The 68862-nt window shown below is 37.6% G+C and overlaps 13 protein-coding genes and 1 pseudogene across 17 annotated transcripts; 3 read left to right on the forward strand and 11 right to left on the reverse strand.

The window, feature by feature from the left end:
• Nucleotides 1–9230: 9230 nt before the first annotated feature.
• On the forward strand, nucleotides 9231–11946 carry LOC125192372. The gene is made up of 2 exons (XM_048089909.1): nucleotides 9231–9665; nucleotides 11074–11946. Exons 1-2 carry the CDS (start codon nucleotides 9338–9340, stop codon nucleotides 11766–11768), a joined length of 1023 nt encoding a protein of 340 aa, XP_047945866.1. The 5' UTR covers nucleotides 9231–9337; the 3' UTR covers nucleotides 11769–11946.
• A 271-nt stretch (nucleotides 11947–12217) lies between these two features.
• Nucleotides 12218–14753, reverse strand: LOC125195609 (receptor kinase-like protein Xa21). The gene is made up of 2 exons (XM_048093743.1): nucleotides 12749–14753; nucleotides 12218–12685 (listed from the first exon to the last, which is right to left on the reverse strand). Exons 1-2 carry the CDS (start codon nucleotides 14751–14753, stop codon nucleotides 12342–12344), a joined length of 2349 nt encoding a protein of 782 aa, XP_047949700.1. The 3' UTR covers nucleotides 12218–12341.
• A 152-nt stretch (nucleotides 14754–14905) lies between these two features.
• LOC125195610 (probable leucine-rich repeat receptor-like protein kinase At1g35710) lies at nucleotides 14906–15963 on the reverse strand. The gene is made up of 2 exons (XM_048093744.1): nucleotides 15156–15963; nucleotides 14906–15066 (listed from the first exon to the last, which is right to left on the reverse strand). Exons 1-2 carry the CDS (start codon nucleotides 15961–15963, stop codon nucleotides 14906–14908), a joined length of 969 nt encoding a protein of 322 aa, XP_047949701.1.
• A 2448-nt stretch (nucleotides 15964–18411) lies between these two features.
• LOC125197231 (external alternative NAD(P)H-ubiquinone oxidoreductase B4, mitochondrial) lies at nucleotides 18412–21677 on the forward strand. 3 transcript variants are annotated; one of them, XM_048095946.1, is made up of 10 exons: nucleotides 18412–18576; nucleotides 18944–19238; nucleotides 19455–19643; nucleotides 19710–19960; nucleotides 20037–20256; nucleotides 20458–20562; nucleotides 20648–20905; nucleotides 20979–21100; nucleotides 21357–21476; nucleotides 21574–21677. In XM_048095946.1, the coding sequence occupies exons 1-10, from the start codon at nucleotides 18488–18490 to the stop codon at nucleotides 21659–21661; spliced, it is 1737 nt and encodes a 578-aa protein (XP_047951903.1). In that variant the 5' UTR covers nucleotides 18412–18487; the 3' UTR covers nucleotides 21662–21677. The 3 variants fall into 3 exon arrangements, with proteins under 3 accessions (XP_047951903.1, XP_047951904.1, XP_047951905.1); XM_048095947.1 differs by having other exon boundaries at nucleotides 18944–19217; nucleotides 19437–19643; XM_048095948.1 differs by having other exon boundaries at nucleotides 18944–19217; nucleotides 19443–19643.
• A 5884-nt stretch (nucleotides 21678–27561) lies between these two features.
• LOC125193309 lies at nucleotides 27562–28185 on the reverse strand. The gene has a single exon (XM_048091079.1). It carries the CDS (start codon nucleotides 28101–28103, stop codon nucleotides 27837–27839), a length of 267 nt encoding a protein of 88 aa, XP_047947036.1. The 5' UTR covers nucleotides 28104–28185; the 3' UTR covers nucleotides 27562–27836.
• Nucleotides 28186–32948: 4763 nt separating this feature from the next.
• LOC125192598 (protein SENSITIVITY TO RED LIGHT REDUCED 1) lies at nucleotides 32949–36275 on the forward strand. The gene is made up of 2 exons (XM_048090222.1): nucleotides 32949–33103; nucleotides 35221–36275. The coding sequence occupies exon 2, from the start codon at nucleotides 35230–35232 to the stop codon at nucleotides 36085–36087; it is 858 nt and encodes a 285-aa protein (XP_047946179.1). The 5' UTR covers nucleotides 32949–33103; nucleotides 35221–35229; the 3' UTR covers nucleotides 36088–36275.
• A 1528-nt stretch (nucleotides 36276–37803) lies between these two features.
• LOC125196399 (diacylglycerol kinase 5-like) lies at nucleotides 37804–41086 on the reverse strand. 3 transcript variants are annotated; one of them, XM_048094895.1, is made up of 14 exons: nucleotides 40977–41027; nucleotides 40686–40770; nucleotides 40247–40470; nucleotides 40017–40139; nucleotides 39827–39955; nucleotides 39663–39748; nucleotides 39436–39553; nucleotides 39310–39358; nucleotides 39116–39198; nucleotides 38948–39015; nucleotides 38785–38859; nucleotides 38598–38685; nucleotides 38404–38520; nucleotides 37804–38323 (listed from the first exon to the last, which is right to left on the reverse strand). In XM_048094895.1, exons 3-14 carry the CDS (start codon nucleotides 40445–40447, stop codon nucleotides 38000–38002), a joined length of 1461 nt encoding a protein of 486 aa, XP_047950852.1. In that variant the 5' UTR covers nucleotides 40448–40470; nucleotides 40686–40770; nucleotides 40977–41027; the 3' UTR covers nucleotides 37804–37999. The 3 variants fall into 3 exon arrangements, with proteins under 3 accessions (XP_047950852.1, XP_047950850.1, XP_047950851.1); XM_048094893.1 differs by lacking the exon at nucleotides 40686–40770 and having other exon boundaries at nucleotides 40977–41086; XM_048094894.1 differs by lacking the exons at nucleotides 40686–40770; nucleotides 40977–41027 and having other exon boundaries at nucleotides 40247–40536.
• A 1648-nt stretch (nucleotides 41087–42734) lies between these two features.
• LOC125195611 (malonyl-coenzyme:anthocyanin 5-O-glucoside-6'''-O-malonyltransferase-like) lies at nucleotides 42735–44105 on the reverse strand. Its single transcript, XM_048093745.1, has one exon. The coding sequence runs from the start codon at nucleotides 44103–44105 to the stop codon at nucleotides 42735–42737; it is 1371 nt and encodes a 456-aa protein (XP_047949702.1).
• Nucleotides 44106–48336: 4231 nt separating this feature from the next.
• On the reverse strand, nucleotides 48337–49839 carry LOC125193612 (malonyl-coenzyme:anthocyanin 5-O-glucoside-6'''-O-malonyltransferase-like). The gene has a single exon (XM_048091444.1). It carries the CDS (start codon nucleotides 49784–49786, stop codon nucleotides 48410–48412), a length of 1377 nt encoding a protein of 458 aa, XP_047947401.1. The 5' UTR covers nucleotides 49787–49839; the 3' UTR covers nucleotides 48337–48409.
• A 3218-nt stretch (nucleotides 49840–53057) lies between these two features.
• Nucleotides 53058–54612, reverse strand: LOC125191898 (malonyl-coenzyme:anthocyanin 5-O-glucoside-6'''-O-malonyltransferase-like). The gene has a single exon (XM_048089323.1). It carries the CDS (start codon nucleotides 54536–54538, stop codon nucleotides 53162–53164), a length of 1377 nt encoding a protein of 458 aa, XP_047945280.1. The 5' UTR covers nucleotides 54539–54612; the 3' UTR covers nucleotides 53058–53161.
• Nucleotides 54613–56279: 1667 nt separating this feature from the next.
• Nucleotides 56280–57230, reverse strand: LOC125195612 (annotated as a pseudogene).
• A 1194-nt stretch (nucleotides 57231–58424) lies between these two features.
• On the reverse strand, nucleotides 58425–59908 carry LOC125195884 (malonyl-coenzyme:anthocyanin 5-O-glucoside-6'''-O-malonyltransferase-like). Its single transcript, XM_048094159.1, has one exon. The coding sequence runs from the start codon at nucleotides 59856–59858 to the stop codon at nucleotides 58485–58487; it is 1374 nt and encodes a 457-aa protein (XP_047950116.1). The 5' UTR covers nucleotides 59859–59908; the 3' UTR covers nucleotides 58425–58484.
• A 2199-nt stretch (nucleotides 59909–62107) lies between these two features.
• On the reverse strand, nucleotides 62108–63644 carry LOC125195882 (malonyl-coenzyme:anthocyanin 5-O-glucoside-6'''-O-malonyltransferase-like). The gene has a single exon (XM_048094158.1). It carries the CDS (start codon nucleotides 63533–63535, stop codon nucleotides 62162–62164), a length of 1374 nt encoding a protein of 457 aa, XP_047950115.1. The 5' UTR covers nucleotides 63536–63644; the 3' UTR covers nucleotides 62108–62161.
• A 2857-nt stretch (nucleotides 63645–66501) lies between these two features.
• On the reverse strand, nucleotides 66502–67954 carry LOC125193377 (malonyl-coenzyme:anthocyanin 5-O-glucoside-6'''-O-malonyltransferase). Its single transcript, XM_048091152.1, has one exon. The coding sequence runs from the start codon at nucleotides 67926–67928 to the stop codon at nucleotides 66552–66554; it is 1377 nt and encodes a 458-aa protein (XP_047947109.1). The 5' UTR covers nucleotides 67929–67954; the 3' UTR covers nucleotides 66502–66551.
• Nucleotides 67955–68862: the final 908 nt, after the last annotated feature.

Below are 68862 nucleotides of genomic sequence, written 5' to 3' on the forward strand. Positions count from 1 at the left end.
ATTACATAAACATAGTTGATTCTCCAAAACACTTGTAGGAACGCACATTATGTTGCTTATATTGATGCAACAATTTACTACTAACAAGCTCAGTTTCAATATCAAGGCAACACACTAGGATTAACTATACCATATAAAAAAGGATGTATCCGCTCCTATATGGTCGACCCGTGCTCCTTCAAGGCGTCTCCACACCCCTCGTCCTCCTGTTCCCCCTAGAGTGTATGCATAATATGACCAAGATCCAGATTCTCGATAACCGTATAAAATCTTATATTCTTCGCTTATTTTACATTCATAAACTAAACGAACGGTATTGATAAGCTTAGGCTTATGCGAAGGCAGAGGAAGTTTGATAAGTTCACTAGTCATTCGATTGACTACGAAAATATGATCCAAGTGTACTACCAAAAGCAGACCATTATCTGAAGGAAAAGATAGCCTATTGATGTCCCAACGTTGGGATGTGAGAAGTAATTCCTGCGAAATTGTAGGCAAACCCCCTTCTATAATAAGGCGCCATGCTTTACAAACATACCTGCACGTTATAATGCTTCTAAGCGGGAGTCTTTCCAGGATCTCTATAGTCATCTCTCGCGGTAGATTTGTAAACAAACCTTCCTTCATTGTTACAATAAAAATATTAGGTTAGGTGAACAAAAAACTATTCTTGTAATTCAATTAATAATCGATTGATAGTAATAGGGTTTGACTAGTATCAAGAAAACCTTAGGCTCTGATGAAGTATTGCGGCAACAAATTCCCATTGCTTCTTTCTTTCTTCTTTTTCTTTTTCTTCTCCTAGGTTTTATATAATTGTAATTTTATTGCCGCCGCCGCCTCACCGTATCTAAATGATATATTGTGAACATATTAGATACTTTGATACTGAGAAAAAATAGGCATGTAAGAGTGATAATAGGAAATTATATTTTAAAACTTCCTATTAAAGATTACACATATATTAAATATGGAGAGATTTGATTGTAAATTATTAAACTTTCATCAAATTCTGGTTTTAAATACTAACTTTAAAATCTGCTTGTATATTTTCAAATTATTAATTTGTTGATTTTGGAACCAAGATTTTGGTGCTAACTTAACTTAATATTAACCAAAATTCAATATATGAAATTACTTAATTTAGTTAAATATGATCCACCCTTTGGATCCCATTAAATGTTCCATATTTTGTTATTTGTACGCCCCCCAATAAATATTCAATTTCACTATTACTATGTTTAGTAAGTGCCAATAAATATTCAATTTCACTATTAAATATGATCCTCTCTGGACCCCATTAAATATTTCATATTTCATTACCTTGTTCCAACAAGTGCCAATAAATCGAAGTGGTAGTTTATGGAAGTAATTTGCTTGGTGTTGCATGAAATGCTATATTATGTATGAATGGTTGAGAGATTTCATTGTAATTTGTGGGAAGTCAAAGTTGAGCATAATAGTCTCACTAGATGAGTTCATTATGGTGAAAAAGGTGGCTAATTTGAGAGAAAAAACAATGGTTAGAGAAAAAAATATTCTCCTAATTGAATATAAGAAAGTTTGGGGTATAAAAGTGATACTGGAATAATGAACAATACATAGTTTGAACAACAAGTCGCCATTTACTAAAATATTGAGTGGTGGAGTTCAGGATATCTTCTTTACCCGAGACTTCATATTTCTATAGTTGTTCATCCTCCAAATAGCAATATGCAAATAATCCGATTAACCACATAAATACAATTGATTCTCCAAAACAGAACACACGTTATTTCGGCTATACAGATGCAACATTTTAATGCTAAAGAGCTCAGTTTCAATATCAAGGCAACACGCCAAGTGATTCACCTCTATGTCATATGCCAAAATCCATCAAAAAGTGATTTAGCCGGTCGTGTAGGGTTGCCTGGTGCTCCTTCAATGCGTCTCCACACCCCTAGTTCTCCTGTTCCCCCTAGAGCGTACACATAATATGACCAAGATCCAGATTCACGATAACCGAATAAAATCTTATATTGTCCGCTTATTTTACATTCATATATGGAGCTAATGTCACTGGTAGGCTTATGCTTAGGCTTAGGGAGAGGAAGCTTGACATACTCGCGAGTCATTCCATTCATTACGAAAAGATAATCAAAGTGAACCGGCACCAAATGCAAACCATTAGGTCGAGATTGAATCTGTGGATTCCGTGTCCGCGACTTTGCAAGCAGATCCCCTTCTATAATAAGGCGCCATGCTTTACAAACGTACTTGCACGTTAAAATGCTTCTAATCGGGAGTCTTTCCAGTATCGCAATCGTCATCTCTAGTGGTAGATTTGTAAACAAGTCTTCCTTCATTGTTGCAAAAAAAAAAAAAAAAAAATAGGTCAGGTGAAAAAAAAAACTATTCTTGCAATTCAATTTATAAATTATATAAAATCAATTCTCATAATAGGGTATTAGGGCTTGATTAGTATCAAGAAAACCTTAGGCTTGCAGCAACAAATTCCCATTGCTTTTTTCTTCTTCTTCTGATATGTGTGAAAATATTAGATGATTTGATACTGAGAAAAAATCGGAATGTGAGTTAGAGTAAATAATAGGAAATTAATATTTTTTTAAACTTCTTATTAAAGATTACACATATAATAAATATGGAGATATTTGACTGTAAATTATTAAACTTTCGATCAAATTCTAGTTTTGGAATATCAACTTTAAAATCTGCTTGTATATTATCAAATTATTGATTTGATGATTTTGCAACCAAGATTTTGTTGTTAACGTAGTACTACTATAATGTAAACCAAAATTCAACATACGAAATTACTGAACTTAGTAAAATATGATACTCCCCCCGCCCATTAAATGTGTCATATTTCTTTAATTGAACAGTCCTCAATAGATAAATATACAATTTCACTTAACCTACATTATACTAACTCATTATACTCATAATTTTTTATAAAAGTAGATTCATATTCTACAAATTTTTTTCACTCACTTTTCTTCATAAAATTAGATATATTTTTTAAAACTACACCGGTCTCATGTATGGGGACATCTATTGGGGACATGAGGGAGTATTGTTTTGTCATCTAAAACGAGACGTCATTTCAGTTGATGTATGATAGTGTGACATAAGTAAGTCATGAAATTATATTAGCATTAAAATTTTGATCGGTTGCAAAATCAAAATGAATCAATAATTTGATAATTTACAGAAGAATTTTTAAATTAGTATGCAAATAAAAAATGTAGAAATTTATAGCCAAATTACTCTTAAATATACAATGAATTTTGAAAGGTATCTCATACAAAGAAAACAAATGAATAAAATAAAACTAAGTATCATAGATTCTACATTTACTTCATGCAATTTATGTCATGATGACTCCAACCCCTAACTTATTGATTGGAGGGGAAGCGTCTTACCAACTGACCTGCACTTTGTTGTCCCAAAACACTTAGCATATATAAACGCACATTATTTCGCTTATATAGATACAATATTGTACTGCTAAAGAACTCAGTTTCAACATCAAGCAACACACCTCAAAGATTCCTCTCTAATAAATATTTAGTATGTGCCAAGTAAAATATCAATTCACATATGTAGCAACCACTCGTCTAGGGTTTCTCGGTGCTCCACGGCAGTGCTCCTTCAACGCGTCTCCACACCCCTCGTCCTCCTGTTCCCCCTAGAGTGTATACATAATAGCATAACCAAGATCCAGATTCAAGACAGCCGCATAAAATCTTATATTGTCCGCTTATACTGTTGTTGTAAAATTTGGCCCCAAATTCACGGATTGTCATAGGCTTAGGTGTAGGCAGAGGAAGCTTGATATATTCATGAGCCATTTCATTGACTATGAAAAGGTGATCAATGTGTTCATCCACCACCAAAAGCAAACCATCATTTGGACCAGGTGTAGGTGTAGTATGTTTTCCCAAATGACTGGGTGGAGATCGAAAGCATGGTCGAGTATGCGACTTTGCAAGCGAATCCCCTTCTATAATAAGGCGCCATGCTGTACAAACATACCTGCACGTTATAATGCTTCTAATCGGGAGCCTTTCCAAGATCTCTATCGTCACCTCTCGCGGTAGATTTGTAAACAAACCTTCCTTCATTATTTCAAAAAAAAATATTAGGTTAGGTGAAGAAAAAACTATTCTTGTAATTCAATTTATAATACTAATATTCATCATAATAGGGTTTGATTAGTATCAAGAAAACCTTATGCTCTTGTAAAGGCTTGCTGTAACAAATTTCCATTGCTTCTTCTTCTTCTAGTTTTCACATAACCTCAATTCCCAACTATGTATAAGTATGGATATCTTTTTCTAGATATGGATGAATAATCATCTATATTTATTTCTTGTTTTTTTACACGTATTGTGAAAATATTAGATGGATTTGATAGTGAGAAAAAATCGGAATCTAAGAAGTTTCATAGATTAGGGTTTAGATGTAATTTGTAGGAAGTTAAATTATAGCCATATATTTTTGTTGTAGCTTGTTTCCAATCGGTACCACTTAAGTTTAAGAAAGTAATTTTCTTGGTGTTGCATGAAATGCTAGAATGTATGTATTGTGGAGAGATTTCATTAATGTAATTTGTGGGAAGTCAAAGTTGGGGATTAATTGTACAACTAGGTGAGTTACAATTATATAGTTGAATAATTAACATGACATAGTTATACAATTGTATAAAAAGTGATACTTGAATAATTAACATTATATAGTAGTTGAAAGACTACCATATGTCACTATATAAACAAGAAGTCACCATTTTCCAAAATATAGAATGGGAGTTCACGATGAATTCTATGTGTGCTGGAGGTATATTCTTTTATCCAATAATTTGTATCTCAATAGTTCTTCATCTTCCAAATAGCAATATGCAAATGATCTGAATAATCACATACACATAGTTGATTCTCAAAAACACTTAGCTACTAAGAATACACATTATTTCACTTTTATAGATCAATATAACATTGCTAAAGAGCTCAGTTTCAATATCAAGGCAACACATGCCCGAAGAGATTCATCTCTACTATATCACATGCCAACTAGGAAAAATTTCCATTCAAATACGATGCAAGCTCTCTGTAGGGATGCCCGATGCTCCTTCGGTACATCTCCACGCCTCTCGTCCTCCTCCTCCCCCTAGAGTGTATAAATAATATGACCAAGATCTAGATTCCTAAAACCCGCATATAATCTTATATTGTCCGTTTATTTTACTTAATCCAAATCTAAATCAATATTCGACACTAAAGCCAAATAATAGGTAATATATATTCCTAGGACTAGGCATAGGCTTAGGCAGAGAAAGCGTGATATACTCACGAGTCATCTGATTGACTATGAAAAGATGATTAATGTGGCTATCCCACACCAAAAACAAACCATCAACGTAACTAAGTTTATGACATCTGTCCCAATGATTGGGTGGAGATCGAATGCGTAGGCCAGGCATCTTGAATGTGAGAAGTGGCTTCCGACCACGCGATGGTGCTGGCAAGCCCTCTTCTATAAAAAGCCGCCATGCTTTACAAACATACCTGCGCGTTATAATGCTTTTAATCGGGAGTCTTCCCAGGATCTCTAGCATCATCTCTCGCGGTAGATTTGTAAACAAATCCAAATCTTCCTTCATTAATACAAAAAAATTATTAGGTCAAGTGAAGAAAAAACTATTATTTTAGTTCAATTTGCAATCGGTTCATCATAATAGGGTTTGATTAGTATCAAGAAAACCTTAGGCTCTTCTGGTAAAGGCTTGCCGCAACAAATTCCCATTGCTTCTCTCTTTCTTCTTCTAGTTTTCAAATAACCATGATTTTATTGCCGCCGCCGCCGCCGCCGCCTCCCCACCACGTACAAGTGTAGTGTATCTATTTCTAGGTAAGGATAAATAAATAATCAACTAGATTTACTTCTTGTTTTTTACACGTATCCAAATGATATGTGTGAAAATATTGTATGGATTTGATGCTAATCGTAGCTTAATATAAACCAAAATTCAACCTACGAAATTACTCAATTTAGTAAAATGTGACATAAACATAAGTATTTTATCAAATTATGTGAATAACTAAATTTTAATTGGTAGTGAATTCAGAAATAATCAACAGTTTATTTATTAGTATGCAAAATAAAAAAAATTAGGAATTTATAAGAAAATTATCGTTAAATATATCATCTGGGATTAGAATAAATTTTGAAAGATATCTCATACAAAGAAAATAAACAATAAAATAAAACTACATTCAGTCTAAGTTCTAAGTTCTGTCAGCTTTGACTACACTACGCAACGTTAATAGAAAGGTCATAACTTTCTGTGCAAAAATACTCACGCGAAGCTCTTTCGAATTGCGTCGAGTTAAGGCTGCTGCACATCCACATAAACTCAGCTGACTGCTCACTCTATCTTAGCGGGTCGATCGCTGTGGAAATTGATAAAATAACAAATGATTATGTAAATAACAATCCAATGAAATGAGATTTGAAAATATACATGACCTATCAAAACTATTACCAACCTGTTAAAACAATAAAAGTGCATAAAATGTGTGTGGAAGTTGGTCAAGCATTAAGAATGGTAATAGCTGAAGCTAAAGGTGTTGGGTTCGAGTCCACCGTGACGCAACCTTTAAATTTATATTAATTTGTCCATAAAAAAACAGAGAATACAGAATAGTGTGTAAGGCTTAGGAAATATTTTGCATTTTAATTACTCAACATTGTTAAACCGCATGTGTGTTAGTGGAAGAAAGTTTGGGATATAAAAAGTACTTTCTATGTCCCTGAAAGTTTGTCACTGCACTTGTTTTGTAAAACTAATAATAAATAGTTAAATTATAGAGAAGGTAAAATAAGAGAGAATAATTTTATTAAAGACTTTTTTATATATTATTCTTTCTTAATTTATTCTCTCTAATATAAATGTTTATTATTATTTTTACAAAACGAATGCAGAAGTTTGATAAATTTTCAGGGAGGAAGCAATACTGAACATGTTATAGTTTGAACAACAGGTCGCCCTTTGCCAAAATATTGAGTGGGAGTTCAAGATAAGTCGTGTGATGAAGGTATTCTTTTACCCAAGAATTTGTATCTCAATAGTTCTTTCATACTCCAAATAGCAATATGCAAATTATTTATACAATCACATAAACAAAGTTGATTCCAAACAATTAGCTTATAGGAACTCACATTATTTCACTTATATATTAATGCTAAAGAGCTCAATCTTCCTCTCTATTATATCATCATATGCCTAACTAGTAAAAATTTCCATTGTAATATGAAGCAACCAATCGTTCAGGGTTGGTTGGTGTTCCTTCAATAAACTTCGATGCTTCTGAAATGCGTCTCCACAGCCCCCGTCTTCCTGTTTTCCCTAGAGTGTATTCATAACATGACCAAGATCCATATTTACGATAACCGCATATAATCTTATATTGTTCGCTTATTCTACTTACTCTAAATTGGAACATGAATTTAAAGCCACCGACAATCTTATGCTTAGGCTTAGGCAGAGGAAGCTTGATATACTCACGAGTCATTGAATTGATTATGAAAAGATGATTATAGTATTTATCCCTCACGAACATCAAACCATAATGTGACCATTCGCCCCAAATATTCCATAGACATAGAAGGCATGGACCATGACACTTGAATGTGAGAACCGGTTTCCGAGGCGAAAACCCTTGAATAATAACGTGTCATGATTTACAAACATACTTGCACGTTATAATGCTTTTAATCGGGAGTCTTCCCAAGATATCTAGCGTCAGCTCTCGCGGTAGATTCGTAAACAAACCCAAATCTCCCTTCATTGATGCAAAAAAAAAAATATTAGGTCAACCGAAGAAAAAACTATTCTTGTAATTCAATTTATAATCGATTCATCATAAATAATAGGGTTTGATTAGAATCAAGTAAACCTTAAACTCTTCTGGTAAAGCCTTGAAGCAGCATAATCCCATTGCTTCTTTCTTTCTTCTTCTAGATTTTAGATTACCGTAATTTTACACGTATTTATATGATAGTATGTGTGAAAATATTATATAGATGGATTTGATATTGAGAAAAAATCGGAATCTAAAAAGTTTCATAGGAGGATTCTGGTTTTATAAATTATCATACTATTAATTTGTTGAGTTTACAACTAAAATTTTGGTGCTAACATAGTTAAATATAAATCATAATGCAAATTATAAATAATTTAGGAAAATATGATATTGTTTTGGTTCTCAACATGTAACGTTATTTTAATTTATACTCTGATATTGTGACATAAAAAGTCATTAAATTAATTTTTTTTAACTACAACGAACTATGTTCTACAAATTAAAAATTTAATCATAAAAATTAGTATGAATTTTGGAATTTTCACAATCAATCATTTGGTATCAATCAAATCGCTCATATATAAATAAATTTCTTACTTTTCTTTCTTCTTTTATGTTAAATCTTACAATTTTCAGAATATTAACAAAAAGAATGTTTCCAAACTCCAATTATTGACACATAATATCATATTTCATCATTTTATTTTGGCTAAATTATCATATACTAAGATACAAAAAAATGTTCAAATTCTGATTTGTCTTCCACTTCTAAAAGTTTAGAAAGTACTCACGAAAAAAAAATTCAGAATTTTTACGTTCTTCTCTTTCTAGCAAAATATAAATGGATGTGCTACCGATTTAAAATACGTTGATAACATAATTAAACATTGGCGTTTTGCCCAATACCATTTTATCCACATATTTGAACTGGCCACCGTCAAAAGGAAATAGTATTCCTCCGTCCATGAAATTTTGTTATGTTTTTTCATTTCGGTCCGTCCATAAAATTTATCACATTTAACATTTTACTATTTTTATAGTGGACACTACATTCCACTAACTTATTTTCACTCATATTTTATTACAAAACTACTTTAAAAGTAGGACTCACATTCTATCAATTTTTTCAATCCACTTTCATTACGTTTCTTAAAATTCGTATCCGATCAAACTGTGATAAAATTTGAGGGACGGAGGAAGTACGTGATAATTGCAAAATTTTCATCTTTCTTAATTTATTTTTCAGTTTTTATAACCAGAATTAGATCTTCCTTATTTATTCAACACTTTACTCTCTTATTTGTGCATAATTTAAATAGTTATTCATTTTCTTTTCTTTCCCAAAACAATTAAAAAAACTTTTAAAATTAATCCCTTATGCAGAGTCTTCGAAAACCCCTATCCTTCACCGTCGTCACCAAAATTCATCAATGGCGAAATTCCGAATCCTCTGAAATCCCCAAACCCGTCAAATCATGTCGACCGCGCTCTCAACCCTCTTCTCCAAAGCCCCAATCAAGCTCTTCCAGCCTCAAATTCCCCCCCAATTTCGCCACCGCAACGCCCAATTCCCGTCGCCGCTGGCCGAAAAGGCGAAGCCTTTGAGCAAAATCCAGATTTCCCACAGCTTTTACGGCTCATTCGGGAAATCCATTGATGGGTTTCCAGTGAATAGAAGTGGGTTTGTGGTGAAAGCTGAAAATGAAGAGAAGGATATTCGTGGAGAGAGCACTATGCCGGAGAGATTCAGATATTTGACTAAGGAAGCTCCTGATAAGCCTGTTAGATGGCCCTTGCTCATTGGTGAGATTAATTAATTTTGCTTCTTTTTAGTGTGTGTGTGTGTGAAATGTGTGTGAATTTATGATTGGATTCTTGATTTTGGAGTTGATTTATGGTTATTGTTGTTTTTGCTTTATTTAGCTTCAAGATGACTTGAGAGCTTGTAGAATGTAACGGGATTTTATGCATTGTTGTTTTCTGAGTTAACGGAGAGCGTATAAAGGAGATAGATTGATGATTTTATTTTAGAAATGTGTCAATTAGAGAGACATAATGAAAGGAAAATGTGTCGTTTTGAGTGGGATGGAGGGAGTATATGCGATGGATGATTTTTTCTATTAAGCAAAATAGATGAAATGTTTGGCATGTGTGATTGTGAAATGCTACCTTTGTTCCACTCTCAGTGACGTATTTCTAGTTCAACAATGGATTTTATGCAGTGTTGTTTTGGGAGTTTGAGAAGATATAAATTTGAAGGGAAATGCTTCAATTTGCGTGGGACAAATCAAAAGGGAAGTGAATGCTTTAGTCAGAGTGGGAACGGAGGGAGTAGTAGAGAATTTGAGGGATATAATCAAGTTCTTTGTTGAGCTAAAGATGCATAATTTTCACTATAATCTTTCTTTAATGGGACTGAAGTTTTTAGGTAAAATGAATGAGGTAGCTAATCGAAACAAGCCTTACTACCAAAGCTGATCTTTTTTTTTCCGACTGAGGAGCAGCTCGATTTCTAGTTCGTAGGATGGTATTTCGATTTGCAACTCTTGAGTATCCATAATAAGATCGGATTTCGTGGCTAAGTGCTCATTCAGTTTCGTTAGGATTTTTTGGGATTTTTTGTATGTGTACAGATTTTGATTGTTGATTGTTCATAGCTGTTTCTTGGTTTTAGGATGCTTACATAGTTTCATGATGATACAATACACCTTAGTTTGGAATCTGCCAAAGGGAAAAACTTGACCTTTCTTCGGTTTCTGTTTGTTTTATGCTTATGAAGCTGCGAGTTTTACTGGTGTCTAAACTTTGTCATCTTTCTGAAATAGTATCCGTCTAGTTTCCCGTAGAGGGAAATGTAGTTTGGGATTCTGTCACAGGTTTTTGATCCGAGTTTTGTAGTTTGAATGGTGGAGGTGTTACAACATATAAGGATCTCTGAGTTCTTGCCACGAACTCATGATTTCTTCCGTACAAACTCACTCTTAGGTGGTAATGTCTAGGTGCACGGACTGTGAGGTCTCGTGCAGGGGCAATTTTAATGTTTCGGAGCTCTATTTGTTGATGCTTTTTTATATGTATTGCGAAATTTCATCTATTCTGTTTCTATTTTGAGTGTCATATTATCCTTTGTGATCTCTAAACAGTTTAGATGCTTTCTTTTAACTTCCAATGCAATTCTCCGTTGAATGATTTCGATATCGTTTTCTCCCAGTGCTGGCGTTCTTGCTGTATGCTTGGAGAACCGTCTTGTGGGAACTATCAAACTGGAGAAATGCTCTCGGAGCTCTAGCGTGGTTCTCGGGTTACATCTCGAAGCTGGTGTTGGCCTTCGTATTCCATTTCATCGGAGATCCCCTCACCTCCACAATCCGCCTAGTGGAGACAGCCTTCTACAGTATCCGATCCTTCTACTCTGGCATAGTCGCGTACGCTCCAATCCCGGAGCTGACACAGATCATCGTGCTGACATCCGCCGTGCTCGCCGTCGCGGAGGCCGCTTCCCCGGACTCCGTGAACAGCCAGCCGTATCTCCTCACGCTGGCCGGCCTGGTCGGCTTCGCTGCTGTCAGGAACTACATCACTGAGCTCTTCTTCTGGACGCTGCTCGTGGGCATGTTCTGTTTCGCTAGGTTTGCGAAGAAGAGAGACTACGTGTCGTCCGCGCTTCCCGTTGCCGCAGTGTTGGCTGCCGTGGGCGAGCCGTGGGTCAGAGTCGCCGTGATCGGCTCCTACTTGGCCTTGGCTGTCTTCCACCACGCCCAGAGCTCGGGAGGCGCAAGGGACGATGCAACCACCCGAGCTATAGAAAGGGCCCCGGTCCCGCTGCTGCTCGCTGCGCTGGCGATAGGCGTTCGAGTCGCGGCGAACTGGGCCGGGTACCGGCATTTGACATGGATGATTGTTTAGGAAATCTTTACATTAAATTTAAAGACCGCACCACGAATGAGTCGAACCGAACCTATTTAGTTCATGTTGGCAGGTATGGTAGGGGAAATTTTGAGAAAATAGAAAAGTATTATCTTCATGTTTTGTTTCTTGTTGTATTTATCTTACAACTACTTAATAGAAGTGGTTAATTGTCAAATACTATTATATTAAGTAATATTTTCATATCAAATGACCTAAAAAAGGTTTTCCATAATAATTGGTGAGATTAGAGAAATTCTAGTAACGAGGATACGGATACTCAATCATACTCCTTCTGTCTCATTAAATATGCAATATTTGCTTTTCGGCACAGGATTTTATGTAGTGTTGTTTTGTGAGTTAATGAAGAGAGAGTAAAGTAAGAGAGAAGAAAAAGTAGAAGAGTATTGTTTCTATTTTTAGAAACGTTTCATTTTTAATGGGACAGACCAAAAAGGAAAACGTTTCATTTCTAATGGGACAGAGGAAGTACTATATTATCGTATCTATCGTGATAGATAAACGACAGCCTATAGATAGAAGCAAACTAACCTAACAAATGTGATATAGTCTTCATTCCGAAAATCGGTGCTTGATTTTCTGCAGCTCTGCTAGAGCTTCTTTCATGTTAATCCTGTCACTAGGAGAGTCTGCTGAGCACATGAAAGCCAACTCCAATATGGATGATGTGCATTCCACAATTCTGTCGCCATGTTCTTCCTCAACATTTGTGAGTAAATTGACATCTATAACTTGATATGTTGATTGTGGAACTGAGCTTTGAATCCAACTCTTTAAGCTTAGATCACCAGCAAACATATCGTCGCTTGGTCTTTTTCTCGTAAAGGTTTCCATCAATAGCACCCCATAGCTGTAGACATCGCATCTTGTGGAGACTAGCCCTTGTAAACCGTACTCTGCATCACAGAATAAAATCATTATTTAGTTAAAAGAACAATCAATGAAGAATAACAATTCACCTGGAGCAATGTAGCCCAATGTCGCCAGGGTGTTTGTTATCAAGACGCTCTCTCCCTCGCCCAACAGTTTTGATACACCAAAATCGCTCACGCGAGCAACCATGTCGTCATCTAACAAGACATTACTAGGCTTCAAGTCGCAATGAACGATTGCAGTGGAGTAGTCATGGTGAAGATATTCCAACGCAGACGCCACATCAATCGCTATGTTCAACCTCTGTACGAAATCCAAGAAATAGTTGTGCGAATACAACCATTTGTCAAGGTTTCCCTTTGGCATGTATTCAAGTACCAAAGCCTTGAATTCTTCATTGGAGCAGCTGCTTATGACTCTGACCAAATTCCTATGACGAATGCTGCGTAGAACTTCACACTCAACGTCGAATCTGCTCCTGAAACCACCTTCCGATTGCTGTTTAAACACCTTTACAGCAATGGCACTCCCATCTTCGAGAATCCCTCTATAAACAGAACCAGAGCTTCCCACGCCTAGTAAATTGCTTTCGTTGAATTGTTGAGTAGCTCGTAAGAGTTCATAATACGAAATTCTTTCCGGTACAACCGACAAAGTTGCATCAGTTGCTTTAGCATTCCTTCTGTTTCTGAGGAAAACAAATCCCAAACACAGAATTGTGGTAAAAACCACAACCCCTACTAGAATGAACAAAGCAAATTCTACCTTCTTCCTCTTTGATCTGTGTTTTTGGACAACAGGACAAGGTGCGACGCCGAATCTTGAAACTCCACATAGTGCTTTATTACCCTTGAAGGATTCCATTGTGAAGTTCACAAAACAACCACCACTGGGAATTTCTCCACTCAGGGCATTGAAAGAGACGTTGAGATCGTCGAGGTGTTGAAGTTTCTGCAAAGATTTTGGCACCGAACCAGAGAGGTTGTTAAAGGAGAAGTCCAGAGTTTCCAAACTTGTCATCCCCCCGATGGAGTCTGGAATTGAACCTTCAAGTCTGTTATGTGCTAAACAAAGTTCAACCAAATTTTGCAAACTACCAAATGTGCTTGGGATAGACTTTGACAATTGATTCATCGATATATTTATAGAAATGGCTGCAGCTAAATTACCTACCTCTGGAGGTAGGAATCCGGTCAATGAATTACCGGATAAGTCTAGCATCAGCAGATCCTTCAGCCGCCACAAGCTTGACGGTATGGTTGAAGTCAGCATGTTAGAGTCTAGGAAAAGTCTGCGTAAGGATGAGACATTTCCTAAACATTTTGGAATTCCACCTGACAATTGATTTACACTCAAACTCAATTCGAAGAAGCTGTGTAAATCACACAGACCATATGGAATGTAGCCTCTCATGTTGTTGTCATCTAACAGTAAGCCCTGGAGGTACGACAAATGCTTTAGTGTAGTCGGAATATTACCAGACAAGTGATTGTTGCTTAAAGAGAGTTTAACCAAGCTGGTCATGTTCCCGATTTCGGCAGGAATCGTTCCCTTTAATCTGCAGCCAAACGCACCGAATATTTGTAGGTGGGAGGACAAGTTCCCAATGGAAGATGGAAGTGTGCCATCAAGTGGATTTTCACTAATGTCCAAATTATTCAACAATCTGCAGTTTGTCAATGAAGTAATGAAGCTCACTTCTGAAGATGATGATCCGGTCGTCAAATTGTTGCCTGCCACGTTCAATAATTCCAGATATCTTAGGCTTCCGAGAGAGTGAGGCAATATGCCTGTGAATCTGTTAACACTGAGATCCAGATGTATGAGCTGGGAACAGTTGGAAATGGAGTCCAGTATTCGTCCGCTGATGTCATTACCACTAAGGTAGATATATCGAACGAAAGGAGAGCCGCTGCAGATGTCAGCTGGAAGAGCACCTCTCAGACCAGTTGATGTAAGTGAAAGAACTCCAAGTGTTGAGATGTTAAAAATCTCAGGTGGAACTGAACCACTCAACATGTTCATGTCTAGGTCCAGTTCTTCCAGCCTGTGAAGACGTTGGCCGAGTTCTCTTGGTATAGCGCCTGTCATACCAAAAAATATATAAATGATGATTCTACTGTAGTTTCATCGTTAGATGATAATTTTTATATGAAAGAAGCAAGAACTAAAGAATAATAAAATGAGAAAAATGTTTTGATAAATTGAACAATGAGAGATATAATGTATTCCTTAGTCTCTCATTAAATGGTGTTTATACCTGTGAACTTGTTGTTGTCGAGATCCAGCTTTGTTAGCATTGTAAGATTCCCAAGTTCTCTTGAAAGGTTCCCATAAAGTTTATTTCTCCATAGTTGTAAAGCTTGCAATGAAGAGATATTGAAGATACTGAGGGGCAATGTGCCTGTGAAAAGATATATGACTTGGATTTGAAACTTTCACAAAAACAAAGCAAAATCTTATATTTGTATACTTGCAGGAAGTGAATTATACCAGTTAAATGGTTGTCTGGGAGCTGTAGAAGTTGGAGAGATTTTAAATCTCCAATCGATGCGGGTATCTGTCCACTAAAATAATTGATGCCCAACGACAGATGCTTAAGTTGCGAACATCCCGACAGATTTGATGGAATTTGGCCACTCAGTTGATTTTCACCAAGGTAAATTATTTCAATAGATGGAAGGTTGGCACACAGATCATTTGGAAGATTGCCACTCAATTCATTTGATACTAAAGATAAAGCTCTTAAGGTAGATATGTTAAATAGTGAAGATGGTATGTTGCCTGAGAGATGATTGTCTTGAAATGCCAAATATTCCAGTCTTTGAAGTCCAGACATCTCTGGTGGGATTATTCCTTCAAGTGAATTGGAAGAAAAATCAAGATGATACAGATTTGTTAAGTTGGAGATTGATTTTGGAATAGAACCTGTGAAACTGTTGTTTCTCAGAGATAAGTACTCGAGTTTAGGTAAGAAAGACAACCATGATGGTATAATGCCTGAGAGATGATTATATTGAAATGCCAAATATTGCAGTCTTTGAAGTTTACACATCTCTGGTGGGATTATTCCTTCAAGGGAATTTTGAGAAAAATCGAGGTAAGACAGATTTGTTAAGTTGGAGATGGATTCTGGAATAGAATCTGTGAAACTGTTATTTGTCAGAGATAAGTAGTGGAGTTTATGTAAGAAGGACAACTGGTTAGGCAAAGTGCCTGTGAAATTGTTTCCTCCAAGGTCGAGTGAAACGAGGAAGGAGAGGTTTCCGAGGTGTGGTGGAATGGTGCCGGAGAGGCCCATGTTTGAGATGTTTAGGGCAGCGACTCTGTGGTGGCGCGTGCTGCATCTGACACCGATCCAACTGCAAACGGAGCTTGATTTAGTCCAATTTGTGGTGAGTAGGGGATGAGGGTCTGAGGCAATGTGAGATTTTAGTGCTAGGAGGGAAGACTGATCAGTGGCAAGACTGGTGAATGTTTTGGCTGTGCCAGACTTTTGGGAAGTTAGTAGTAAAATTACTGAAACTGCAAAGATGTAATGTGAAGTTTTCTCCATGGCTGCAAATGTGGTGGAGTGTTCTCAGCAGCAGTGCCACACTAAATAGAATGGACTCTAGTGTTATCGAATGTGTAAGACAACGGATGTGGATTTGTAGACTAATCGAGCTTTTTCTCATAATGGATTAGTTTGGTCTGTGATCGACTAGTCTGGTCTGTAATATTGGTGCTTTAAAGGGCTGCGATCACCTGTTGTGGTGGGGCGCATGGCAGGGGCTGTTGTCCCTCACACCCCATTATTTTATAAGAAAAATATTAATTTTATTTAATGAATAAAATAATATGGTGTGATGGACAGCAGGGCGGTTGTGCACCCTCCACGGCATGGGATCTCATCCCTGCTTTAAATGGTGTCCTAGGGAAGAAGTCAACTCTGAATAACAAGGACCAAAGGGGCACTAAGATAGGGGATTGATTGCTACGGCCTTCAATGCAAGAAAATGTGTTCCTCTTTAGCTGTGTACTTTTCTCTGACTTATAAATTCAAATACATGTGGTAGAAAATTTTGCCCCTCAAAGTAGAGAATTTGAAAAGTACTACACGAACTCATTCCACTGACTAATTCCGTTCGCATATCATTTACAAACTCATTTCACTTGTATATCATTTAAAACTAATATATGTATGAGTGAGATTTATATTCCACTAACTTTCTTTCACTCGCTTTTCTTGGCAATTCTTAAAACCAGTGCCGGAAAGAAATGGAGACTCTTATTCGCGGACGAAGGGAATAATATGTTAAAAAAAACTTTTATTAATCACACAACTTTAAAATAATTATAAAAAATATACTCCCTCTGTCCCATTAGAAATGAAACGTTTGCTTTTTCACACGTGTTTTGAAAAAATAATAATAAATAGTTAAAGTGGAGAAAGAATAAAGTAACAAAAAGAGAATAATATAAAGGGGACTCTCCTCTACATTATTCTCTCTCTTACTTTATTTTTTCAACACTTTAGTTATTTATTACTCCCTCCGTCCCATTGAAGATGACCCACTTTCCTTTTTGGTTTGTCCCAATCAAGATGACCCATTACTTAAAATGGAAACACCTTTATCTCTACTTTATTCCTTCTCTCTTACTTTACTCTCTCCTCTTACCACACAAAATATAACTGCATAAAATCTCGTGCCGCCCAAGAAAGGGGTCATCTTCCTTGGGACGGAGGGAGTATAATTTATCCAAAACAATTGCGCAAAAGTAAACGTTGCATTTTTAATGGGACGGAGGGAGTATAAAATAACTTTATTGACTAAATAAGGTGGTAGGACACTAAGAACCTATTACTTCCTGAGATAGTATTCCACTGAGATTTTCTCCATAAACCTAAATTATAAGGGCATTGACAATAAGACTATCCTATTTTCAGCCTCATTTTCATCTATCATTTATTTCGCCATTTATGTTTTTTCCCTTTTAATTTTTGATTTAGAAAATTAAATAATATAGATTAAAATATAAATTTGATTTAAAAAAACACTATGATGATAATATGTTTACCTGATTAAAATTCCTATGTTTAACTTCAATTGTTACGCACCCTATTGATAAAGATAAAATAAGAATGAATGTATTTAGAGATATATTAATGTATTAGAATAAAATGTAAAACACAAAAAAATAAAAAATAAAAAATTTGATTACAGCCATATTTTGCAGCTGAAAAACGCTGCGATACTGCTTGAAATCAGCTGCAAAACGGGGCATGCCACAGTTGCAGCTAATTTTCCGGCAGCCTCCATTTGCAGCGAGTCGCAATAAGGCCGTGAAACGTGGCTTTATTGCGTATGTCCTAAAGAGAATGAAAATATATACTTATAAATAGAAAAATCCATCAATTGAAGCAATATATAGAAATTTAATACCAATTGTACAATTTTACGATATGTTACACGTCTAATATTTTTCAGTACTATTTTTTAAAAATCACGTGTAATTGAAATTAAGTTAATATTACCTTAATAACAAAAAAAATTCAATAATTTGATCAACATACTTAGAAAATTGCAGATCCCAGATGGCGCATAGCTGAGGTTAATATTTCCCCACTGAGCTATTCTCTTGCAGTTCTTAGTGAATACATAAAAGAAATATCTAAATATACTAAGTTTATTTCCTTTTTTGCTTCAATAAACACCTTCCATTCATTCATACATACAAATATACTTACAATTTTTTAGAAAAACATGTATAGCTGTTGAAAAAGTAGAGAAGATTAAATTAAAGTTGGATTTGTTCTTGTATTTCAAGAAAGTGCTCATACAATGAGTGGCTACAGATTTTATCAGAAAGCTTCAGAGGCTTATTACAGCCGTCCAAATCTCTATAATTTGCTTGTAGTTTCTACTGTCAGGTTTGTATTTTTGTATTATTTTTTTTAATGTATTTTGTAGCTTTTTTTCATTTTAATTGGTCACATGTTCATAAACTTTTATGTTTGTAAACGATGATTTCTAACCCGCGTTAAAAAATGAACGATTATATCATAATTTGATATTTTTCTCAATTGTGCCGTGATCTCGGATTTGAGGAAAGTAAGTCTGACGTGGCAAATGGAAAATACACCCGGTCAAAGCCATGTCATTAATTTTATAAATTAAAATGGCGTCATTTAATTCACGTAGTCAGTCACGTTTTTAATTTTAGACACATGTACATGTGACGACGATAAATCAAAATACACGTGTTCTCTTATACTGATGTGGAGATTGCTTGTGAAGTGGTGGAGGGCTACTGGCATTCTCAAGCAGTAGCCCGGCAAGAACCGCGTACCCTGACGCTGGCGGGGCCCACGTCAGGAAGAAGAAGGTGGTGGTGCTGGGAACCGGTTGGGCCGGCACTAGCTTTCTCAAAGGCTTGAAACATCCTTCTCTTGAAGTCGAGGTTGTCTCTCCCAGAAACTACTTCGCCTTCACTCCTTTGCTTCCGAGCGTCACCAATGGCACCGTGGAGGCTCGCAGCATTGTCGAGCCAATCCGCAACATTGTCAGAAAGGTGAGGCTCATCGCGTTTACGGTAGCATCCCACCAAAAATATTCACATTCGTGGACTATACTGGTATTAATGCAGGATTGGTAAAGTATGACACAGAAAGAGAAAAATGGGCAAAGTAAGATAGAGAACGAGAAAAAGTTGTGAAAAAGTCTCCATAAATACTAATTTTGGTGGACAGACCAAAATGGAAACTGAAACTGTTTACGTTGTTTCTTGCAGAAAAAGTTCGGTGTTCAGTTCAGGGAAGCCGAATGCTACAAAATCGATACGAAAAACAAGAAGGTGCATTGCAAATCCACACCACAGAACAAAATAGGTGGGAGTGAAGACTTCACCGTGGATTACGACTACCTAGTGATAGCGATGGGGGCTCGTTCCAACACGTTCAACACCCCCGGTGTCGTTGAGCACACATACTTTCTAAAGGTAAATACACCACGCTTGTCTAGAGCGTAAACGGGATGCATTATACAATACATAAACACTTTGCAGGAAATCGAAGATGCGCAGAAGATAAGGAAAACGGTCATAGACTGTTTCGAGAGGGCAAGCTTACCGAACGTAAGTGAAGACGAAAGGAAGCGGATTCTGCATTTCGTAGTGGTTGGAGGAGGCCCGACCGGGGTGGAGTTCGCTGCTGAGTTTCACGACTTTGTCATCGAGGATTTAGCAAAGCTATACCCGAAGCTCAAGAGCTACGTTACAATCACTCTTCTTGAGGCTGGAGACAACATTCTCAACATGTAAAGAGACTTCAAAAACACGGTTAAACCGTATATGTTGCGTTCGTGCATTGATGCGTTTCGTGCTCGTTTGTAGGTTTGACAAGAGGATTACGCAGTTCGCGGAAGATAAATTCAAGAGGGACGGTATTAGCTTAAAACTCGGCTCGATGGTAACAAAAGTGACGGAGAAAGAGATATGCACGAAAGAGAGAGCTACCGGGCAGAATGTGTCTATACCGTACGGGATGGTTGTTTGGTCGACCGGTATTGGAACTCGGCCCGTTGTGATGGATTTCATGAAGGAGATTGGACAGGTTTGTGCTCTAAACCATCCAATTATACCTGCATGAATAAGAACTTGAGTAAAGGTCAATTTTGGTCCTAAACATATGACCAAAATACGAATTTGGTCCAAAGCATTCACCAGGTCCATAAAATTCGTATTATGTCATATGTTTATGACCAAAATTGATCTTTACTATAAGAAATATCACGCAACTTTCAAATGAAAGCAGAGCAATAGGAGAGTGTTAGCAACAGATGAATGGCTAAGGGTTGAAGGATGCGAAGACATATACGCGCTAGGCGACTGCGCTACTATCAATCAACGCAAAATCATGGTATATACGCGTTTCTCGAACGATACAATAAGTGATCAACAAATGTTTACTAATAAATCCAAACGGTGGATGAACGAATTACCAGGAAGACATTGCAGCGATCTTCAGCAAGGCGGACAAGAACAACACGGGAAAACTCAAGGCGGACGACTTCAACGAGGTGATCAACGACATAAGCGAGAGGTATCCGCAAGTGGTGATCCATTTGAAGAAGCAGCAGGTCAAGAACTTTCTCCAGCTTCTCAAGAATGCGCAAGGGGAAGACGAAATGGATATCGAGAAGTTCAAAGTAGCACTCTCGGCTGTCGATGCGCAGCTGAAAAATCTTCCTGCAACGGCACAGGTTCAAACGGATGCGTGATAATTTTGCGCATGATTTTTCGTCTACTGACGAAAAACCGGTTTCGTTATTATAGGTTGCTGCTCAGCAAGGCTCGTATCTCGCTGATTGTTTTAACCGAATGGACGACTGCGAGATAAATCCTGAAGGCCCGTTGAGGTTCCGGGGATCAGGAAGGCATCGCTTCAAGGCATTCAGGTAGAACCAGGAATATAGATTCTTGAAAGACTAAAGCTCATTTGTGGTAACATATGGTGATTTTACGATTTTGGTCCAAAATATTATCTTTTGCATTTTTGCATCCTAAACAAATAAAAACGGTCCGGAATTAGTCGATTTTGGATGCATCCGTCAAATTATTAACGGTCAACGACAATTAAGTGAATTTTGACTGGATTAACAACTTTTTATTATAATATTTACGATCCTAACACTTATCTTGTATAATTGCAAGGTACAAGCATCTAGGGCAGTTCGCCCCGTTGGGGGGCGAACAGACTGCAGCTCAGCTTCCGGGAGACTGGGTTTCGATAGGCCACAGCACGCAATGGCTCTGGTACTCGGTCTACGCCAGGTGACAATCTGCACAAGCACATACATTAGATTGCAAACATTTTATTATATACTGCCATGTTATGTCTACACTCACCGTTCGCGTGTATGTTGCGCAGCAAGCTAGTCAGCTGGCGGACGAGAGTGCTGGTGGTCACGGACTGGGTAAGGCGATTCGTATTCGGAAGAGACTCAAGTAAAATTTGAAATGAGCTGAGTTGTAATAAACTTTTTAGCTTATGCATTTCGACATAAACTTTTTACACTTATTTGTTACATTTTCTTAAAATTCGTATCGAGTCAATGAAAGATTTAATCCTAGACACAGAGAGCATAACACACTTAAATTTGATCTCTTTCCCTTTTTTATTCAAATATCGAGTTTGTCAAAATTGCCTAAAATTGCATTCAGTTCTTATTAAGTTGACGTTACGAAGAAATTGCACAAAAAACAAAGAAACTTCGCTACACACAATAAATTTAAGAGAACCAACGAGTAGCGAGCTTTGTCTGTGATACATTTCCCGCCAAAACGGAATCAATAAAAATCAAACAAATTACAAACAACTCACAATCCAAAGAAAGAACACTAAGAAAAGCATAAAGTGAAAATAAGATAACATAAGACATAGGTCACATTTATTATCAAAATAGTAAAAATATGATGAAAATTGTTGATAGCAGTTAGGCCGATCCATCGACACAGAGCCACTGGCCAACGAAGACTGAGTCACAGTTGATATTGGGATTGATGGCCAAGAAATCATCAAGTGAGAGATTGAAATCTTGAGCCACACTTGTGCATGTTTCACCACTCACTTGTCCATGGACCGAGTTGCAAACGACATCGGCGTCTTGCTTTTTGAATCCCACTGATCAAAGCGGGAGTAATTAGTAAAAGACGAAAGAATAGTTCGTTACATGCTCACTAGAGAGAGTAAAGAGTCAAAGCGAAAAATGGTCTCTTAAGAAATGAAGTTTTGAGAACCGTAATTTTATTATAAAAGATAAAGTGCGATTAATAAAAACCCGGTGATCAGATAATTATTGAAATAATTTGAAATATTATAGTAGTTTGATAAGCAATGTAAAATTACTGAATTCGTTGTGTAGTTAACTGCGGTAGAAAGAAAATTTGTTTTGAGATAATTCAGTTACACAACGAATTCAGTAATTTTTACGTAGTAAAAATGAGGAGATTAATTTAAAATAAGGAAAACTTACTGCCGCGGTTAACACTCTCAGCCGAAGAAATCATAAGAACAAGAGTGAAAAGGAGAGCCAATTTGAAGAAGGCATTGTTAGTTTGATGAGCCATTAATTTCTAATTAATGATATATATTTCTCAAAATGAATGTTTAGTTTGAGTAGTGATGAATGCCTTAAGTGTGTTTTCCGTGAGTATTTATAAGAAGAAATTAACACATTGGAAATATCGATCTTTAATTAATATTGTGCTTATTGTGGACATTTGGAATATGACTATTCATTCCTGTTAATTGATTATTATTTCTATTTAAAAGTTATACTAGTTTATAATAAAACTATGGAGGTACATTATGATCGGCTACACAAACTTATTTTAGTAAATATAAATATATTAAAGAAATTAATTAATGTTAAATAATTACATTTTAATAATCATCCGAAGCTAGTTTAAAATATAAAATTTTTATTTCATTTTATAAAAGTGAATCCAAAAATATAATTTGAAAAAATCTTACATGAACAGGTTTTTTAGCATCATTCTACAATTTATGAGATGATGACAAGAATTACTAACGTGATTTCCATGCACTAATGTTGCCGGATATGTTTCACCATCTTTTTGGAAATTCTTTTTTTTTTTATTATTGTTAATCTATGGAATAAACAAATGTGATAAAAATCACATTGTTACATATGCCACATCAAAGTGAAATTTGTAGTTTAATTATGCCGTTCTAGTTACAATGTTAATTGATGAATATAAATAATTTCGATCAGACCAACAATTTGTATATTTTGATGGAATGTTTTGCCGGCAAAAAGATCACACATGATAGTAGAATTGAACTATATTCTTCATAAATATAACCATTCGCGTGGAAATTGATTTTGATTATTATGACCCAATTTTCTTAAACATTTTTGAATAAACTCAAACATTTGCCACAAACATTTTGATTATCAGCGACTCAATTTGATTCCAAATACACAATTAGATAATTATTTGTCCATCTAATAAGTTATCAATTGTCACTTGTCAGTATGTTAGTTAAATGTCAATCTCTTTTGATGCCAAATTACTAGGACAAGTTCTAAATTAGATGTCTTAGCCAGTTACTATATTCCTTCGTACACCAGTAATTACAATATTTCGCGGCCAACAGATTTATCTGTAAAACATTCTTGTGGAATGGGAGAATTAATATTAAATAATTTGATTATAAAAAACTTTGTATTATTTTATTTTATTTTATTATAAATTATAAATTAAATCAAATGTATCAATCAAAATTTATCTGTAAAATATGAAACAATATGTCAAAAGTTGGTGAATAGTAAAAAGGTGTTGTGCTAATGTGTAGCTAACAGTATTTTTCTAGTTACACCACTATATGGATAAATTATAATGCTAGTGAATTTTAAGCATTGACCTAGAATGGTACTCCTATAAGTTGCATTTTATGGGACAATAATTGGAAGTTTATATAATTGTCTTTTCAAATAATTTTCTTTAATCGTTGCGAAAAATCTTGTATGCTTATGAGTATACAATAATTAGTTCTTCTTTCATGACAATACATACAGACATATACAAAAAAATTATAATGATATTTCTATATTATTATTGACCATTATAGATTATTGAAATTAGTGATAGGTCCACATATATAATGCATGACAACCCATATTCCACTCTAATTCATAAAGTATCTATTAGCACTCACATGACATTCAGATAGTACTCCCTCCGTCTCCGATTAAGAGTCAAACTTTGATCGGACACGGATTTTAAGAAATATAAAGAAAAGTTGGTTGAAAAAGTTAGTGGAATGTAGGACCCACTTTTTTATATTGGTTTTATAATAAAATGCGAGTGAAGTGAGTTAGTGGAATGTGAGACCTACTTACCATTTATAGTAAAAATGAAGTGTGACTTTTAATTGGGGACGAACTAAAATGGAAAAGTGTGACTCCTAATCGGGGACGGAGGGAGTACTTATTTTGCCAAAACAAATTTGTTACACAAACTTAACCAATATTAAAGGACAAATAGACATCTTATAACAACAATGCTTATTATTAATCAACAACATACATAACTTAAGTCCGTATTCAGTCCCTTAGGCCCGGCGCCCTAGCCAGACGCCGGCTAAACAGACAACTTAGAGTAAAAAGAATTCGAATTTATCCCCAGCACCAAAATTTATCCCCAGTTTTTAGCCAAGTGCTACATTGGTTTCTCCCTTATTTCTCCCTTATTTCTCCCTAACTCAACATTTCATTTTTACATCATTATTTTTTATATTATTTAATTTTCCCTACAAATGTATTTAATAAATAGACTAATAATGAACAATTCATCGTTGTATTAATCATTGGAAAATATAATACAACGAGAAAAAAAAAAACTACAAATAAAAAACGCAAATAAACAAAGATTTAAAAAAAAATCATGATGATATGGTTCACAAATGGATGAAACCAAATCTAGATGGAGAAGCCATCGACACAAAGCCATTGAGAAATGAAAATCTTGTCGCAGTCGAGGTTGGGATTGATGGCTGTGAAGAAATCAGTGGTGAGATTAAAGGATTTTGTGATGCTGAAGCAAGTGTCACCATCTGCTGCTCCATATGGATCAGTGCATATTAGAACTGATTTTGCCTTGCCATCACCAGCTGCTCAATTAAATTCAACAAAATATTATACTCAAATGCTTAATCAAATTAAATCACGTAATACCACGAAAATATTAGTATTTTTTAGTTTAATTAAAGGTAAAATTATAATTTCATAGAGTAATTTTTTTTATAAAAAAAAAAACTTCCAAATCGATGTTGTTTGATGTCTACTTAAAAAAACTACAGAACGATTGGTGACCATGGCATTTTGAGCTGATTCCAGGATAAAATTAGGTTGTTCTGGCGATATGAGGAAATGTCTACTTCCACATAGGACTCACAAATACATTCGAAATCTAAGCAATAACACTAATAATGAGTCATCGATAAATAGTACTAGGTTGCACTCCTCTATTTGCGGGTCATACCTTATCGAGGTCTATTTTTTTCGGAAAGAGTATCTTTTACCCATCAACACTGTTCGTTATACATGTTAACAACAATAGTCACTTTAGTTTTTTGGCAACTGTCATTTTTAATCACAAGAAGTGTCCAAACTTTGTTACTTTTACGTATAGTAAATGTCACTTTTTACTTTTGAAAACTATATCAGTAGACTCGGACTATAGCATTAATCACTCTACTACTAATTTAACACGTGTACACAACAAATGTGACTCTTGTTCATAACATGAGTCACTTTCACAACAGCTAATTGTCACATTTTCTTAGAGGTTTTGGTGAGGAAAGGGCTCATGCAACATTGATTGAGATGTCCTCTGGTCTAATTATGGAGTAGGATATATGTACATATACCTAATTGAAATAATTGACAATTGCACCATGTAAAATTAATTAGATAAATAAATAAAAGAATCTTACATTTGGGAAGCACTCGACTTTCGGCAACATGCACTAAAACAAGGGCAAGAAGAAAAACTGCAACACTAAGAAAAGCCGTTGCCTTACTGTAATTAGCCATTTGATCTAATTAGCTTATAATTATAAGATTACCAAGTTAATATTGTGAGATAAATTTGTGTTTTGGGATCAATAATTTGTGGTCGTATTTATAGGAAAATCATTGGTTTCCACGAGGTAAAAAACGCCGGCTTTCCTAATTTTTCACTCCATTTTCAGTATTTTAATTTGCATTGTGAAACAAATTACTGTAGATTATATTTATATTTGTGTACAAGATCACCAATGGAGGTTCACTATATATATAAAAGTTGGGCATTTTCATTAGTTTTGGTCATAGGCGGACGCAGAATTTTAATATTGGAGGGTCCAAACTAATGTTAACAATTTTTACATATTTTTAGTATTGAAAATGGGTGGGGGGTTCCGTGGGACCCCCATGCCCCAACGTGGATCCGTCTCTTGGTTTTGGTAATACGCAATTAGATGTATAGTAAATGCTTAATAATTATATAATAATGTTAAAAATATTGAGGTATCTGTCACTGAAGATGAACAAAGTAGCTTTTTTTTCTAATTTAATCTATGTTACAATCAATAATGTTTAATTAGTTTATTGGTGGATATTTTGGAAATATTCTCTTCGTATTGAATTAAAAATATTTCGTTGTTTCTATGTTTATTCCTTAATTTGAATTACTCATTTGGATCACATGGCTTCATGAGCTACAACAACATATGAAGACGACTTTGGAACTTTTCAGCTGGTAGAATTAATTTTACCACAAGTGTTCGAGTTACTTCTTTACTATTACTATTGCTATTGTTGATGTCACTTCTTTAGTTAAGAGGTGCTTTTTTTTTTGTCTAGTGCTGATTTATATAGACAAAGTAATTATACTAAAACAATTTATCGAAAATTAGAAAACCGCGTGCTTAACATGCACTATTAGTCGAGATGAGAGAGTGTAGTGCGCGCTAGCATATGAAATGGCTCGAAGTCGCGGGCTCCCACTGAAACACTAACTTGCAACACGACCCACGACCATCATATTCCAACTGAACATGTGCGAAACGTCACGTTCCAAGTGCCCTAAGAGAGCACCAGTATAATCTAAAGCACGAAAATTTCTAGAATCGTATATTTTCAATACGATTTATCAAAGTGTTATTATTCCAAAAATATTAGCAAAACGGTTGATCCAAATTGATGAAAGAATTCATTCAATTTGTGTATAAACCATTTGATTCTCATTAATTACCACTCCATTTGAATAATCACCTTATTGTAAATTTGTAATAGATGTCCCTATAGTAAATAAACAATAAAATTCAATAATTACTAACAAACAAAAATGAAAAAAAACAAAAGTTAGGTTTAATTAACTTCATTGTCCCATCTATTGTTGAGGCTACAACTTTACAAGTCATCATATACACAAATCTACACTATTTACAATCAAGTCCTTCATCTCCCAATATCTCCAATTTACCACCCCATATTCCCGATCCGGAGACCCGACCCACCCGACCCGACCCGCCGATCCAACTAATCTCAGCGGATTCATCCAAAACTCGGCAGATCGCTGAAATTACAATCCTGCCCCTGCGGGCAGTGGGGAATCCGGCGGTCAGCTCTGCCCCCAGCAGTTCAGGTACATGACTTGCCGGAGAGAATCGTCGGCCTGAGCCCTCCGATCGCCGGATCCGGCGGCGGCGGCGAGTCCTTCCATGTCGGTGCTGGAGAAGGGGCGGAGATCGGCGCCGGAGGAGGAGAGCAGGCGCTTCTTGCCGTGGTTGAGGGAATTGAGGCCGGATTTCAGCTTCTGCCCCTGCTCGGAGTGGCCGTTGACGACGGCGACGCTGGCGGCCATCCACACTCTGTTGAAGTAGCTCATCTTTGGAGGGTTTGATTTGGGAATTTCGATCGAATTTGATGGATTTAATCGGATTTTGTGGGAGATTGAAGGAGATTGGGGGAGTCTATTTATAGAGTGGTGAGGGGTGATTTGGTAATTTTATTGGATTCTATTTTGGAATTTCTGAATTATAGCTGAGCTTGAGCTCTTATCTCTATATGTGTTCCAGGAATCTTGAATTTATCGTATCGCGAAACGAGAAACGAACTGCGGATTAATTAGTTTAGGTCATTTTTAGAGGAGTGAATAACTCACGATGTGATTGAATTGAATGATAAATTAGTTCATTAATCTTGATTGGATTAAGATAAAAGTAAAATATTTACCACATCCTCTCTTATGTGTGTGCTCACACTTTTTCAACATGAATTTAATGAATGTTAGGTAAGTTTCTAGATCAATCACTTATTTATTGTGGACATAGGACTCCGTCCCTCTAGAAAATTAGGATTTTTAGAATATTATTTATATTTTATAATTTTAAAAATAAATTAAATATAATTTTTATTTTTATTTTTATTTTTATTTTTATTTTTATTTTTATCTTTATTTTTTCTCTGTTTATTAGAGTATTGAATAATATTTCATATGTGTCGATTCAATTAATATTAGAGGAGAGAGGATATATAAAGTGTAAATGGGACAAATAATAGAGATAGAATAGTGGGTGGGGCAGGTGTCGAGCTTATCCACCAAGTCACTATCATGCGACCAATGGGCGGCCCACAGCTTTCACTTCAGCCAATTGTTTAATACTAGTGGGCCCCACTCTAATCTCATTCACTTTTACTTTTGTATCCTTCCAATTTTGTTGTAATGTGAAAATTTGTCGTGTAGTAAATTGCGCCCCTTGGAAGAGTAATCGGCTGCCCATTGGCAGCAAACTAGTCTCCTCGTTACAAACTCCTAGACAAATAAAATATTTATTCAACAATATTTTTGTGGATAATAAATTCATATCTAATTGCGTATTTATAATTAATACTTATACTCACTTTTCTTACAAGCAATATTGAATTCTAAGTATAGTCGAGAGATCGACTGATTCTACTGTCAGTCTATGCGAACTGGAAAATGCTCATTAAATTTGGTATTTGGAGTTATTGCTGATTACTATGATGCTGGTGACTTCGCCGATTCTTCCTAACCGCGTTTTATAATTTTTGCTCATCATCTATCGTCGGGGGATCGACTGATCCTACCACCGGTCCATGATAATCAGAAATATTCATTAAATTTGATTTTTGGAGTTGTTGCAGATTCTACGATATAGTGAGTTAACCAATCCATTTATCACATTTCATATTTTTTATCTATCATCTATCGTCAGTTTCTTTTGATACATCGTTTTATGTTTACATAGATAATAATGACCTTTTTCGCTGTATTCGATCATATACGGTTAATTTTTTGGATCGGTCTATTATTGACTAAAATGAGGATTCTTACTTAAATTACACTTGAACCCTTGTATATAGTTATGATTTTGATCCAAATTATAAACGATCATATTATTAGTATAAACAAACTTGTGTTCTTGGAGATATGTAGCATCAAACAAAAAAAAGAAACTACCGTTGAGAAAGTGGGCAAATTCATGAATGTATATTATTGTATCAACACGTGCGATCTGCACGGGCAAACCAACCACACTTCACCTCAAATTCCCCACTTACAAAATTGTCACTCCCACGTGCACAAAATAATCCAATTAGTATTATTTTACTAGTATCAAATAAAGTTGCTTCAATTTGAGAGGTTATAAAAGAATTAGTCTAATAAATGATGTTTAGTTGAATATCTTTTAAATACAGTCATGTCATTTAAGAAAAATTAAACAATGCTCATGGCCCCATTATTGGCTATTAAATTTCTAGATGACTTTGAGATATTGTAATTTATAATCTTTTATAATTATACTACTATTATTTATTATTAGAAGAAATTATCTCCTATATGTGAGGAATCTCGCATGAATCCAGAAAATAGCGAACAACATATAACAAATACTAGTATAAGTGAGTTGAGTTACATATCATATTTTTTATTATTAAAATTAGATTGTTGCTTTCAGACCTAAATTTATCCAATTCGTGAGGTTGCTAATATTTGACCAAACTTCCAACATCTAAATAAAATAAAATGTAACGTTTAATTCTGGTTAAAATGTGAGGTTATGATTACTTTTGCCTCCATTATTGCTACCACTTTGTTGCTTTCGAATCTAAAAAGATTCATAATATCTATTTGTATATTAATCACCACAATCGATTTCCACTTCTAATTATTCCACATTAATAATTTTATAGGGACCTTATATTGATTAGTAAATGGATAAGGACATAATCAAGAGCACCCAACAATATTAATAGTGGCAAGTTGGAATATCAATGCAATTGTAATAAATAATTTGGGGGCTAATTAAAGAATTTAGGTGTGGTGTCATCAAACTATTGGTGATATTATTTTTTATTAGATTAATTTCTTCAATAAATTGAATCAAGGTTGTTTGACTGTTTCTGAAATTCAGGCACATTAAATAATTTAACATACTACGAAAGTTGATTGTGATTTGAAAGAAAATTTGAGCCAAAAAGAAATTTATTCAAAGAGGTGAACAAGTCAAGGTCTACTGAAAATTATTGCCACCAAAATTCAATTGAATATTATAATTGTAGATTTATGAAAAAGTCACAAAAATATCTTTTTCGTAGGGTGTGATAAGGTCACAGATAAGGAGAGGCGATGATTAAGATTGAAAATAAAACGAAGACTTTAATAACACTATGGATTTATAGACTAGAACACTTATTGCAATTAATTTATTTACACGTAGATATGAGAATGACATATCATAATAGAAAACTATAGTCATCTAAATAAAAATGTAAGAATAGTACTAGTAATAAATTTAGACATCAAACTCCAACAATTGAACACCCATCACAGAGTAATTGAAAACTGAAAACGAAAGAACATAGCTTTGTAAAAGAACTTATCTTTCGGGGTTGTTTTGAATGGTTCGGGGGCTGCCGGATACCGGCGAGGTTGTTTCGAGCTCAGTCGGGGCTGCTGGATACCGATTCGGGGCTATCCGAACAGCAAGCGTACGACGGAGGGGTGTGCAGAGGCGGCGCATCAGAACAGCAGCGGCGTTGCTCTCCCACCGACGGAGTTCGCGTGGCAGTCAAGGGTGGGGTCGACCGATGATACAAATATGTGATATGATTTAGCATTTCATCAGTTATTTAATCACGTTTCCATCATAGTTAGTGGATAGTCGGTTATTTAGTTTCATAGTTAGTGGATTAGTGGATTGGTTAGTTGGTTAGTCATTAGTCTATAAATTCTATAAGCTCTTTCAAGCATGGCATGAAAAACAAGTAATAGAATGTTTCCTTTTGTTTAGTTTACCAATTTTCTTCCTCAAGTTTTCATACGTATGATTTATATTTTGGAGTTAATAGCAGGTAGTGAGAAGTGGGGAGCTTCTCTCCCATCAAAGTAAGATTTGGATCAGAATGGTGAGGCAGATGAAATGGATAGTTGTACGTGGCTTCTTTTCTTATTGGGTTCCGAAATATTCATTTGGGATAAGTGAGTGGAAGAATTAAAATTCGAGCCCAACTAAGGAGGCCCAGTTCCGAAATTTAATTACTAGGGTTGAAAATAAAGGGAAGTCTTGGCCCAATTTCGAAATCTGAATTTATTGGGAGGGATTCAATATTAAATTTTATCCTAAGTTATCGGTATTTATATATATGGTTTATTAAGTTTTAAATTAAGCTTCAATCGGTATTTATATATATGTTTATTTTAAAGTATAGCTAATCTAAAATAATTGATCTTTGGCTTTGTTAGAATTCTGCAGGAGTAAAATTCATTGTAAAGTATGGACTTCCAATTTAGTCAAAGCCCAGGAATATTGAAAGGAGTATTAAATAATATATGAGTTTCAAAAGTTTCAAAGGATAAGCGAAAAATGAGAGGGCTTAATTAGAAGGCATGCATTCCTATTAAAGTTTAAGAATTTTTTGAAGTCTAATTAGTATTTTATATTATATTGTATTGTCTTGAAAAAGGTTATCTCCGCAAGTTAAGGTCGGAACGAGAAAATCAAGTTAAGGAAATTAAACGAACGAGGTGAACTTTTCTATCCTACATACTAATGTGGATGAAAATATGAAAATGTGAATCTATGTTTGTTGTTTATGTAAATGATGTTGTCTTGCCATAAATGATTTGTTTTATGCTTATCTGTTTGGTTGGAACGTAAGAATCGAATTCGGGTTCGAGTGAGGGTGGTGTCCCTACTCGGATTAGTGTACACAAGTGGCCGTGGAAGTGGCCACCTTCCACGGGTCACAAATAAAGTGGAGGCCGTGGGAGGTGGCCACCTCCCCGGCTGGAGAAAGAGGTAGGTGACCGTGGGAGAGCACCATCTCCACGGCACTTGGTGTTCAGATATGGCAAAAGTACAGAAAGAACTTAGGCGATCGGTCGAACTTTAGCTCACAAAGAATTTAGTAAGCTCGGGCCTTTTAAGAGAAAACCCTCGAGTGTTACTATGATGGCATGACAATATTTTCATTTTATGTATGTATATTTCGGCAATGTGTTATTTGAGTATTTTTTGTACTCAGATCTGCATATATTTCTAAATGTGCAGGTTGAGCAGTGACGGTGGAGAATGCTGAGCAGAGTTATGATTTTCCTTTTATTTTAAGTAGAGGCTCTCGGTGGTGCATGTCTCCATACATGAGTATAAAGAATAATATAAATAGCAACTTAAAAACCCAATGTGTTAAAATTAGAATTAAACTTCAAAAGCAATTTTAGCAGTTTGGGCTTTATTTAAATAGGTGAAAAGCCCACACTTTCAAAACAAACTTAGGCTGAAAAAAAAGAAAAGAAAAGAGCTGACCTGAATCGGAGAGAGAGCACAGTGGCGACGGAAGCGTAGCTTCCGAAGATTGAAGGTATTATCTGTTATCATAGCTCTGAATCTTCAATTGATGAACACAAGTCATATTTTTCCCCTAATTGTTGAATTTCTAGCAAAAGGTGTGTATTAGCTTTAAATTGATTTATAAGAGTAAATATTTGCCCTCGAAATTGGGGATTGATATGAATACTGAGTGAAAATTGAAATTGAGTTCTTCAAATTATACGAGGAGTGCAGATTGTGATTATAGAGATGAGTCAAGAATAAATGTATGTAATTCAACTATGTTGCTAATTGTCTACTTGATGAGCCATGAGTTTTGGATGTGATTGTGTCTGTTCCTAATCGTAGAGTTTTGTTTTACTGTTTGAGGATGTGTTCTAGTGAATTTTTCGTTTTCGTGGGAAAGCTATTCGTATAGAGAATCTAGGGATTTAAGAGTCTTTGAGATTGTTTTGTTGCTACGGCAACTGGAGCAAGTGTAGGAAAATGAATTTTGGTTCTTGAATTTGATAAGCTTCTGTTTTAGATATTCCTGCATTCTGGTTGAAAAGCATAGGATTTTGTTTATACAATAAACTAATGAATAGAAAACTTAATAGTTGCTTCGCCGAGTGGCGATTTATCGCCGGATTATCGCCGAGCGATCGCCGGCCACTGTGGGCGACGCTCGGCGATAATCGGCGATTTTTAAAATTTTTTTTTTTTTTTTTTGGCCGAACGGCTATTTTATCCCACCCCTATAAATATTTCATCCTCTTCCTCCATTCATCACCCACAAACTTCATTCACACAAATTTTCAATCTTTTTTCTCTCCATCTTTATTAAATGAGTTCTGATTCATCGTCTCGTGCTCAGTCCGACGAGGAAATATCACATTCTTCTTCCGAAGAAGAGGTACCTCCCGCTCCCACCGGATGGGATGTAGCGGGTTTCGCCAACAACCCAATCAACAACTATATCTTCCGCCCGCCAGGGTGTACCGCACAACGAACATGAACGGTTCCAGGCGTTCATGGACATACACCAGAAGGAGGCCCATCAAGCACTACAACACGATATCATCGAAGAATTGTGGGCAAATAGAAACCGCGCCCACCGCCCTTGAATTTTTTTTTCTTTGAATTTTTTTTTTGATTTTTTATTTCCATTCGTGTACTTTTTTTTTTTTTAATTTTCTTCGTTGTAATGTGTACCCGTGTTTAATACAACGAACTTTATTACTATTTATTTGATTTATCTTTATAAATTAAATAAGCTAGCTTTATTATATATAAAAATAAAACAATTAAATTAGTGATGATGTAAAAATGAAATGTTGAGTTAGGGAGAAATAAGGGAGAAATAAGGGAGAAACCATTGTAGGGGTTGGCTAAAAACTGGGGATAAAATGTGATGCTTGATCTAGGGATTTAAGAGTCTTTGAGATTGTTTTGTTGCTACGGCAACTGGAGCAAGTGTAGGAAAATGAATTTTGGTTCTTGAATTTGATAAGCTTCTGTTTTAGATATTCCTGCATTCTGGTTGAAAAGCATAGGATTTTGTTTATACAATAAACTAATGAATAGAAAACTTAGAGTACTGGAGAGGGGATGTGTAACATGTGTTTGAACTCGTGAATCGATTTGATAAGCTTTTGCTTTGAGAGATTCTTGGGTTTTGCATTTTGGAGCTGAAGTTATGATTGGAAAAACAAGTAGAGACAGATATTTTGAAAGTTTCTTCAAGATTGTTTTGTTGTTGTGGAAAATTAGAGTGAAGTGTAGCTGGAAGTAAGATGGATTAGGAGTGACCTTAGGGTCTTGACGAGGAATATGTTTGGACTCGTGAATCGATTGATAAGATTCTGTTGTGAAGATTCTTGAATTCTTGTTGGAGAGATTAGGATTTTGTTTATAGAACTATACTAATGATTGGAAAAAGTTAGAAAACTGAAGAGGGATATGTTTGAACTCATGAATCGATTGATAAGCTTTTAATTTGAGAGATTCTTCGTATTTGCTCTTTAGATGCGAATATTTTTTGAAAGTTTCTTTGAAGACTTTGTTCCTTTAATGCTTCTCAGTGGTAGAGAGTCGATTATGTATGTGAAGCGTTTATGCTATCCTAAATATTCAGCATATAACTCCTGTCTGGTCCTTTATCTTCAGAAGAAACTAATGGCTGCAGCAATGGACGTTGCTTCGCCAAAAGCTCTACCTCTCGAGAAATCTGATCCCTTGGAAGATTGGACTATTGTGTTGCCGAGGCGTGGAAAGAAGAACAGAACTGTCAACAAGTTTGTGATCCCTAAACGGCAAATGGAAGTGCAGCTATGGGCACCGATAGATCTCGAAACTGATCCAGAGAGAGAATCAAAGCTGAAACAAAAAATGGATACTTGTATTCAGAAATTCGAAAACTCTGAATTCTACAGAAATCTACTGAGCCAAATCCGAAATCCTGATATTTTAGATAAGTTTTCCAAAGTTTTGGGATCAGAGGAAAAGATGCAGATGGTAGTTTACGGGATTGGTAGCATTGAATCATTTGAGCCTCCTCGGCTGCAACTCTGCCTCGCCATTCTGTTGCAGAGGAGCTTCGATTGGATCGGAGGAATAGAACTGTTTGACCCGATAATCTCCCTGACAGAATCAAAGGTCCTGACGTCTCTAGGCTGCACTGTTCTGTCAATCAACGAGCAAGGCCGGAGACGAGCTGTGAAGCCTACGTTGTTCTTCATGCCACACTGTGAGGCGGAACTGTATGACAATCTCTTGGAAGCAAATTGGGAGGTGGACCGGTTGAATCGGCTGGTGATCTTTGGGAATAGTTTCGAGGCGTACGAGCAGCACGCGTCGCTGTGCAAGAGCTCAGCTGTGACGAGCTCGAGGAAGCATGTGTTGGCTGTTCGGAGCTTCGCTGAAGAGTCGAGAGTCGATACCTTTTCCGATGATTCGTTTCGAGCATTTCACGGTTCGAGTTGGCATTTTTTTTGCCCTTCTGCTGAAGCAGATTTGCAAATGATTTTTACTTGACCTGTGCATTTCCTCAAATGCAAAAGGTCTCAAAAGTTTATACGATACTCATATGTCCGCCATTAAATGTCTCGATTCCACCATTTCGGGATGTCAATTGACTTTTAGTATTATTTGATAAGTGGATCCTACACGCTACTGTTTCATCCTAATCATATTTAATATGTAAATTTGAGATTCATATTCCACTAGTATAAATAGCCGAAACTTGTCTCGAAAAGAGATCCGACGAGGTCGTTGCGATTATGCCACGTCACCCGATGAATCGATTGGCTCTGTGAATGTAGCGTTTGTGATTAGAAAGACCTAGACTTGGATAAGGAGATTTTAAACCATAACATAAATATAATTTTGTGGAAAAAAAAAGTCATTTTCATTCCATTTTATTTAGTGTTTGACACTGATTGATGTAATGAAATAAATTCGTATCCAATCACAAATAATTAAAACCATTCTTACTACTAAAAAAAAATCTAAGATATAAAAAACCAGCACCAGATTTTTCTAAAGCAATTTGTGGTGACAACTGCACTCTCTTTTTCAAAGTGGACATTTTCTTCATCTAATCTACCACACAATTTTACTACAAATACCAACTTGATATGCTAGGCCTCTATACTTCAAATTTCTCTTCCTCAAAATGTTGAAGAGAAATAACATCGGCCCTTCTCCGCCGCCAATGGCTGCCCGGGAATCGCCCGATGCAGGCCGGGCCAAGTGGGTTTATGGAGGCGCCGTCGCCGCGAGGAAATCTAACTCCGAGCATGAGGATTATGCAATGAGGAGAGTAAGGGAATCTGAGAAGGCTGAGAAGATTATGCACCTAATTTGTTGGGGTGCCACTAAATAGAGATTTCGCTTCGGTCTCGTATTTTATTTCATCAGTGTTCGATTTGTTAGATATATGTAGAAAGGTACTGAATCTTGTGTTTGGATTTTGGTGAAGAAATAGCTTGTTGTTTCAGTATTTTATTTCATTAGTGTAATTTGATAGTTTAAATGTATATAATATGATGTTGTATTTGATTTTGGCAAAGAAAGTGGCCTTTTGTTTCTTTGATTGTGTGTCAATATATCCAACTAGTGTTGATTTTCTATAATTTGAGGGTGAATATAAAATTTTTGGTGTGTACTACTCTAATAGCCATATCAACTTTGGCCGAATTTGGATTCCATTAGTAAACAACAAAATTATAAAGGTATTTATTTTGTTGAAATTAAAAACATTTCATGAATAACCTAAAAACAAAATTAACACTTTATATACATAACCAATAAAAAACACATAATTGTTCCCTGAATAAAAACCAAATAATCCAAATTAATTATAAAAAACCATTTTTTACAATCACTCAATATCCAAATTTTATTAAAAAATACAATTATTCAAATTATATGTTTGAAAAAAACCACCACACAAAACATGGGTCCACGTGTCAGAATTCCATTGGGCAATACATGACACCTCAAATCTAAAGAGAGCACATTCTCTATCTCTAGTGATTTTCATCTCTCTGTTTCGATTAATTTCCGAGAATTAGTTTATTATTGTGTGAATTTAGGTATTTGCATTTTGCTTTAGTGAAGTAGCTGAATTAGGAATTGGAAGTGTTCAATTGATGAAAATGTACCAAATCTTAGATTGTAATCACCGTTGCTCCGTAGCTGAGTCGTATTCCTTAGTAATAACTAATGTTAATAGAGAGTATATACAAATATCCAAAAAAAAGCCATAATATTCCCAATAAAATTATTTCAAAATGAATCAGTCAATCAGACTACTGTTTCAAAATGAGCCTCAAATCTAACCAATTAAACTGTCTCTGCATTTTCTAATGTTGAGCTTAATTTTCTCTTTGGAAGAGAAACAAAATACCAAATTAATCAGCTGTAGCAAAGCTTAACTGTAGTATCAACTGAGATGGGAATAATCAACCTCATCTGGAATCCTGAAAGTGTCTGCTGCCCCAAACTTCTTCCATTCCTCTCCAACCTCCTTATCCTCCTCGTCGCTGTCCTTCTCATCGACGTCGTGCGCCATGGGAGACGAGGGGTCGAGCGAGCTCTTGGATCTACAATCATCGGTGGCAAGCATCTTCACCTGCCCAAGATGAGAGATTTCTATCACGACCGTCTCATCGTTCTCCGGGAGGGGCTGCTTCCACGGCTCTCCATCGACCCTCATGTACGTTTCTTGAGCCGACCCTTTACGAAACTCGAATCTGATACGCTGCGCCTTCAATGCGATAAAAACCAACGTTATGTCTTGGACAAAAAAACACTTTGGTTTTTTCATACTATGGCCGAATCGCTAACCTGTGCAAGACGCGTCCCGTGTCCGCTTGGAGCGAGTAGAACAAGCCCGTGCCAAGCGTTTCTGAAGCCAACTATCTCGAGCAGGCCATCGTCCACGTAAGGGGCGGTTAAGTCTCTCTGTTGAAGGCGCAGTAGTTAGTTTTAGTTAAAGAAATTGTGTTAGATTCGAAGAATTGGTTGAGGATGCTACTGACATCACGGCGTTTAAAGCTACTCGGTGTTCCCCACGGATTAAATCCCCCGGAGAAGCTTGGCAAGTTGAGGCACACGATTGATCTGACGCTGTTTGTTAGACGAAAGATGCGTTACCGTGTTACTAACCATGAAAAAACGCAACGAACAGAATTAAACGAGCGTTCGTATAGTAGAGAAGTGCAGTACCTGTTCGGGATTTCAAGGTCTTGCCAACCAGTAGTGTGCTTTTTCATGATCTTAACATTACAAAGTTGAGAAATGCTGCATTGGGAATATATTCAGCGTTACGAAGAAAGTATTGCAACGTAAAAACGGGCGTTTGGCCATATGAGCAAGAAAACGAGTCCACCTTGCAGCGCCACTGAAATGAGAAGGCAAAAACCATCCTTGTGAGCATCCGAGCTTCGCATATGTACTCTGTAACGAAGAACAGAATCACATCTTCGGAAGATAAGAAAAGATTACGCCATTCGTGTGTAAAGACAACTAATACAGAGCAAATGCTGTCATTTTTTACCTGATTAACAAGCTGGTTCTTGAATTTTTCTGGATTCAGCTTGCGTTCGGTGTGGAACGCGTAAGAAACCTGAGCATCCATGCCTGAAGAGCAGAAACAACGCAAGAGTCTCGATTACACATCTCAGCACCCTAAAGCTAAACCCGAAGTGTATATATGTTGTGAAGATTTTATAAGAAGACTCGTTCGCTTACCCATGCTGAAATAGTTCCAGAATCCTCCACGAAACGTATCAGAACCTTCCTGAAAGACGAGCGAGGCATGAGTACAACGTAGCCACAGTTGAAATGGTAAAAAAACACCTTAGACTAATTTCTTACCACATTGAGATCATCTGTTGAGGAAACCCGATGAAATGCATGCAATGAGTGTGGCAACTCGAGAGGAGCAACAGGATCACAAGCTTGTTTCGCTTTCATTCGCATCAGAATGTGCCAACTGTTAGGCACGGAAAAATTATAACCACAATCACGAGAAAGAGCTCCGGATTCTGAGTTCTCAATTCGATAAATAACAGATAGTGATCTTCGTGAAAACGACACATTACCTGTCGATTTTCATTTCCTTTGCTTTTCGTACTTGATCCATGAACGAAAGCACAGAAATCCGATCAGTTCCGGGGTTTTTCTTACCCTAGAATGTCGTTAGTTAGAGTTTGGTAGCTCGAATACTAATAAACCACAAAAATGATGTAGGATTTTTTTTTCTTACCCAACCAAATGCAAATGGCAGATTGTTTCCTGTTCCTAAAGGCACAGTAGCGATTGGTGGCGGCTGAGATAATTTGAGATCGGAAACGACCCCAAGAAGCCATCCGGCCGTACCATCTCCACCGGCAACCTATATTCCAGAGCTATGAGATATTCAAGAAATCACCAATCAAAAGAAAAGGGCAACTTACAATTAGCTTCAAATTCATCTCAAATTCGGAAGCACTTTCATCGCCCCGAGCCTTCAGCCTCTCTATATTGATAAAGACCTTGCGAAGTACAGAATCCGGAGCTTCTTCTCCTAAATCGATAACCTACAAATAAGACGGATCGGTTAATGCAAAATAAACTGTCTATCGTAAAATCTTGCAAAAATTTGTGTATTTGATTCAAGAAACTATTTTTCAACGATGATTCGTACCTGCTTTTCGTTTAGTATGGACCTATACGTGACGAGAAGCTCCCCTCCGAGCTGGCCACCACTTCTCGAGTTGATAAACACGAGAACAGGGTGTTCGGGCTTGGAAGGCAGACATTGCACCTCCGTGTCTTGCTCAAGTAACGCGCTCGGGATGTAGAACTTCTCGATGAATTCGTCGTTGTCAAGATGCTCACTTGCCATTCCTAACTACTCCAAAGCAACAACTGCAACATAAGTTCAAGACAATGAGGATCTACTCTCCTCACAAAATTAACCACCCTTTCCTGTTAGAATCGTCGACTGCAACATTAGTCCAATAATGAAATCAGAATTTTACAGAAATCAAGAAAAGACACTCTATCCATATCGAATAAAGATAAATCAGAATATTCAAAAGTGCCAACTTTCAAAATTTTGAGATAAATTATCAATAAAGAACCTTTCTTGAAATTCACTAATTCAGCAAAATTAGGATCGTCGACCGCCACATTAGTTCCACTCCCCCCCCTCAAAACACATTCAAACTGCATCAGACATTTCATCAAGCACATAATTTTCCTACATGAAATCAATCAAATTCATGAATTACCAAAACAAAGAAGCCAAATTTCCCCCTTTTTGATCCAACAACAAGAACATCAAAGCCATAAGCAATCAAAGCAACGATGATCAAGCCAAGAAATAAACACAATTTAATTAAAATAAGAGTAAGAAAGATCGATTTTCCAACCTGGGAAGACAAAGATACGAATTGGTGGTGGGTCCGTAGAGGAATTCGAATGTTGAAAATCCGAGGAATATGAATTGAAAGAAGAGAGAGAGAGATTAATAATGTTGAATTGACGCGTCACGTATTAAATGAGGAGTTATGATGAGAAAGAAAGATTTCCTTAATGATTGAGATTTGACATTGTTGAGAGTTGAGACGCAAAGAAATTGCATTCATTTGATTGTATTTAAATATGAATATTACCAAGATGATTTAATTGTATTAGGAAGATAGTATATGGTAAATATGACATGTGACACCGTGTGATCATCAAATATTATAATGAAAAATGAGTTTCAATTTATTACAAAAATATTTTACTTTTATTTTATATTAATATAAAATGTTTGAAGTTTGCATAAATTATATAAATATTTTTGTCCACATTTCAATTTAGTACATTCTGCCATATGTATTTCGACATTGTTACTTTTTATTCTTTGGCGTACAAAACATAAAATATTTATGAAATTTTTTGTACGTATATAAAATAATACTACATTCGTCCCATAAAAATAAGGATATTTTTCTTTTTCGCTCATCCCATAAAAATATCTCACTTTCATTTATGGAAAGTTCTCTCAAACCCTGAACCCATAAACTGAATTTATTTATAACTTATACCATAATGACCCATCATTAAAGACTAATAAACACTCTCTTCACTAGTCTTCTCATTTTTCTACTACTTTATCAATTATGCATTAAATCTTGTGCAGTCCTAAATGTCTTATTTTTGTTGGGACAGAGTGAGTAATAAAAAATTTTCTACCAACATAAAACATTAATGCAAAAGAGTTAATGATATCCAAACAAGAAAACAAGAATAACAAAATGTTCTAAAATAGAACACAAGTCAAACTTTTTGTATGATTTATATAAACTTAAATTTTGTGTACTAATATAAAACAAATGTGAAACATTTCATATAACTTTTTGTAGGAGTATGATTTATGTCAAATAACAGTCATCAAATTTGAAAATCTAATTTTGAGAAAAAATAGTACTCCACGTCCCACTATTAAGTGAGACATATTACTTTTTGGGCCGTCCCATTATAAATGACATTTTTTTCATACTTTTATTTAATCTTCCCTCATATTTTTTCTCTCTATTTTTTTCTCACTTCTACTTTATTTTCTCTTCAATTAACTACTAAATACACATAACTAAAAATCTGCCCAAAAGTATGTGTCACAACTCACAACTCATAAGTAATGAGATGGAGAGAGTATATTTTGCCAATTAGAAATATTCACAAATCTAAAAAATTATAACAAAAATTTAAAATATCTATAGAATTCCAAAAAACAAAAAAAAAATTCAAAAAATCAAAAATAAAATTTTGATTTCGGTTTAAAATGGATCTACATGAAATATGAATTAAAAATAGTATTTCAACAATTAGTTTAATTATCACACAATAGTTGAAATTGAAATTAACATGTCAAAGTAAACATGATATGAAAACAAATAACTTTGTTTCGGGTACATAGGAGTAATCTTTTAATTAACATTCACAATATAATAACTCCATTCCGTAAAAATTAATGTCTTAATTTGTAATCAAATCATCTTTAATTTTGCAATATTTGCTTCAAATTAGTCTATTATAAAACAATTAAAAAAAACACTACACTTTTTATAATTTATTAGTAGTTGATACGCATCAACACCACTTCATTTTTAGGAGTAAATTCTTTAAAAATGTAGCAATAATTATTTGGTGAGACCATCGGCAAATATAGCCATAAAAGCCTCCATTCTCTTCTCCGGCAAAGACAGCCCAAATTCCAACCCTCCGCCGCCGTCTCTTGCATTAGCCAAAGACATCGAATAATTCTCCCCATCAAGCGTCACATATTCCACCTTCTTCGCCTTTCCCCACCCGAAATCCGCTACCGCCAGATCAAATTTCGGCGATCCAGACACCCCAAACACCTTCATTTTCTTCTCTTGACATTTCTTCATCTCATTCATCCAATCCTCCGCCCCTTTAAGAAGCGCCGCGGCATCATTCACCCCATTCCTAATCTCCACCGTCGCCGCCTCTGCGGCCGCCTCGAACCCGCCAGCCCCCACCAGCTCCCCGTGCCGGATCTCGACTACTGCGAACGCGATACAGTTCCCAAAGTAGTTCCCCGGCACGGGGGGATCGATGAGGGCGTTCTTCCGCCCCCTGGCGTCGACGGGGACGACGAGCAGCTCATACGCGTCGTCCCCGTCGGGCTCCGACCTTGCCACACAGCTCCACACGTAGCAGGCTGTGGCGACGAAAGACGAAACCCGGTTCAAACCGGTTTTTTTTGCCAAAACCCGGTTTTTTAATTTTTCCAAATCGGACCGGGTTAGGGCGAAAGTCGCCCTGACCCGGTTAGTGGGCAGTGGGAAAGGCGCTGGCGAAAAGGGCGCCTTTCTCATTTCGTCCCAGAAGATGCCGTCGATCCCGGCGGCGTCTTTTATCACGCGCCGGTCGAAGATCGGCGCGGACTTCTGCTGGAGGCGAAGAAACTCTTCGTCTCCAGCAGACTTGCTGATCGCGGCCCAGCCGAGGATCAGGCTCGCGTTGACGGCGCTTCCGTCGCCGAGGAGGTGGAGGTTGGCGATCCCGAGGGCGACGCCGCGGCCGGGGAAGTGCGTCGCCTGGACGGCCATGAGCGGCGCGTGCCTGCACGCGCCGGCCTCGGCCGGCGGCGCGAGTTCTGGGACGAAGTCCCAGAACGGGTCGGCGTCGCGCGGGTGGTTCGCGGTGAGGTCGTCGAAGTCGTGGCCGGACTCGGCGACGGTGAGGCGGAGGGAGTCGCCGGCGGCGTAGCAGAGGAGGGGTTTGTTTTTGGCGGTGTCGGTGGGGTAGAGGAGGTTGCCGGCGGCGGGGGGGAAGTGTTTGAGGGTGAGGGAGAGGGATTTTTCGAGGTTCGGGACGATGGTGTGGAGGAATTCGGCGGTGGAGCAAGGGTGGTCGTAGAAGAGCACGCGGCGGATTGGGTGGAAATGGACCCACCACATGTCGAAGAAGGTGAGGGGGAGTGTGATCTCGGCGGCGGCGCCGCCACAAGGAGAAACTTGGAGTGTTTGGAGTATGGTAGTCATGGTGGTGGTGGTTGTTGCTCAATAATACTAGAAGGGTATTTATAGCTCAAATTCAAATGTTAAATTTAAATTTCACTGAGATATTTAGCTTCAAACATTAGTAGATAAGTAAATTACATTAGTCTAAACACATTGCTATGTAGTAAGTTATTGGTATGTAATGTGTTGAGTTTATCACAATTGCTATAAGAGAGATGAGATTTCAGTTACATTTTGTGTTCACATTGATGAGATTTCAGTTACGTTTAGTGTTGACATTTGTAATTTTTTGGTGTAGTAGATTCTGTAGTTGGAGTATGAGATGCAATATTTATTTTGGACGTTAGTTATTTTTAGATCTATGTAATCATTATAATGTAATGCATAACTGAAAGTTCCTCTCTTTTTCATGCTAATAGGAATTTTACTTGTTTATTTGGTTTGTCAGAAAATATGAATATCAAATTTTCAAGGACAGAAGCAGTATTAAAGTTCTACATTTCACTAACCACTCTAATAAATTTCATTTAAAATTATATATATAGTGGGACCATTATGCCACTTTCTTTTAACATTCATTTTAGGTCTAGATGTTAGAGTTTGAACTTTTGACATAACAGTTTTCAAAATGTTGTTTTGTACTCCCTCCATTTTAATTAAATTATCGAGAATAAAGTAGGAAAGATAAAAAAAATAAAGTAAATAATAAAATAAAGTGAGTAATTTGATGTGTTAGCTTTTTATTAAAAAATAAAATGAATTAACTTCGCTAAAACATTAAAAAAAATATGATTCAATTTAGTGTTCAAGATGTTTTTTTTAGACAATATCTTTCATTAATTGAATTTAAATAAAACACATTACTTAGTCGTATTTGATTTTCAAAGCGAACAATCATATGAAAGTTTCATGAGTAGTATCCGGTGACCTAGTCGAAATCGCGACTAGATTCGGTTATCATGAGTGGGACCGAGTTGCCAGAGACGTAACAGAACAAGGGCTTCTGGTCGGGATCCGAGTGGCAGAGCACATTTGCCCCAGCGATGTTTGAGGTACGGCCGTACGGGACCATAGTGTCGCGGAAATCTGTCATGGTGCACAGGAGGTTGTAGATGACGAGGCGCCGTGTGGGCGGACGTGAATCCACCAAATGTCGAACATAGTCAGTGGTAGCGTCATCTCGCCCGGTGTGTCAGGAGGAGGATGGATTCTAACGGTTTCTCGTAAAGTCGGCATGGTGTGTTTTAGGATTAGGGTCAAAGTCAATATCATTGTTAACAAAAAAATACTTCCTCTGTCTAAAAAAAATACTCCCTCCGTCCACGAAAATTCGTCCCGGTTTGACCGGACACGGGTTTTAAGAAATATAATGGAAAGTGAGTTGAAAAAGTTAGTGGATTGTGGGTCCTACTTTTAAAGTATTAGTTTTATAATAAAATGTGAGTATGAATGAGTTAGTGGAATATGAGGTCCACTAACAAAAATGGTAAAAGTGAAATGGGACAAATTTTGGGGGACGGACGGAAATGGAAAACTGGGACAAATTTTCGTGGACGGAGGGAGTAAGATATATTTATCATTTTTGATCTTCAATAAAAAAATAGAGCACATTCATTTGTGGAAAGTTTTCAACAAATAATAATCATACACATTATTCCATTAACACTATCTTTCTCATACTTTTTCTTCTTCTCTTTTACTTTTTTCTCATTCTCTCTTAATTTATCAATTCTACATTAAAAGTCCGTGTCATACACCAATTGTCTAATTTTTTTTAGACGGAGGGAGTAATTTTAGATTGAATTGTCTAGGGATAAAGACCTATGATCACTCACTCGATAGAGACACCGTTTTTTACATAAAATAAATAGGGACACTGTTTTTTTATTAGATAGAGAAAAACTTGCGTGATAAAATTACAATCTATCATTCACTTAATTTTGTATCTTTCAAAATTATATTCTGAATCGGTCACGGATCATATCTAATAACTTAGACCATATACAAGCGTACTCTAAAACCTAAAACGGGATAGGTATTTAGCTCCAATAGTACTCAAAAACCAATTTCATTTTTGGTTTTTGAAAAAAAAATACCTTTCTTTAGGTTTACACTAAACCAAAACCTAAAAGTTTTTCAAATTTTGTGAGTGAAAAAGGCATAATATAGAGAATATTCTTTTAAGTTTGAGTTTAGTGTAAATGGTTTGAGTAAAATAATACTCCCTCCGTCCCACTTAAAATGAAACATTTGGATATCGGCACGAGATTTTATGTAGTGTTGTTTTGTGAGTTAATGAATAGAGAGTAAAGTAATAAAGATGAAAAAGTAGAGATAGAGTTGTTTCCATTTTAATAAACGTTTCATTTTTAATGGGACAGCTAAAAAAGGAAAACGTTTTCATTTTTAATGGGACAGAAGGAGTATTTGATATGACATCTATACTAATATGAGTTTGAGTTTAGTGTAAATGATTGGAGATGCTCTTAAAACTTTCATATCTTGAAGCAACAAAACTTCAAAAAAAAACTATTAAGGACCTTCATCACCTCCAAAAGAAATCAACGAAGGCATACTGATGAGGTCATCCAAATTCAACGCTAAAATGGAAAACTCTGCCACACGTCTCTGAATGATCAGACACGGTTGTTATTTCGCGGTGGAATCAACCTTCTATCGGTGTCGAGCGATGGTAATCGAGGATTCATGCTTGTAATATCAGTGACATTCAAATCCCCATTAAATTCCGGAGCAGTATTGAAGACAACATGGTTTGCAGGCATGTGTAGCTCGATGCGAAAGGTCCCTATGGCAAACAAGCACTTGATTACTTCTTCATGTGGAAGCTCCTTCTTGCTATCACGTCGATCCGGTTTTGCCATCTGCATAGCAAGAAATTCACTTTTTTGATTGCTGAAACTAACACATATACCAGGATCGAATGCGCGCGCAGTGATCATTTTGATCCTCTTAAATATATCACTATCTTCATCATCTTCACTCCAAACTAAATCTTTCGATCCTATTCCATTCTCTTTCAATTTGTCTTCAACAATGCCCTCTTCCACCCCAATATCAAGAAGGCAAGGCACAACTTTTAACAAACCATACTCATCAGTATTGTGAAGATTTATTTGCCACTCCTTCTTCCTTGAACTCGGGACAGCTTGTGAATGACCATTAGAGGCCAACAATGGAACTGTCACGGATAGTGGGTGCATGGGCGGGGAAGGTCTTGGAGCGGAGTAGGGTAGCAGCTCCAAGGGCAGTGTTGGACTCGGCTGTTGCGACTGGCGATCTGATCGCGGCAACAGCGGTGGCGGCTGGTAGGGTTGGTGGATCTTGTCTACAACAGGGGTTGCCATTAGAGGTAGTTTCCAACACGAAGGCTGGCGCGCTGGGGGTTGATCGAGTTTAGTGTGGTGTCGTGGTGGATCCGCTGACTCGTTGGGGACTAAACCCAAAGGTCCGAAAGAAGCCTCATTATTTCTCGATGGAGGATATGCCATCTTTCGGAGCGGCGCAGAAACATTTGGCTGATCAAGGTGGGCTCGGGCTGCGGCGACGATCGGAATTTGCTAATAGGCGATATGTAGCATCGACCCAAGTTTCCATCCTGTCAAATGCTTCCAATAAGCGGTCTAATTTTGCATTGATCGGGTCCTCCACTTTGGTGGCTAAACGAGGCTCATATTGAGGCTGCCACGAACGATATCGTGCATAGGATTGTCGTGGCTGCAGGTCTGAATCCGGGTCCATATATGGGCCAAAATACGGTGGTGGACAGCAGCGATCAATTCGCTGTACGGGCTGATCATAATCCGAACATCCTCGCGATGCACGGCGAGGCGGTGGTTCCCAACAAAAGGGATGCCGCAACTGTGGTGGGTCGTAGGGCTGGAAACTCGATAGTGGTCGGATTCCGGGGGAATCCCAGTAGGTTCCACGTCGTGGTTGGACCGGCTGGTAGGGACGGAACGGTTGCGCAGGCTAAGTGAGGTTGTATTGACGACGACAATAGTTGATGTAGTCGTACGACATGATGGTGGTTTGACTTCGACGTGGCGCGCGGGAATCCTTCCCATCGAGCGTTGCAGAAGTAGAGTTGTCCGACGGCTAGAGCTCGGCGGATATGTGGACAAATAATATTTTCATTCATTGATTGATTTAAAACAATAACAAGATCTCCTATTTATAATACTAGAATACTACCTAACTTATTGAATAAGAAAACAAAGACAGGGAAAAGATATGGTAAAATAAAAGATACTAAATAATTGAGAAATCAAAGGATCGTATCAAAATCACACAACTAAATCAAACACTCAAAATTTAAGGCCATCTCCAAAGATAGTTGCAAACGCCTCCATCCTCTCCTTAGGAAGCGACAATCCGACCACCAAACCGCCAGGGGAATCCGACGAATTACACAACGACATCGAATACTTCTCCTTATCCATCGACAAAACCTCCAACCTCGACCCCGTCCCCCACCCGAAATCCGAATTCAACATATCGAATTTCGGCGAACCGGAAACGCCAAAAGTGCTCAACTCCCTAAATTTCGACGCTTCCGACAACCAATTATCCGCTCCTTTCAAAAAATTCTCCTTGTTGTTAATCTGATTCTTGATATGATCAGCAATAGCTTCTGCTGCCGCCACGAATCCTTCCTCCGCCGCCACCTTCTTATGCTCCATCTTAATCATCCCGCCGCCTAAACAATTCCCGAAGTAATTAACCGGCACGGGCGGGTCAATCATAGCGTTCGGCCGGCCCCTCCCGTCTGCCGAAAAAAAGAAAACCTCGTCACGATCCTCATCCACCTCCTCCCCGGCGGCGTCCACAGATTTCACTACAGAACTCCACGTGTACGCCGCCGTGACCGCGAAAGACGAGATGAAACCTAGGTCCGGATTTCTAGACAAAACCTTGTTTTTGAGTTTTTTAATATCTGACTGGTGCAGTGTGAACGCGGCCCTGACTCTGCCACTAGGCAGCGGAAAACTTGATGATGTCAGCGGGGTGTTTCTCATCAGGCTCCAGTACTTTTCATCAGCTTTTTGGGTATCCCAAAAAACTAATGACCTGTCATAAATCAGCGGGGGTGAGCGGTTTCTCAACTGCTCGTCCCCGTTGAGTTTATTAACCTCGGCCCAGGCCCACATGAATCCGACGATGGACCTGGCGTCGCCGAGGCAGTGGTGATTGCTCACCCCGATGCAGATCCCGCGGCCGGGGAAGAGCGTCGCCTGGAGGGCGATGAGAGGGGCAATTTTGTAATTTTCCTCCTCGGCCAGCGGGGGCATCGGGGGGAGGAATTCGTAGAATTGGTCGGAGTCTCGGGCGTGGCTTCCGGTGAGTTCGTCGAAGTCGCGGTGGGAGACGGCGATCGTGAGGGGGGCGGTGTCGCCGGAGACGTAGCGGATGAAGGGGCGGGATTTTTCGGTGTCGAGAGGGTAGAGGAGGTTTCCGGCGACGGGGGGGAAGTGTTGGAGGGTGAGAGAGAGGGAGTGTTTGAGGTTTGGAACGATGGTGGAGGAGAATTCGGCCTCGGTGCAAGGGTGGTTGTAGAAGATGAGGCGGCGGATGGGGTGGAAATGGAGCCAGAAGATGTCGAAGAAGCAGAGGTTGATGGTTAGGTCCGCGGCGGAGCCCGGCGGAGGGGAGATGCCGGAGGTTTCGAGCACGGTGGTGGACATGGTGGTTGTGGATTTTTTTGGAATTGGTCTAAATTGGCTGATTTGTTTGAGTGTATTTTATAGATTTATCTATGGTATTGGTAGCTATTTTATTGAAAACATGTTGCATGGTCACATGGATGTGATGAGGATGAGTAATAATTGAATATATTAATGGGAGAATTTTAATTTTAAAGTACTTAATGAAGATTGAGAAAGATAGCTAATAGTATATTAATATGGGGGTCTTTGATCAATGTCGAATGGAGTGCACGAAACAAAACTCATGGGGTTTAAAAAAGTCATTATCGACGTCGGAAGGTAGAGGCAGTGTGACATCCGTTGACAATAGATGACAGATGAAAAACGTGAACCCTAATTTAAAAGATTAGAAATGTATTGTCGCAACATGAGGCTCTTTAAAGGCCTGCAGTTTTTTAAGTTTAACTCAAATGGGGTCTTTGTCAATTGGTCAAAATTGAATTATATTGGCCACCTCCATCATTGTAGAAGATGAAGAAAGATGGAGTACTAGTTTATTCAAATATATTGGCCACACACAATATTTGTTGTAATTTGACATAACGAAAGTTTGCGTGTGAGATTATTTCATTATTATGCAAACTAGTCACATAATTAAAATTCAGTCACATAAATTTCATAACTGAGGAAACTTTGTATGAGATGGTTCATTGGAGGATCTATCAAGGCGTCCGCCGATTTCGCCAGACACAACCAGGTCGTAACGCCACCGCTGCGTTGAACGATGACGCCGGAGATTTTGCCGAGTTTTTGAGTGTTTTTAGGTGTGAATGAGAGAGAATTAATGTGGATCTCACTCTATGTGTCGGTACCAGAGACGCCGACGACGGGGACGGATTGATCGGAATTTGTTCCACTGCGTTCTAAAATATCGAGTCGATCCCGGCAGGGTCCTTGACGATCGATCTATCGAGATCGGCCGAGAATTTGCTAGAAAATCAATTCGTAGAATTGGTCCGCATCCCGAGGGTGATATCCGGTGACCTCGTCGAAATCGCGAGTGGGACCGAGTCGCCGGAGACGTAAGGGAACATGGGCTTCTTGTGTGTTTAGGATTTAGGATTTAGGATTTAGAATCGGAACAAATTGTGGTCCACCACAATAGTGCGTGATGCGACTATTTCAATTGTTTAATTGAGCAAAAATAGATCATAACATTAATTTGGTTGGAAAATTTTTGGATGCAGTGAAGAGTTTGGAGAAGAATTTGTTTTCGATTGATTGTTATTCAAATCGTAGTTTTTATAGTTAAAAGAATAAAGCAATCTTATAGTTGAACATTCTCTTTGCTAAAACTAATTAAATTCACTTCTCCTAGATAAGAATGATAAGTACATCAAAATGTTACCCAAAATTTCATTTTTTATGTTGTGTCATAGAACACTGATAATGTAAAAAATTTAAAAAATTAAAGTTCAATTATTTTTATTGAGTGTGAATAAGATAGCTTATTACATAAAATCAAATCATGGAAATTGTGTTATTATAGGGTCGATCTGATAACGATTCAACCCGTTAGACATGACCTATTAAGAGAAATCCTTAACCTGCATGAACTTGCCAGCTGATCGGAATTTGAAGCAACTCAATTCCATTTGTATTAGAACGATAACGACACTAACTCAATTACACAAAATCAACGTCACTTTGTATTTTGCTATTAGAAAAACTATTCGTATATGTACCACTGGGCCCCCCAGCTTATACAATTATTATTATATATATACTAGTATTACAAAGATAAAGATTGTGAGTAGCCCAGTTGGTTTTAGCCCAAGTCATTGTTCTTGCACTACCCGAGTTCGAATCCCTAAGCCAGCAAATTGTTCATTTTTTTATCCTTTGCACAATTTACTTGCATGTTTATGCTCCCAAGTTGACCCCCCCTTGAGCCTAAAATTCAATTTTTTTTCTTTGCTTTATTTTTTACACTCTTATATCTAGGAGTTTGTTTAATGTTCCCAAAATTCAATTCATTAAGTAACAAATCATTATTTTTACACTTTTACTTCCAAGAATTTATTTTAGTTTCTTAATTACAGTATATTTTTTTGTTTCCAAGTTCAAATCCTTCTACCTATAAAAAAAAAATATATCCTTATTTTATTTTCTTACACTTTTATATCTAATAGTTTTACTCTAACTGCTATTTTATTTGCATATATCCAACTTTTAGTTTTATATTACTCTAATTTACTTGCACCTTGTTTTATAAGGATAATAAGCACATATAGTACTAGCATAATTCTAATTTCTATTATGCATTCTTTTTTTTTTCCTCCCATTATTCATCTACTATATCTTTTGCAATTCTCCATTGCTGATGCTAAAAAAATTTTCGACGATGCCACACTAACTCAATTACACAAAATCAACGTCACTTTGTATTTTGCTATTAGAAAAACTATTCGTATATGTACTAAAATAATATGCCCCACATGGAATTGAAATGAACCATTCAGTTTTGCAAGTACTATTAGGACGGCATTATCAAAGTCAATATCATTGTTTTTGTCACTTTATAAATTAATTCTAGATTGAATTGTCTTGAGATAATGACCTATCGTTTATTTTATTCATAGGACTTAACAAAGAAAGTTGTGACAGCTGACAATTCATATCGTAGAATAAATATGGTTTCATAACTCATTTCAAGTACAACACATAAGAGCCTAATTCGGTTAGTATATATATATTGAGTATTTAAATAAATAATATTATAAAACTCTACCAAGATGAGAAGAAATGAATATAAAAGTAGCAAATTCGATTTATCTTAATAAAAAATCATAATCTATTAATAGATATAAATGCATTTTCAAATGGAAAGTTCTAAAGAATTGCATATAGCAAGTGCTCAGTGACCCATATCACACCACGTCAAACTTCAACAAGAAAACATTATTTAAAATTTACAACAATAAATACTTAACACATAATACACCATGATTATTGCCGACGTATTATTGTCCTATAGCATTTCTTATAAATAAATTATCTTTTTTATTTTCCCAAAATATCTGTGATTATATACGGCCATAATTCACTCAAAATTTTCTCCCTTTCAACCTTCATTTTTTTTTTTCCATGTAATCATCATATCAGAAGAATAAACACACTAATTAAAGTAGTGAATCGATTTTTTTCAATAAAGTTTTGTTGACTTGAAGCAATTTACTTGTGGAATTTTAACTATGAATTTTTTTTTCAACATATACTATGGCTTTTTATGAAAAAAAAACCATGTATGTTAAAAACTTACGTGATAAATCTATCATATCAAATGACATATTTTTAAATCTTGAAGCAACAAAACTTAAAAAAAAAATTAAATTAAATAACAAAATTTAACGCTCAAAATTTAAGACCATCTTCAAAGATAGTTGCGAAAGCGTCCATCCTCTCCTTAGGAAGCGACAATCCGACCACCAAACCGCCGGGAGAATCCGACGAATTACACAACGACATCGAATACTTCTCCTTATCCATCGACAGAACCTCCAACCTCGACCCCGTCCCCCACCCGAAATCCGAATTCAACATATCGAATTTCGGCGAACCGGAAACGCCAAAAGTGCTCATTTCCCCAAATTTCGGCATATCCGACAACCAATTATCCGCTCCTTTCAAAAAATTCTCCTTGTTGTTAATCTGATTCTTGATATGATCAGCAATCGCCTCCGCCACCGCCAAGAATCCTTCCTCCGCCGCCACCTTCTTGTGCTCCATCTTGATCATCCCGCCGCCTAAACAGTTCCCGAAGTAATTAACCGGCACGGGCGGGTCAACCATCGCGTTCGGCCGGCCCCTCGCGTCCGCAGGAAAAAAGAACACCTCGTCTTTACTCTCGTCCACATCCTCCCCGGCCGCGTCCGCGGACTTCACCACAGAGCTCCACGTGTACGCTGCCGTGACCGCGAAAGACGAGACGAAAACTAGGTCCGGATTTCTAGACAAAACCTTATTTTTCAGTTTTTTAATATCTGACTGGTGCAGTGTGAACGCGGCCCTGACCCTGCCACTAGGCACAGGAAAACTTGATGGCGTCAGTGGGATGTTTCTCATCACGCCCCAGTACTTTACGTCAGCTTTTTGGGTGTCCCCAAAAACTGACGACCTGTCATAGATCAGCGGGGGCGAGCGGTTTCTCAGCTGCTCGTCCCCGTTGAGTTTATTAACCTCGGCCCAGGCCCACATGAATCCGACGATGGACCTGGCGTCGCCGAGGCAGTGGTGATTGCTCACCCCGATGCAGATCCCGCGGCCGGGGAAGAGCGTCGCCTGGAGGGCGATGAGAGGGGCAATTTTGTAATTCTCCTCCTCGGTGATCGGGGGCATCGGGGGGAGGAATTCGTAGAATTGGTCGGAGTCTCGGGCGTGGCTGCCGGTGAGTTCATCGAAGTCGCGCCCGGAGACGGCGATCGTGAGGGGGGCGGTGTCGCCGGAGACGTAGCGGAGGAAGGGGCGGGATTTTTCGGTGTCGAGAGGGTAGAGGAGGTTTCCGGCGACGGGGGGGAAGTGTTGGAGGGTGAGAGAGAGGGAGTGTTTGAGGTTTGGAACGATGGTGGAGGAGAATTCGGCCTCGGTGCAAGGGTGGTTGTAGAAGATGAGGCGGCGGATGGGGTGGAAATGGAGCCAGATGATGTCGAACAAGCAGAGGGGGAGGGTGAGGTCGGCGGCGGAGCCCGGCGGAGGGGAGATGCCGGAGGTTTCGAGCACGGTGGTGGACATGGTGGTTGTGGAAATTTGGGGTTGGAGGGAAAAAGGTGTGGATTTTATTGGATTTGGTCTAAAGTGGCTTGTTTTTGTGAGGGTATTTATAGATTTATTTGTGGTTGCTATTTGAATGACAATAGTTCAATTTGGATTTGAACTCTTGTTGCGTTTCTAGAATAAATTTGTTTGTATATGCATTAAAGTATTATTCAGTCGGTTCTAGGAAGGATGTTGCATGGATGTGATGTTATAGGATTTTGGAGGAGGATGAGTTGAATATAATAATGGTTTATTTTTTTTATTTTTTCAATGATGAAAGTAACATTTTTTATGAGAAAAAAGAGAGTGGGGAAAGTGAGTTCAAAAAAAAATTAGTGGCATGTGGTTGCAGAGGGAGTATAAATTAATTTTGGTTTAAAAATATTAGCTGTTTTTATCAGTGTCGAATGCGTGAATCGAAACTCATGTGGTCTAAAAAGGTTTTCATCGACGTCGGAAGGTAGAGTTACTGCTGACAATAGATGACAGACGACAAACGAAAGTAACCTCAATTCGAAAGATTAGAAATGTATTGTCGTAGTGTGGGGTCACTGTGAGCTTAAAACCCACATTTAATATTTAGGGTTTTCTCGTGCTCATGGGATGACAACATGGTTGATTAATCTTGACCGCATTTGGATCTGCATCGACTATTGGTTAAAAGTGAAGTATATAATACTGATAATAATTTTATAACATATGTTATTGCATGTTTTTCTATAGCCTCATGTGTTAATTAAACCATCATATATTCCAATATTGATTTTTGCTATCTAATTTTGCATATTAACTAAAAAAATAAACAGACAAACTTATTGATAATACCGACATATATAATGTGTGTGGAGGATTAGTCCATACTTGATTTGTCATATTAGCCGAACAAAGACTAGAAATTAACGAAAGTTGTCATAATTAAAGTTTAGGATTTTGTCCCCTTTAGATTGAAGCCGTACTACTTGATTCGATCTACAAATTAAAATTGAGCATATCAATATGGGGACAATAAAGGCCTGCAGTTTTTTAATTGTAACTCACATGGGGTCTTTGTCAATTGGTCAAGATTGAATCATATTTGCCACCTCCATCATTCTAGAAGATGAAGAAAGATACACTATTTTATTCAAATATAATGGCCACACACAATATTTGTTGCAATTTTACTTGACGAAAGCTTTCGTGTGAGATTATTTCATTGTTATGCAAACTAGTCACGTAATTAAGACTCATAGTTACATAAATTTCATAATTGAGGGAGATGGTTTCATTCGAGAATGAGTTAGATATTTAAAATATATTGAAATACTTTATCAATTATGCATTAAAATTTGTGTCTAATAAAAAATACATATTTTTATGAGATAGATATACTTATCATTAAAATAAAATTTTTAACTTAGATATTTGAGTTATATAAAATAGCATTAAATTTTTGGGTCAATTTTTCACACTCAAAATACCTACAAAACAGTCGCTCGATCCACACATAAATACCCTGTGTCTAATAACTAAAAAAGTAATGAATATTAGTACGAGAAATTTTTTGCAACTATGTCATTGTAAACCACAATATTTTTGAGTTATTCAAAATAAGTATTTTTCATATATTTTTTATTTTTTATTTTCTCTTTTTAATTTATTGATTTTTTTAAAAAAATAAAACTAAATTATTTCAAATATCATCAAAATAAATTATTTATACACATAATAAAACTGATACTTTTTACTTTTAATCAAAATTTTCACACTATTACAACAACATTCTCAAAATTTAAGGCCATCTTCAAGAATGGTTACAAAAGCTTCCATTCTCTTTCTCGGTAGCGAAATTCCGACCACCAAACCGCCTTCGGAATCTAGCGAATTACACAACGACATCGTATACTTCTCCTCATCTATCGACAAAACCTCCAACCTCCTCGCCTTTCCCCATCCAAAATCCGCATTCGACAAATCGAATTTTGGCGAACCGGAAACTCCAAATGTACTCAACCCGCCAATTTCGACATCTCCGACAACCAATTTTCCAAATCTACCAAAAAAATATCTTTATTATTCACTCTGTGCTTGATAAAATCCCTCCACCGCCGCCACAAATCCTTCCTCCGCCGCCAACTTCCTATGCTCCACCTCGGTCCCATCCTCGTCCACCGCCTCCCCGGCGGTGGCCGCAGATTTCACCACGACACTACACATGTACGCCGCCGTGACGGCGAACATAGAGATGTAAACTAGGTCAGGCCTTTTCGACGTAATAATATTCTTGACTTTTTTAATATCAGACCATGGAGTGTGAACGCGGCCCTGACTCTGATAGTAGGCACAGGCAAACTTGACAGAGTCAAAGGAATATTCCTCATAGTGCTCCATAAATTGTCGCTTATGCCCTTGATATCTCCAAATACAGATCTACCGCATCCCCGAGGCAGTGGTGATTGCTCACCCCGATGCAGATGCCGCGGCCGGGGAAGAGCGTGGCCTGGAGGGTGAGAGAGAGGGAGTGTTTGAGGTTTGGAACGATGGTGGAGGAGAATTCGGCCTCGGTGCAAGGGTGGTTGTAGAAGATGAGGCGGCGGATCGGGTGAAAATGCAGCCACAAGAAGTCGAAGAAGCAGAGGGGAAGGGTTAGGTCGGCGGCGGAGGCGGGGGAGGGGAGATGGTGGAGGTTTCAAGTACGGTGGTGGACATAGTGAAAAAGTTTTGATCAATTATTGGGCTTGGTATTCATTTTTCGGGTGGAATATATGTCTATATACAGATTTCGATGATATTTTGTGTTCACATTGATAAATTTGAGATGAGATTTCAGTCTTTTTTGTGTTGATATTTTTAAATTTTTGTTCTAATACATTCTATAGTTGGAGTATGAGATTCAATATTTATTTTAGACATTAGTGATTTTTGGATTTATTTAATCATTATACTCAATAACTGGAATCTCTTTGTTTTTTTTTTTAGTTAAATCATTTTTTTTTATTTCAGAGAATTTCTTTTTAGTTAAAGTCATTTTTATATATAATAACAATTAATTTACTTTTTTTAATAGTATTTTATTTACTCTATTTTATTCATTTTTCTATTTTATTGGACCTACGGTCACGCGTAAGTCACATGGAATCATTATCAATTGGTCAAAATTGATTTATAGTATTTGATTATGGGTAGAAATTTCAAAGAATAGGTACATGGGTTGTTCATATGATTACGAAGTATCTGAAAGAGTCAGAGGGAATACTTGAATAGCACTTGTTTAAATTAGTTGAAAGAAACTTAAGCCCAAGCAATTAATTAAATGGCATGGGCTTACGGATAATCTTATTCTAGCCCAAGATTTATGCAGTTGTAGTCCAACAAATTAATTCTTCCAAATCCAATGAAAAATAATTATATGAGTCCATCAACAAATAAAAATAAAGTGAGTTCTCTGCAACTCACGCTTCCATCTTATTTCATTCTCTCTTAACATTTCCCTCTCTCCATCTCTCCCTTTTTCTTTCTTTTCTTTTTACTTTTTCACCAAACAAGAGATAGTCTCAATTTTCTTCACGACCGGATTTTCAAAAAATATCTGATCGTCCCAAAACCTTAACCGAAGTTAGACGACTCATAAAGCATAATTCTTACCAAAGGAGATAAGTTTTAACGGTTCAATCTTCCGTTATTAAGTTTGTAAGTGGTTGTCGTTTCAACAGTAGCACCGTCAATTTTCTACAAGATCGGGTGATCATACGTTGTCCGATCATAATAGTAGTATTTTTTATGTAATTTTAATTATTAATTTTTATTTTTTTCTCATTTTCATTTTTTAATAAAACAACATTATTTTAAATTTTGTCAAAAAAAATCAACTATACACACAATAAAAATAAATATAGAAACTTATAATCAAATTTTAGCACCATTGCACCAACATTATTAGTACTCAAAATTTAAGACCCTCTTCAAAAATTGTTATAAAAGCTTCCAATCTCTTTCTTGGCAGCGAAATTCCGACCACCAAACCGCCTTCGGAATCCAACGAATTACACAACGACATTGAATACTTCTCCTCATCTATCGACAAAAACTCGAACCACCTCGCCTTTCCCCATCCGAAATCCGCATTCGAGAAATCAAACTTCGGCGAACCAGAAACTCCAAATTTACTCAACATCGCCAATTTCGACATATACGATGACCAACCATCCAAATCTCCAAAAAATATCTCTTTATTATTCACTCTGTTCTTGATCAAATCCGCAATCGCCTCCGCCGCCGCCACAAATCCTTCCTCCGCCGCCAACTTCTTATGCTCCACCACCGCCACCCCACCACCCACGCAGTTCCCGAAGTAATTCACCGGCACCGGCGGGTCAACCAGCGCGTTCGGCCGCCCCCTTCCGTCCGCCGGCAAAAGGAACGCCTCGATCCCATCCTCGTCCGCTGCCTCCCCGGCGGCGGCCGCGGATTTCACAACGGCACTCCACGTGTACGCCGCCGTGACGGCGAAAGTAGAGATGTAAACTAGGCCGGGCTTTTTCGACAAAACAACATCCTTGAGTTTTTTAATATCGGACCGATGGAGTGTGAACGAGGCCCTGACTCTGTTAGTAGGCACAGGCGAACTTGACTGAGTCATAGGAATATTCCTCATAGTGCTCCACATATTGTCGCTTATGCCCTTGATATCTCCAAATACAGATCTATCAAACAGCGGTAGCGATGAGCAGTTTTTAAACTGCTCACCGCTGCCGCGGTGATTCGCCTCAGCCCAGGCCGAGACGAATCGAAACACGGAACTCGCGTCGCCGAGGCAGTGGTGATTGCTCACCCCGATGCAGATCCCGCGGCCGGGGAAGAGCGTGGCCTGGAGCGCGATGAGAGGGGCAATTTTGTAATTTTCCTCCTCGGCCTTCATCGGCATCGGCGGGGAGAAATCGTAAAACTGATCGGAGTCTCGAGCGTGGCTTCTGGTGAGTTCGTCGAAGTCGCGGCGGGAGACGGCGATCGTGAGCGAGGCGGTGTCGCCGGAGAGGTAGCGGATTAGGGGGCGGAATTTGTCGGTGTCGAGAGGGAAGAGGAGGTTTCCGGCGACGAGGGGAAAGTGTTGGAGGGTGAGAGAGAGGGAGTGTTTGAGGTTCGGAACGATGGTGGAGGAGAATTCGGCCTCGGTGCAAGGGTGGTTGTAGAAGATAAGGCGGCGGATGGGGTGGAAATGGAGCCAGATGAGGTCGAAGAAGCAGAGGGGGAGGGTGAGGTCGGCGGCAGAGCCTGTCGGAGGAGGGATGCCGGTGGTTTCGAGCACGGTGGTGGACATGTTGAAAAGGTTTTGTTCAATTATTGGGCTTGGTATTGATTTTGAGGGTGGAATCTATGCCTATATATATATAATTAGGGATATAACTAATTTTAAAGTTACAAGCATGTATCTAATCTAATCTTGTGCTTTCACGTGCACAAAACATGCAATATTATAAATCTAAAATGCAATATACAATTGTAGAAATTATAAATAGATTTCAACAGATTGCATTTTAGTTATAAACAGATTGCAATTATTATTGTTGAGTTTTGCATTTTAAATATAGTCTGTTTAATTTGCATTATAGACAATTTATATTAAAATTCAAAATTTAACAATACAATTTGTAGAAATACATTTGCAGCCTCACAAATATATAGAACCCCTGATTTGAGGGAATGATGACGTGGAGGGGACTTGCGGCCCAAATCCGGGACGGTGTTAAGGATGCTCTAGTGCCCCCCCTCCCGTGGTCCCATAAAAATAAGGATAGTTTGGAATAACATGAGAATTAATACATAATTATTAAAATAAAAGAGATAACAATAAAAAATAATTATAATATTATTAGTCGAGAAGGGAGGTAACCTTATTATTGAGAAAGAAGTTACCTAAAATGGCGGGCGATATTTTTCGCTGTGAATTGACGCAAATGACCTCCTCCAGTTCGGAAAATGGGGAAGGAGGAGCTCAATGTTGTATCATAAACCAGTTCTGGTGGAAGGAATGAATGCTGCTCATTACATCACTCGACAGTGTGGGCCGTCATTTATTTCAAGGGCAGATGAGATATGTCCCTTACACACTGATCACCATTATTGCACAGAAATACACACGTAGAAAATGTGCATGTGGAGGAGTTACGTGTAGAGTATCAATTGGATGATACAAGTAGGGATTTCAGTGTAGCACGAAATTCGTGGGCTGGCCCGAATAGTTCCCCAAATTTATAGAGTTAGAAATTTCTAGATAAAATAAAAATCCGATTAACCCGCAACCCATTGAAAATCCGACGAACTGGCCCGAATAGCCCTCAAATTTATAGGGTTAGGGCTGAAAATTTCTAGTCGTATAAAATAAAAACCCGATTAGCTTGCACCCGATTAACCCGCAACCCGTTATAGCCAGGCCCGAAAACCCGATAAAATTTCTATTATTTTATTTTTTTACTCCTAATGTAGATAATTAAAGTAATAACTTTCAATGTAGATAATTAAAGTAATAACTTTCAATTTTATATTTAATATATAAATTATATGTTGAATTTTATTAGTATAATAATTAATAAATAAATTAAAAAACTTCAATTTCAATAAAAAAATGTTTAAATTTCTAAAATATGCATTAAAATTTCACTAACTATCTCAAATATTAGTATTTGGTCATGTTTATGATTGGGTTTAAGCATATGTCTCAAATTTATCATAATTAAATATTTTATATTTTATGAATATAACTAATTTTCATCATTATTTATTGGATTGATCGCATGTTAATCTTATCGATAGCAATCTGATGGGCTAGCATGAAACCCGAGCTTTTAGGGTTAGAGTTGAACTTTTATAAGCCGAAAGAAATCACAACCCGATTAGCCCGTACCCGATTGACCCGCAACCCGACTAGGGTTGGCGCGAAATCCGACGGGCCGACCCGATTGACATTCCTAGATACAAGACATAGATTTTTATATAAAATTAATAAAATATAGGAGATATATAAAGAAAAGGTGATTAAAATATTGTTAGTGGAGAGTGAGACTCATCTAATACGAGAGAAGACTTGCCAAAAATAGAAAGAGGCTATTTTTTCTTCCATTACTAAAAGATTATATTCATTCACCACTAACAATACTTATTTATTTTTTCTTTCTATTTCTTTTACTTTTTCAATAATGCATTAAAACTCATGTCCAACAAAAAACGCATACATTTGTGGGACGTGAATACTTACCATTGAAATAAGAATTTAAATTTAGATATTTGAGTTAGCAATAAATTATTGGGTCAGCTTTTCCACTCTTGAAATGCCTATAAATCAGCACGAGAAATAGTCACTTGATCCACTGATAAATTCCCTTCATCTAATAAAAAAAAGAAATATGATTAGTACGAATAATTTTTTGCAACTATACCATTCTTGTAAACCACAATATTTTTGTGTAATTCAAAATAAGTGTTTTTCAAATATTTTTTTAATTTTTAATTGTTATTTTATTTTTCAATTTTATTTTAAATGCCATCAAAATAAATCATTTATACACGTAATAAAACTGAAACTAATAATCAAATTGTAAAACCAAAATTTTCACACAAGCATTCTTAAAATTTAAGGCCATCTTCAAAAATGGTCGCAAAAGCTTCCATTCTCTTTCTCGGTAGCGAAATTCCGACCACCAAACCGCCTTCGAAATCCGGCGAATTACACAACGACATGGAATACTTCTCCTCATCTATTGACAAAAACTCGAACCTCCTCGCCTTTCCCCATCCGAAATCCGCATTCGAGAAATCAAACTTCGGCGAACCGGAAACTCCAAATTTACTCAACCCCGCCAATTTCAACATCTCAGACAACAGATTTTCCAAATCATTCAAAAAATTCTCTTTATTATACACTCGGTTCTTGATCATATCCGCAATCGCCTCTGCTGCCGCCACAAATCCTTCCTCCGCCGCCAACTTCTTATGCTCCACCGTCGCCGCCACGGCGCCCAAGAAATTCCCGAAGTAATTCACCGGCACCGGCGGGTCGACCAGCGCGTTCAGCCGCCCCCTTCCGTCCACCGGCAAAAAGAGCACCTCGGTCCCATCCTCGTCCGCCGCCTCCCCTGCTGTGGCCGCGGATTTCACCACGGCACTCCACGTGTACGCCACCGAGACAGCGAGAGTAGAGATGTAAACTAGGCCAGGCTTTTTCGTCATAACAAAATCCTTGAGTTTTTTAATATCGGATTGACGGAGTGTGAACGCGGCCCTGACTCTGTTAGTAGGCACAGGCAAACTTGACTGAGTCAAGGGAATATTCCTCGTAGTGCTCCATAAATTGTCGCTTATGCCCTTGATATCTCCAAATACAGATCTATCAAAAAGCGGCGGCGATAAGCAGTTTAAAAACCGTCCATCTCCGCCGCTTTGATTCGTCTCGGCCCAGGCCGAGACGAATCGGAACACAGACCTCGCGTCGCCGAGGCAGTGGTGATTGCTCACCCCGATGCAGATCCCGCGGCCGGGGAAGAGCGTAGCCTGGAGGGCGATGAGAGGGGCAATTTTGTAATTTTCCTCCTCGGTTACCGGGGGCATCGGGGGGAGGAATTCGTAGAATTGGTCGGAGTCTCGGGCGTGGCTGCCGGTGAGTTCATCGAAGTCGCGCCCGGAGACGGCGATCGTGAGGGGGGCGGTGTCGCCGGAGACGTAGCGGAGGAAGGGGCGGGATTTTTCGGTGTCGAGAGGGTAGAGGAGGTTTCCGGCGACGGGGGGGAAGTGTTGGAGGGTGAGAGAGAGGGAGTGTTTGAGGTTTGGAACGATGGTGGAGGAGAATTCGGCCTCGGTGCAAGGGTGGTTGTAGAAGATGAGGCGGCGGATGGGGTGAAAATGCAGCCACCCGATGTCGAAGAAGCAGAGCGGGACCGTCAGCTCGGCGGCGGAGCCGGGAGGAGGGGAGATGCCGGTGGTTTCGAGCACGGTGGTGGACATGGTGAAAAGGTTTTGTTCAATTATTGGGATTGGTATTTTTGTCTATATGTAGAATTATATCATTATATGTGTTCAAGATTTTTTTTTCGAAATTTAATGTATGGTTATAGGAATTACTTCCTCCATCTCCCATCAAAGCTAATCAATTTTTATTTTGGGTTATCCTACCATAAATAATTATTTAATTTCCTAATTTTTAATAAAAGAGTAACACTTTTACTTTTCTTACTTAGATTCTTTTTATTTTATTTTATATTTTATTCTCTCTGCTTACTTAATGGAGTAAACCATCTGTGGTGGAAAAATGAATGCTGCCCATTATAGCACTCAACAGTGCAGGCCCTCAAGGGTTAATGATGATGTAGAAATGTGCATTGAAGGAGTTTTGGGTAATATTAATTGGATGGGATAGTTTGAAATTATAAAGTATGGACTAGAGTCACTAATCTATACATGTAGGTGAGGAGAGACCAATTGTAAAATATTGAGTTATATGTAGTCATATAATATCTCATCCGTTCCATTTTAGGAGTCTCATATGAATTTATTATGAGTTTTTAAAAATATAAAAGAAAATTGGGAAAAAAAAATAATAGAATGCGATGCCTATTATCATTTATAAAATATTTCAACTATAAATTCATATAACATATATCAAATTAAAGATAATTTCACAAGGATTCCAACGATATCATACATGCATATATTCCATGCATATGTTCCGACGTCAAAATTTGAAAAAAAATTCAATTTTTTTTAATTTTTTTCGTACAAACATAAATGTCAACATACTATATAAAATATGTCAATATAATACATGTAGAATGTCAGTATAAGCAATGGGTTAACATTCTTAAAGCATTGTGTTGACATTCTCAAAGCATTGAATTGATTTTTTCGGAACACTATATTGACATTTTCATCCAAAACCCTAATTTGGAGTTGCTTTTTTATCTTTTTCGATTTAATTCATAAAAACAAAAATTACATGTGGCAAATTGTAGACCACACGTTTTCTAAAATCATATGACCTTAAATTAGTTGTAATTAGCAATTAAATGATTAGTTAGCAATTGATCACTCCCCTACACCAACATTCTTAATATTTAAGGACATCTTCATAAATGGTTGCAAAAGATGGTCCCAAAAGCTTCCAGCCTTCCATTCTCTTTCTCGGTAGCGAAATTCCGACCACCAAACCGCCTTCGAAATCCGGCGAATTACACAATGACATTGAATACTTCTCCTCATCCATCGACAAAACCTCCAACCTCCTCGCCTTTCCCCATCCGAAATCCGCATTCGACAAATCGAATTTCGACGAACTGGAAACTCCAAATGTTCCCAACCTCGCCAATTTCGACATCTCCAATAACCAACCACCCAAATCTCCCAAAAAAATCTCTTTATTATTCACTCGGTTCTTGATCAAATCCGCAATCGCCTCCGCCGCCGCCACAAATCCTTCCTCCGCCGCCAACTTCTTATGCTCCACCGTCGCAGCCCCGCCGCCCAAGCAATTCCCGAAGTAATTCACCGCCCACTTACTTTACCATTTCTCCACTTTAACTATTTAATATCATTTTTACAAAATGAGGGCGCAAAAGTGACCGAGAATCCTAATGGGGGACGGAGGAAGTAACTATTAGTACGAGTAATTTTTGCAACTATATCATTCTTGTAAACCACAATATTTTTGTGTTATTCAAAATAAGTATTTTTCAAAAAAAAAAATTAAATTTTAATAGTTATTTTTTATTTTTCAATTTTATTTATTTCGCTTTTTAGTAAAACAAAATTATTTTAAATGCCATCAAAATAAATCATTTATACACATAATAAAACTGAAACTAATAATCAAATTGTAAAAAAAAATTTTTACATTAAATTTTTCAACTATTAATGGCCATGGGATTCCCTGCTGTGCAAAATGGCCTAGCATATGATGTTGTGGTGATCCAAATCATTCATTTCTAAATGAAAATAAACAATACAAATATATAAAATTAATTTGTGGTGCAGATCACCACAAAATCCCCTGCTGTGGCATTTTGAACAGCAGGGGATCCCCGCCCCTATTACACACCAACATTCTTAAAACTTAAGGCCATCTTAAAAAATGGTCGCAAAAGCTTCCATTCTCTTTCTCGGTAGCGAAATTCCGACCACCAAACCGCCTTCGAAATCCGGCGAATTACACAACGACATCGAATACTTCTCCTCATCCATCGACAAAACCTCCAACCTCCTCGCCTTTCCCCATCCGAAATCCGCATTCGAGAAATCGAATTTCGGTGAACCGGAAACTCCAAACGTACTCAACCTCGCCAATTTCGACATCTCCGAAAACCAACCACCCATATTATGTTTTACCATTTTACTAGTGGATCTCATATTCCACTAACTCATTCATACTCACATTTATTATAAAACTAATATATAAAAATAGGACTCACATTCCACTAACCTTTTCAATTCACTTTCCATTATATTTTTTTAAGCTCGTGTCAGATCTAAGTGAGACAATATTTGAAAGACGGAGGGAGTAATTATTACTCCTATCATTTTACCAAAAAAATATGTGCATCTTTTATTTTGTCAATCATAAAAATATGAGTATTCAAATTATTAAAAGTCATGTCAAGTCATTGTTCATATACATTCATTTATTTACAACCAATTATCACAACTCAATAAACTAATACTTAGTCCCAAGATTAAAGTCCCACTGTTTTAGTTTAGTGCAATTTTTAAGAAATGTAAAGGAAAGTTTGTTGAAAAAAGTTAGTGGAATGAGAGACCCACTTTTTTATATTAGTTTTATAATAGAGTGAAACTACGTAAATAGTATTTTGATCTTTTCATCATTATTATTTAAATACACTTTTCCTCAATTTTTTTTATTTAACAAAGTGTACATTATTCCATTGTTATTTCAAATATCAATATTTTTATGCAACGAGGAATATCGAATATAATTAAGATATTTAATTAATAACTATAAAATGATAATTATTCAAAGTTTCGAAATTCCATCAGCAAACACCTCTGCAAATGCCGCCATTCTCTCTCTCGGCAACGACAAACCCACCTCCAATCCGCCATCGAAATCGCTCGAGCTACACAGCGACATTGAGTAATTCTCTCCATCAATCGACAGCACCTCCAATTTCCTCGCCTTTCCCCATCCAAAATCCGCCTTCAACAGATCGAATCTCGGCGATCCGGAAACTCCGAGCACGCTCATCCCGAAGCATTTGAAGATCTCCGACATCCAATTCTCCGCTCCTCTCAAAATCTCATCTCTGTTCTTCAATTTCCCCTCGATCTCCGCGCCAATTGCCTCAGCCGCCGCCGCGAATCCGTCCTCCGCCGCCAGCTTCCCGCGCTCCACCCGCGCCACCGCGCTGACGATGCAATTCCCGAAGTAATTCTCCGGTATCGCCGGATCCTTCCTCCCCCTGGCGTCAGCAGGTATGATGAAAAGCTCCGCCGCATTTTCGTCGGATTTGTCGCCCGATTTCACCATACAGCTCCAGACATACGCCGCGGCGGCGATAAACGACGACGCCGGCGATTTGGTGGCGGATTTCAGCTTCTCGATGTCGGATCTGCGGAGGAGGAATGTAGATCTGACTCTGTTCGTAGGCAGCGGAAACGACGCCGTTTTCAAAGGTATGTTTCGCATTACTTTCCAGAAAATCGCGTCGATTTTGCTCGGATCGTTGATAAACGATCGATCGAAAATCGGAAGGGAGAGAGGATCGCTGTGATTGGATAAAAATCCTTCGTATCCTCCGATTCCGTTGATTTCGCCCCACGCGGAGATGAATCCGGCGATGGATCTGGCGTCGCCGAGGCAGTGGTGATTGGAGAAACCGACGCAGATTCCTTCGCCGGGGAAGAGAGTGATCTGAACCGCGAAAATGTTGATCAATTTCCAATCCGAATCCGATTCCTCCTCGATCGGAGGAATCGGAGGGAGGAGATCGTAGAACTGATCGGCGTCGCGCGCGTGGTTTCCGGTGAGGGTGTCGAAGTCGGAATTGGACTCGGCGATCGTCACCGGGACGGAATCCCCGGGGGCGTAGCGGAGTTGGGGGAATTTTTCGGTGTTGGACGGGTAGAGGAGGTTGCCGGCGACGGGGAGGTAGTGTGTGAGAGTGAGGGAGAGGGATTGTTTGAGGTGTGGGACGATTGTGTGGAGGAATTGGGATTTGGAGGAAGGGTGGTGGTAGAAGAGGAGGCGGCGGACGGGGTGGTAGTGGAGCCATTTGATGTCGAAGAAGGAGAGGGGGATGGAGAGGTCGTTGGCCGCCGCGGGCGGCGGAATGTGGCATGTTTCGAGGAGTGTTGTTGATGTCGTTGTCGTCGTCGTCGTCGTCGTCGTCATGGTGTTTTTTTGTTGGGGTTTGGTGGGAAGAGGTGGTGGTTTAAAGAGATGGTGGGCATTGGTGGTGGTGGTGGTGGTTTATCTGAGGTTTAAGGTACGGTGGTTGACACGAGGTGGTTGTGGCGAAGGAAGGAAGAAATGGTGGTTGAAACGAGGGAGGGAACTATATTTTTAAATTTCTACATGCATACATTTATGTCACAAAATATTTCAATTTCGAGTCTCCTGGTGATAGAGTGTATTTCAATGTCGAACTAATTTTAAAGATCAAACTAGAGGCTAAATATCAGTCTGCCATTTTTCTAATTTAGTGAATAAAATAAATCATTAAATGCTTTACTTCATTTTTAGATCGTTTTACTTCATTTTATACGAACTTCAATTTTAGATAGTTTTACTTGAAAGGCCGAACCAAATTGATCTTAAAATGAACTATGTGGTCTAATAATGAACTATGTTCTTGTTCGGCCTATATCACAACTCGTTCTTTGTTAATAGTCATTTTTTATTTCGTGCAATTCCAAGATAATCGAGTTGTTTCTATTTTGGAAAAAAAAAATCTTCATATGTTCATGATTAAGTGTAAAAAGTAAATTACTACTAGTTATTTTATTTGGGACGGACGAAAAGCAAACTTAAGGCACTTAATTAATCGGACGGAGGAAGTATTACAAAACAAAATATTGTACTCCCTCCGTCCCACAAAAGATGTCACACTTGTGGGACGGCACGAGATTTTAGGAGGTTTTATTTTGTGTGTTAAATGGAGAGAGAAAATATAATTTTTATATTTATGTGAGAGAGAAGTTTTTCCAAAAAGGAAAATATGATATCTTTTGTGGGACAAACTAAAAAAAAAAAAGTGTGATATCTTTTATGAGACAAAGGGAGGGAGTACTACTATTTCTAAGCAAAAATAGGGTTATGTCCCAAT

Source organism: Salvia hispanica, chromosome 6, assembly GCF_023119035.1.
Source record: "Salvia hispanica cultivar TCC Black 2014 chromosome 6, UniMelb_Shisp_WGS_1.0, whole genome shotgun sequence".
NCBI classification, from domain to species: Eukaryota; Viridiplantae; Streptophyta; class Magnoliopsida; order Lamiales; family Lamiaceae; genus Salvia; species Salvia hispanica.

Excerpts from the sequence above, each read along its gene's own strand:
- LOC125192372 (XM_048089909.1), top strand. The coding sequence starts at position 9,338 with ATGTCGACCGCGCTCTCAACCCTCTTCTCCAAAGCCCCAATCAAGCTC. Across the intron at positions 9,666-11,073 it reads TAGATGGCCCTTGCTCATTG|TGCTGGCGTTCTTGCTGTAT; the intron begins GTGAGATTAATT and ends GTTTTCTCCCAG.
- LOC125195609 (XM_048093743.1), bottom strand. The coding sequence starts at position 14,753 with ATGACAGGCGCTATACCAAGAGAACTCGGCCAACGTCTTCACAGGCTG. Across the intron at positions 12,686-12,748 it reads ATTGGGCTACATTGCTCCAG|AGTACGGTTTACAAGGGCTA; the intron begins GTGAATTGTTAT and ends TCTGTGATGCAG.
- LOC125195610 (XM_048093744.1), bottom strand. The coding sequence starts at position 15,963 with ATGGGCCTCTCCGGCACCATTCCACCACACCTCGGAAACCTCTCCTTC. Across the intron at positions 15,067-15,155 it reads CCCAGACAACCATTTAACTG|GCACATTGCCCCTCAGTATC; the intron begins GTATAATTCACT and ends ATCTTTTCACAG.
- LOC125197231 (XM_048095946.1), top strand. The coding sequence starts at position 18,488 with ATGAGTGGCTACAGATTTTATCAGAAAGCTTCAGAGGCTTATTACAGC. Across the intron at positions 18,577-18,943 it reads CTTGTAGTTTCTACTGTCAG|TGGTGGAGGGCTACTGGCAT; the intron begins GTTTGTATTTTT and ends TTGCTTGTGAAG. Across the intron at positions 19,644-19,709 it reads AGCACACATACTTTCTAAAG|GAAATCGAAGATGCGCAGAA; the intron begins GTAAATACACCA and ends AACACTTTGCAG.
- LOC125193309 (XM_048091079.1), bottom strand. The coding sequence starts at position 28,103 with ATGAGCTACTTCAACAGAGTGTGGATGGCCGCCAGCGTCGCCGTCGTC.
- LOC125192598 (XM_048090222.1), top strand. The coding sequence starts at position 35,230 with ATGGCTGCAGCAATGGACGTTGCTTCGCCAAAAGCTCTACCTCTCGAG.
- LOC125196399 (XM_048094893.1), bottom strand. The coding sequence starts at position 40,447 with ATGGCAAGTGAGCATCTTGACAACGACGAATTCATCGAGAAGTTCTAC. Across the intron at positions 39,199-39,309 it reads CTGGAACTATTTCAGCATGG|GCATGGATGCTCAGGTTTCT; the intron begins GTAAGCGAACGA and ends TCTGCTCTTCAG. Across the intron at positions 38,860-38,947 it reads CATTTCAGTGGCGCTGCAAG|CATTTCTCAACTTTGTAATG; the intron begins GTGGACTCGTTT and ends TTCCCAATGCAG.
- LOC125195611 (XM_048093745.1), bottom strand. The coding sequence starts at position 44,105 with ATGACTACCATACTCCAAACACTCCAAGTTTCTCCTTGTGGCGGCGCC.
- LOC125193612 (XM_048091444.1), bottom strand. The coding sequence starts at position 49,786 with ATGTCCACCACCGTGCTCGAAACCTCCGGCATCTCCCCTCCGCCGGGC.
- LOC125191898 (XM_048089323.1), bottom strand. The coding sequence starts at position 54,538 with ATGTCCACCACCGTGCTCGAAACCTCCGGCATCTCCCCTCCGCCGGGC.
- LOC125195884 (XM_048094159.1), bottom strand. The coding sequence starts at position 59,858 with ATGTCCACCACCGTGCTCGAAACCACCGGCATCCCTCCTCCGACAGGC.
- LOC125195882 (XM_048094158.1), bottom strand. The coding sequence starts at position 63,535 with ATGTCCACCACCGTGCTCGAAACCACCGGCATCTCCCCTCCTCCCGGC.
- LOC125193377 (XM_048091152.1), bottom strand. The coding sequence starts at position 67,928 with ATGACGACGACGACGACGACGACGACAACGACATCAACAACACTCCTC.